The sequence below is a fragment of the Rhipicephalus microplus genome, chromosome 7, assembly GCF_043290135.1.
Source record: "Rhipicephalus microplus isolate Deutch F79 chromosome 7, USDA_Rmic, whole genome shotgun sequence".
NCBI classification, from domain to species: domain Eukaryota; kingdom Metazoa; phylum Arthropoda; class Arachnida; order Ixodida; family Ixodidae; genus Rhipicephalus; species Rhipicephalus microplus.
This window is the reverse complement of record NC_134706.1, coordinates 124,132,191-124,204,279: the sequence shown is the minus strand read 5'-3', so window position 1 is coordinate 124,204,279 and position 72,089 is coordinate 124,132,191. Positions and strand designations below refer to the sequence as shown.

Here is a 72,089-nt window from a genome sequence, read left to right as displayed (position 1 = left end):
CGTGCATAAGCTTGCCTTAGAGTCGTCCTTGTGGAATTCAAATGGCTTCACTGTACATTCGCTTTCAAAAAATTATGTTGGTTGGCAACGCAGTCAATCGCAGTTGAGTAGAGTCTGACTGCTACCCCCCCCCCTCGTTTTTTTTTTTTTGTCCTCTGCGCTTTGAAACGCGAGGAATGGCTTTGAAAAATCGATCAATGAAGCAGATAAAGCACAGTACGAAGACGAATCACGTTCTTCGAAACAGTGCCACATAGTTGATCAATAATTTATCTACAAGATTTAAGATGGTCAAATCTTGAATCAATGTATTTTTTTTTTTTCACTGCGAAGCATAAAATACGTTACTTGGTTGAGTTAGTAGGCAGAGGAGCCCCTTTCAGCCTTTGCTCGACATTAGCTCCTGTACCATTCTCGAAAAAGTATTCAACATGAAATAAAAATTCATTCATTCATTCATTCATTCATTCATTCATTCATTCATTCATTCATTGGACGACCCGTCGGGTTCAGAAAATTTGTCCTAATACACCTTCTTCCGGACATTGCACAGCACAGCTCGTATATAAGTTGCACACGCGTGTGGTTTGACTGCACAGCTTGAGAGGGCGCTTTTATTACGCGAGAGCAGAGATGTTTGCTGGCGCGGGAGTATAGTCACCGACATGGTATTGCCTGGTTCTGGAATAACGCTAGGAGAACGATCGAAGAAGAATGGATCAGTAGTAAGGGAGGAAATGAACGAATGAATATCACAAGGTCGCTTCGTTCCTCCTTTATTGTTCTGTTAGAAAAGCTGTGCTTTCAGCTTCCGCTGTGGCTGCGGCGCTTTCCATGCAGGCCAACGACTGACAGGGGACCGTGTAGCGGTCCTCCTTTATTTTGTTTCCATTCATTTCACAATTTGTATGCGGTGACCTGCAGACATGCAGTTTGTGTGTTGTAATATTTGGGTAGGACGCCACCTAGAGAAGCTGAAAATTGCAAGAATAAAACAGCTGAGACTGATGGGGCGTGGTAAAAATTTCGCGAATTTCCGAAATAGCATCATTTTCTGGCAGACATTCTTTAATACTAGTTTGGATCATACTGTAGCGAAACGTCGGGGTTGTTCAAGTTAGGCGCATCGGACGACCAGGGAGACGAATAAGTGTGGTTGAAACTCCGCGGAGGCAATCGATGAGAAGTCAACACGATGAATTCGGGGAGCACTCATTGGGGGTTTATTTAGCTAACACAACTTCAAGTTACAAAATGCACTGGGTTACAAAGACAAAACATAGAAAATGGTGGCATACCCCTCGGCCCGCATAGCTGGTCTCCGGTGGTGAGATCCGCCGTTGACCCCGACTCCGCACGCCTTTCAAGTTCAAACATCCTCTTTTTAACCCTTTGTCGAACAAAGTCTTCACAAAAACCAATCACATGTTGGGACTCGCAGCATCACAACCAATCACAGAAACACTTTCATAAAAGGCACTACATTTGTAAAAACCTCCTTACGAAAATGAAACACGCAAAGGGAAAGGTCCTCCGCACGTGACACTCTCACCCATGCCAGGCCGAGCTGCCTCCTTCGGCCGACTAACGTCGGCGGCCGTTCCCACGCTCGGGCCCCGTAAGTTCTTTCATTAACTGTTGCTTTCTAGAAACGTCCTTAAGAGCGATGGGTACACCATTGCTTACCAGGTGTACATGCGACAGCGAGGCGCCCCGACATCCTAACAACAGCGCGGGGGAATATGGTCGTTTGCCGGCCGCCACTATGTCTCGGTCAGGCTAAGTGGTCGCGTCCCCATGTCATTCTCAATGACACGCGTGCCTGTTAACAATGGCTTAGACTCAGACGGTGGCGCCGGACCTGCCTCTTGTTAGACGCTTTTCCTGGTAAGCTTTCCCCTTCTAATCCCGAACGGGGGCGACCTTGACTGCTCCGTTCGTAAGCCGTAAATGCAGCGTGTAGACGCCTGTCCCAGGCTGGAAAACACGATTTATCCCACATTCCATTAAAGTCAAAAGCCGAAGCTCTGTAAGGGCCAGAGAAACAAACCCAAAGGTAGAAGAGTACAAAGAAAGACTTAAAAAAGAAGCAGAGGAGTTGGTTTTGCACAAATTTCCTGAGAAGATACTGGAGCTGGAAACCTTGCTCTCGCGACACCTCCCCCCTACGAAAAAGAGTGCCCCACTCGTTTTATCTGCAAAACACGACAATAAATAGACTAATTATACAAAAAGGTTTTGCATTCAACAAGTGTGTGAGATGTTTTAAAAAATTACACAAAACAACAGATGAAAAACAAAACAAAATCATTGGACACAGAAATATATGGGTTCACTCATCGGTACTGCAATACAATTCAGTGTCCGTTTCGTAAGCACTGACATTCTGTTGTGCGTTGTTATTACTTGAAAATGTCTTCCAGTCCGAGTAAAGTTCAGTGTCCGTGTCGTAGCTTTCGCACTGCTGTACTGTAACACTGGTCTGTGTCCCGCGCACACAATGTTGCAAACGGAGTTCCTGACCCACTCGCGAACCGCACTCGCGCACATCACCATTGGAGCCGCACTCGCGCACAACACTTTGATGCAATCCGTGGTCATCTCTCCTTGCACTGCACTCGCGCACAACACTTCGATGCAATCCGTGGTCATCTCTCCTGGCACTTCCCTCGCGCACATCACCACCGAGATCGCGCACCTCATGATTATCATCAGACTCATCGTCCGCGTCGTCGGCATCGGAGCCCAATCGAACGTGGCAGGGCTTTAAACGCGCCACATTCACAACATCACGTTTTTTCCCAGTTTGGTCTACCACCTCCCAGTTGTTCTCGGCTACCAGGCGCACAAGACGGAAAGGTCCGTGATATTTGTGAAGAAGCTTTGTCGTCTTCCCTTTCGCCCGGGAGGGAGTCCACAAGTACACCAAGTCGCCCTGATGATAAACAACACTTCGTCGCCTAGCATCATAGCTGCGCTTGTTCTTCTCCTGCTGACGCTTCTCCCGTTCATTTACTATTTTTCGAGCCTGCCGCAGCCTGCGGGCCACTTTCATTGCATCCAGGGTGTAGTCGAATCCGCGTTGCGCGCCCGACCCTACATCCACCGGTAGTGTCGGTTCATGTCCGTGAAGAAGAAAGAAGGGAGTGAATCCAGTCGTCTCGTGGGTGGAAGAATTGTATGCAAATAGAACGTACGGTAGGAATTCATCCCAGTCGCGGTGGTGTGAGGAAACGTACATGCTGAGCATGTCAGCCAACGTGTGGTTAAAACGCTCGCACAAGCCGTTGGCCTGTGGGTGGTATGCTGTTGTGGTGGCATGCTCGCTACCCACGAGCCGGAATATTTCTTCGGTCAAGTTGGCGACAAAGTGCTGCCCACGATCGCTTATTACTTTCTCCGGGGCACCATGACGTAGGACGATTTGTTCGACGAAAGCTCTGGCTGCTTCTGCGGCAGTGGCCGCTGGACACGCGACAGCCTCGACCCATTACGTATGGTAGTCGGTAATCACGACGATGTAGCGGTTCCCTGCTTTGGATTTAGTGAAAGGCCCAATGAAGTCCATGCCCACCTGCTGAAAAGGTCGACCTGCAGGTGGGATCGGTTGGAGGAAACCGACCGGCCTCCCCGGTGGTTGCTTTCGTGTCTGGCAGTCGGGGCAGGAGAGAACGTACTTGCTTACGTACGAGAACATCTTCGGCCAGAAATATCGGCAACGAACTTTCTCCCATGTGCGCTTGACACCTAAGTGGCCTGCCGTGGTGGCGTCATGGCAGTACCTTAAAATCTCAGATCTCAAGCACTTGGGGACAACGAGCGCAGCACGATCCTCCTGAAACCCTTTCGCCCTTCGATACAGTACACCGTCGATCAACCGAAAGCTCCGTGCCGTTCTTTTAGTTTTCCTGACAACGGGCGCATCCGGGTGCTCGAGGTGCTGCATAATTTCTTTCATCCATGGGTCTGCCCTCTGCTTTTTTCCAACATCCACCTGATCCAGAACCAGCAACGGTAAGGGGTTTTCTTCGCTTACAGGCGCGGGATCATGAGGAAGGCGGGAAAGCGTGTCGGCATTTCCATTCTTGAGGCCAGGGCGGTGTCGCAACGTTATGTCGAATTCCTGAAGCAACAGGGACCATCGCATAAGACGACCGTTCGGATGCCTTCCTTTCATTAGCCAAGCCAGGCTGGCTTGGTCAGTCACGACCGTGAACTTAGAACCAAAGACGTATGGCCGAAACTGTCCGCAGGCGTACACAACGGCGAGGCATTCTTTCTCAGTGGTACTGTAGTTCATCTCAGCCTTGTTAAGGTGGCGGCTGGCATAGGCGACGACTCTCTCTTGAGTTCCAATTTTCTGTACAAGCACGGCGCCAATGCCGTAATCACAGGTATCAGTGTGCACCTCTATTGGCTTTCCCGGCTCAAACTGACGCAGAATTGGGGCTGTGATCAGTTTCTCTTTGAGGGTTTGCATGGCCACTTCGCATGCCGCATCCCAGACGAAAGGAACATCCTTTTTGGTTAAGTTGGTCAGAGGTCGAGAAATGCGAGAGAAATATTTCATGAATCGCTGATAGTAGTTACAGATTCCGAGAAAGCTCTGTACACCTTTCTTGTTTCGTGGCTTTGGGAATTTTTCGATCGCTGCTACTTTGTCTGGGTCCGGCCGGATGCTTTCACCTGTGAGAATGTGTCCAAGATATTTGATCTCCTGGCGAGCGAAGCTGCATTTCTCGGACTTCAGTCGTAAGTTTGCCACGTCCAAAGCCGAAAACACACTTTCCAAATCTTGCAAATGAGTTGCCATAGTCTTCGAGAAAATAACGATGTCGTCCCAGTAGGCCAAACAAACTCTCCAGAGAAGACCACTGAGGACTTTGTTAATCATTCTCTGGAATGTGGCAGGGGCGTTGCACAGGCCGAAAGGGACAACATTGAATTCGTAAAGGCCGGGTCCACAGGCAAATGCGGTCTTTTGCTTATCTTCCTCCTTGATGCCCACTTGCCAGTAGCCTGATGTTAGATCAAGTGTGGTGAAGTATTTTGACCCCTGTAGCACGTCGAGAATGTCATCAATTCGTGGCAGTGGGTGCACATCTTTTTTAGTGACCTCATTGACTCTGCGGAAATCGACGCAGAAACGCCAAGTCCCATTTGGCTTCTTCACGAGGACGACAGGTGATGACCAAGGACTGTGAGACTCTCTAATTATCCCATCGCGCAGCATTTCTTCTACTTGTTGCTCAATCTGTTGTCTTTCAAAAGTGGAATGACGATATGGGTGCTGATGAATTGGTCGAGAATCACCTGTGTCGATCACATGTTCAGCGACATGAGTCTGCCGGATGGGGTTGTCACTGCTCGTAAATAGATGGCGGTATTTCTCAATGAGCGACAGCAGTTCATCCCGCTCAGATGGCTGTAGGTGATCCCCAGTCTCTATGTGAAACTCTTGAGGCACTTGATCGTTCTCGGGGGCCGTGATTGCCAGCTGTGCGTCATGAATAGATGAAGCCCATCCAAGCTTTGTTCCGCTGAGCAGGTTTACTGGCGACATGGTAGGATTAGCTATGCGAATGAGGCCTCTCCCATGCACGATCCTCGTTATTGTGCGTGCAACCTGAAGTCCGTTTTTGAGCGTGCTGTTCGGTTCGACCAGGTGAATTCCGTCCCTTGCGACCTTTACTTCAATAGCGACTTCTGTGCGAGGTTCAATGCGAATTTGCTCGTGGCACCGCACTGCAAGTACATCATTATGTTCGGGGGCACTTGAGTCTATACGTAGCCGGAAAATTTCACCGTTTAGTTGCAGCTCTTTTTTGGAGAAGTCAATGAGAAGCCGGGCTGCTCGACAAAAAGGAAGACCACCGAGTAGCTCGTACGGGCAATCCTTGACCACTAAAAACGTCTCGTGAACTTTGGTGGTGCCAAATTCAAGTTTTATTTCAGCTTCGCCATTGGGGGTGAGCAAGCCTCCGCCAATTCCTCGGATGAATATGTCTTTTCTCGATTTGAATGAAGCACCTATTTTGTTAGCTAATTCTTCTGAGATGACATTTACGGCCGAGCCGGTGTCAATTACAAGTTTTATTTCTGTACCGTTGGCTCGTGTGGGGACTGTGAGAAGCTGACCTTCCGTCAATGTGCCGATGGGGCGGCCGGGCTAGCCCCCTAGGCCCGGCCGTTCTCGTTTCCCGAAGGATTAGGCTGTACATTCTGATTGCCTTGGAGCTCCGCCTGATCGTTCCTGCCATCTCGGAATCGCTGCCAGCACTGTTGTGCTATGTGACCTATGCGGCGGCAAATCTGGCATCGGGGACGCCCGTGGTTGGCACGGGAAGTTCTCCGAGGCCACGGCATTGGGGGGCGACGCACCGCGTCTTCGATGCTTTTTAGCCGGTCAGACAGCACGGCGATCGAGTCCGCAATCGCTTTTAGGTCTCTTTCGCTGTCAGCAGCCTCCCGTGGGCAACGCAATTCGGCCGCGGCGCAAGTGGCGACACACGTAGGAGGAGAGTACCCTGTCGCTGCGGCGGGTGCGAACCCTACGGGATGCGCGATGTTTTGCATCCACGACTGTAATCCGGTGGAATACTGGATGCCAATCGGTTGTGGCGCCGACGCACGGCTCATCAAAGCTGCCAGATTTATGCGTTGCAAAATTTGGAGGAATGCAGTGCAGCTCTCCGGGTTTGCGATTATCATCTTCTCCAGAATATCCGGACCTAAACCGCGCATAAGGTGCCGCAACCGATCATCTTTCGTCATAGACGGGTTCACTCTTGCACACAGCTGTACGACGTCATAGTAGTACTGCTCGGGGGTTTCGGACGGCAATTGAGTGCGGTTTTGTAGCCTCAAATAGGCGATCTCGACTGAGTGGCGACTTGTAAAGGACGTTTTTAGTAGCGTCGCCCATTCTTCCCATGTATTAGGGGCACCGGTTAGAATTTGAGTATTGTGCCACTTTTTCGCATCTCCGTCTAAGGCCAGATATAGAAATTTCACCTTCGTTGCTTGGTCCCAATTATTGAGCGATGCTACATGTTCGTAGCAAAGTAGCCACTCGGAAATAGATTCCTCCGGCGCACCTCTAAAGACTGGTGGTCCGATGAATGGTTTAGCTTGGGGGGTAGACATAGCAGAGAAGAAGGTATGGGGTTCCGTCATAGTGGAGCAGTCAGAGGTAGGTTCCTTATATTTGTTGTTGACTCGGGGCATAATTTCAGAGCGGGACTATCGTTACCCCGCACCTCCACCACTTTGTAGAGAAACGTCGGGGTTGTTCAAGTTAGGCGCATCGGACGACCAGGGAGACGAATAAGTGTGGTTGAAACTCCGCGGAGGCAATCGATGAGAAGTCAACACGATGAATTCGGGGAGCACTCATTGGGGGTTTATTTAGCTAACACAACTTCAAGTTACAAAATGCACTGGGTTACAAAGACAAAACATAGAAAATGGTGGCATACCCCTCGGCCCGCATAGCTGGTCTCCGGTGGTGAGATCCACCGTTGACCCCGACTCCGCACGCCTTTCAAGTTCAAACATCCTCTTTTTAACCCTTGGTCGAACAAAGAGTCTTCACAAAAACCAATCACATGTTGGGACTCGCAGCATCACAACCAATCACAGAAACACTTTCATAAAAGGCACTACATTTGTAAAAACCTCCTTACGAAAATGAAACACGCAAAGGGAAAGGTCCTCCGCACGTGACACTCTCTCCCATGCCAGGCCGAGCTGCCTCCTTCGGCCGACTATCGTCGGCGGCCGTTCCCACGCTCGGGCCCCGTAAGTTCTTTCATTAACTCTTGCTTTCTAGAAACGTCCTTAAGAGCGATGGGTACACCATTGCTTACCAGGTGTACATGCGACAGCGAGGCGCCCCGACATCCTAACAAGAGCGCGGGGGAATATGGTCGTTTACCGGCCGCCACTATGTCTCGGTCAGGCTAAGTGGTCGCGTCCCCATGTCATTCTCAATGACACGCGTGCCTGTTAACAATGGCTTAGACTCAGGTGGTGGCGCCAGACCTGCCTCTTGTTAGACGCTTTTCCTAGTAAGCTTTCCCCTTCTAATCCCGAACGGGGGCGACCTTGACTGCTCCGTTCGTAAGCCGTAAATGCAGCGTGTAGGCGCCTGTCCCAGGCTGGAAAACACGATTTATCCCACATTCCATTAAAGTCAAAAGCCGAAGCTCTGTAAGGGCCAGAGAAACAAACCCAAAGGTAGAAGAGTACAAAGAAAGACTTAAAAAAGAAGCAGAGGAGTTGGTTTTGCACAAATTTCCTGAGAAGATACTGGAGCTGGAAACCTTGCTCTCGCGACAATACGATCCAATATACCAAAACATTCATGCTCTAAAATATATTCAAATAATTTGTCAGTACTCTTCAGCAAAACTGAAGACATGATACCTGCTGCTCGTCCTGATTCCATTCATTGTTTTGTACATATGGTTACATTCTTGATTCGACATTGCTAAGGAGCACTTTTTCGCAGAAATTTTGGCATCAGCGTTGGTATGGGCGTGGGCGTCATTCGTTCCTACCAAAAATCATACTCCTGTACGTGATTGACATAGCCACAATGTTGCAAAGTAAATAAATAAAAATTTCCGGGTACGAGTGAGGATCTAAACCAGGCCGTTTTTGTGGAAGGCAGATGTTCTAAATTATAGCTAGTTGTCGGCTGAGAATATACCGATGCCTCCTCTATTCTTTATTTAAAAGGCCACTCACCAGGCCCGATAACAAATATTAGTTAGATCGGGGACGTTGTTGTGTATTTGAGGAGGAGCATTATGCCACAAAATTTTTTTCCAGTCGATTCATGACGAGCTGAAACACACACACACACACACACACACACACACACACACACACACACACACACACACACACACACACACACACACATATATATATATATATATATATATATATATATATATATATATATATATATATATATATATATATATATATATTTATATATATATATATATATTTATATATATATATGTATATATATATATATATATATATATATATATATATATATATATATATATATATATATATATATATATATATATATATATATATATATATATATATATATATATATATATATATATATATATATATATATTGTGAACGTCATTATTCGTCCCATCTTTTCATCTGTACATACTCATCATCACCACTCCAGTTTAGGTTGTGGGGCACATACTCGAGACAATAAAGAAGAGTCTTGAGGGTACGGGACGCCATCTTACAAGTGGTGGAGAGTGCTGCCCGATTCCTGCGTCCTCTCGCGCTCTCGAACAACCCCAGCGTCTTCTAGAACACATCCCTGGAGCTCCATTCAGGCCGCCGCTTAAACGACCTGGGTTCGGTAATGTCGCAAGCCGACCAGCCCAGCGCAGCAGCTGCGCCACCACTCCCACCACCTAGAAACCCTTCTCACCTGGTCATCAGCCCTCAAAAGGATCCTCCGCTGCTCGCAGGGCTTCCGGGTGAGCACGTGGAAGACTGGCTCGAGGAGTATGACAACGTGAGTGCTATCAACAACTGGGATGAGCCTGCGAAACTCACCCACGTCGCATTCTACTTGAGCGGCATCGCAAAAACGTGGTTTTTGAACCACGCTACAGATTTTTTGACATGGCCCGCCTTTACGCGCCAGCTCCGCCAGATCTTCGCCAACCCGTCAGTGCGCTCGGATATCGCCAAGAAACGGCTTGGTGCACGCGTTCAACGCCCCGGCGAGTCTTACACTTCTTGCATTGAAGATGTTCTCGCCCTTTGCCGCCGCATCGACAACCATATGGCGGAAAACGACCGAGTGCGCCACCTGCTGAAAGGCATTGCGACGGTCGCTTTTAATGCGCTTGTGGTGCAGAATCCCCAGACCGTCGCCGATGTTGTAGCTACCTGTCAGCGCCTCGAGGAGCTTCAAACCACTCGGGTGCAACCTGGTATGCCTGATCTCAGCTCGAGTCATGACACAACAGAGCTGCGTGCATTGATCCGCTCTATCATCCGCGAGGAACTTCATGCACAGGTTTCACCTCGCCACCTTGATATTCGAACGACGCCACCTTCTACTAGTTTACGTGACGTCGTGAGGGAGGAACTGGCCTTGATCACAGGCACACCAGTTCCGAGCTCACATCCCGTGCCCATGCCAAGTTATGCTCACGTTGCTGCAATGACGCCTGCGCCCCACCAAAGCCTGGCCTCGATGACTGTCACACCTGTTCCGAGTTCATATCCTGTGGCCATGCCAACTTATGCTCAGGTTGCTGCTAAGACACCTGCACCCCAGCACAGCCCTATGCAGCTACCAGCACCCGACGTGCATGGTTGGCTCAACTCGCTTGCACCGCGACCATCTTCCCAGCCTTACAACACCTGGCGCACTACACGACCGACTTGCTTTTATTGCGGCATCCGTGGTCATATTTCAAGGTTTTGCCGACGCCGTCAACAAGACGAAAGACGAAGCTACGGTGACTATGAACGGGACGACTTCTACCCAACTGGACCACCCCATCGCCGACTGTATCAGAACAGCACACGCCGGTCGCCTTCTCCGCAGAACTTTGCCTCAGTTGGCAGTTCCCGTTTCTCACGTCATCGCTCACCTTCACCGATGCGGCGTTCCTCCTCTCCCCTTCGACCTTTTACTTCGATTCCCAACCACCAACTGGAAAACTAAACAGTGCAGCTTCGGGAGGGAAAGCTGCATCTTTCGAACAACGTCGAACTCCTCCAGACCGCCCATCAAATGTTTTATTGGTGTATGTTGAAGGTATACAGAAAGAGGCACTGGTGGACACAGGCGCATCACTTTCCGTAATTCGTGCAGACTTTGGTGCCCGCTTGAAAAAAGTTAGGACGCCATACCGTGGCCCTCCCCTTCGTTGCGCAGATGGAGTCTCTATTCAGCCTTCAAGTGTTTGTACGGTCCGCGTTTTCATAGATGGCATCCTTCAGCACATTCAGTTTCTTGTACTTCCTTTGTGCACTCACACAGTCATTTTAGGATGGGACTTCCTTTCTTCGGGATCAGCTTTCATATTGTGTCGTCAGCGAGTAATTCATATGTCACCTACTGAGAGTTCATCTGATGTCTATCCATACAGCTTCCGTTTCGTTTCTGCCGCGGATTGTTTCATTTCGCCAGGAGATCAACGAATTCTCACAATCGCTTCGGATACTATAGTTAACGGTGACGTGTTCATTGCTACATCAGTTCGCTCCAAACCTGCGGGGCTTAGCATTGCACGCGGCCTTGTGCGGTTTAACGACGGTAAGGCGCTGGTCACCGCCTTGAACTCAACTTCTTCGCCAGTGATGCTGCCTCAAGGCACTGCTGTGAGCTGCTTCGCTGACAGCGGGCCTTTTTCGCTGGTTCTCTTCACGCAGAATCACCGCCTTTGCTGCTACAACTGATACCAAGGCAACCACTGCTGCTTTAAATGCTACCATAAGTCCTCACCTCACTGCTAAACAAAGAGACCTTCTCGAAAAGCACAGCTTTTCGTTCGACGTACATTCCAAAGTTTTGGGCCGCACCTCTGTTGCAGAGCACAGCATCGAAACCGGATGCAGCTCCATTGTGCGCCGCCGCCCATACCGTTTGTCTTCGGCGGAACGACAAATGATTGAGGAAAACGTCACCGACATGCTCAAACGGGATATTATTCGACCTTCATCCAGCTCTTGGTCGTCTCCTGTGGTTTTGGTCCGGAAAAAGGATGGCTCTGTCCGCTTTTGTGTTGATTACAGAGCGCTCAATAAAATAACGAAAAATGATGTATACCCATTGCCACGCATAGATAATGCCCTGAACTCCCTACAAGGTGCAGAATATTTCTCCAGCCTCGACCTCCCATGCGGGTATTGGCAAATACCTATGCGCGAAGCAGACAAGGAGAAAACAGCGTTTGGGACGCCTGACGGGCTTCACGAATTTAACGTCATGCCTTTTGGCTAATGCGACGCTCCAGCAACATTCGAGCGCATGATAGATACTGTCTTACGTGGTCTCAAGTGGAAAACCTGCTTATGCTATTTGGACGACATCGTAATTTATTCTTCTACTTTTCCTCGGCATCTTAAGTGTTTGGACGAAGTTCTTACATGCATTTGGAACGCTGGGCTTCAGCTCAATACAAAGAAGTGCCACTTCGCCAGCAGGAGCATCAAAGTATTGGGTCACCTTGTCAGCAAAGATGGCGTTCGACCCGACCCCGACAAGGTTCCTGCCGTAATTAATTTTACACGTCCGGGCAATCAAAAACAATTGCGAAGTTTCGTGGGCCTGGCGTCTTACTTCCGCCGCTTTATCAGTCACTTTGCTGCCATAGCGGGGCACACAAGCTTCTGACGTCAGGAATGGCCTTCACTCGGATTGACGAGTGCGAGTGTGCTTTCCAAGCCCTTAAACGTGCTTTGACATCAGACCCTGTCCTCCGTCACTTCGATGAGAGGGCATTCACTTTCCTTCACACAGATGCCAGCGGCCACGGAATCGGTGCCGTCCTCCTCCAGCGCGACGACACTTCACGTGAGCGAGTAGTTGCGTATGCCAGCCGCGCACTAACACCTGCGGAGCAGAACTACTCAATAACAGAGCGGGAATGTCTTGCTGTTGTTTGGGCCATCCAGAAGTTTCGACCTTATCTGTATGGACGCCACTTCACTGTCATTACCAACCACCATGCCCTATGCTGGTTGTCCTCGCTGAAAAATTTATCTGGGCGACTCGGTCGCTGGATACTCCGTTTGCAAAAGTACACTTTTGACGTTGTGTACAGGTCTGGCAAACAGCATAAGGATGCCGACGCTTTCTGTCGCTGTCCTCTGCCACTTTCATCTCCAACGATGCATCCTCGATGCCCCTCAGGTGATCAAGCGGCTTCCCCTGCACTCACGTTATCACCCCTGGCAGTTGCTGGGTCACGCAGTGCTCAGTTTGCCGCGTGCCAACGTGACTACCCATACTGTAACCGCATCATCGGGTACTTGAATGACTCGCCTTCTCCACCTAATGCCAGACTACGTCGTCAGCTACGGCAGTTCAAGCTAGACAACAATGTCCTGCAGCGCTATACTTACAATGCGGATGGGCATCGGTGGGTGCTAGTACTTCCCCGTCCACTGCGAAAACAAGTTCTCGAAGCACTCCACGACGACCCATCAGCTGGACACTTGGGATTTCAGAAGATCCACAACCGCGTTAGGAGCCGTTTCTTCTGGCCTGGTCTTTCTACCTTTGTGGCTAATTATGTCGCTTCTTGTGCACTGTGTCAACGCCGGAAACGACCAACTTCTGCTCCTGCTGGTATATTACAACCCATTCCATGTCCCGATACGCCTTTTGTCCTTGTCGGAATAGACCTCGTCGGACCACTTCCCGTAACGCCAGCGGGCCACCACTGGATCGTCACAGCCGTCGACCACCTCACAAGATACGCGGAGACCGCTACTCTACGCACTAGCTCCGCCTCAGACGTTGCCGCCTTCTTTTTAGAACCCATTGTGTTGCGTCATGGTGCACCTCACACGTTGTTGAATGACCGGGGCAAGGCCTTCATGTCGACAATTCTTGACGAAGTTCTAAAAAAACTTGTGGCACAGTTCATAAGACCACGTCCGCTTACCACCCGCAGACAAATGGCCTGACAGAGCGATTCCACCGGACTCTAATCGACATGATATCCATGTACATCGGACCGAACCACGATAACTGGGACAAAATCTTGCCGTTCGTAACGTTTGCACACAACACCGCTGTTCAACGAACCACCGGGTATCCACCTTTCTTCCTCGTCTATGGTCGTGCGCCGACATTCACTATTGACGCCTCTTTCTTCAATGTAACAACAAAAACGTCCACGACTACGCCAGAAAATTTGTCAAAACGCTGCCTATGTCTGGTTTTTCTTAATACTTCAAATTTATTCCATGGTTTCGTTGGGTCGGCGCTACGAATGTCAGGTGTTGTTTAACGATCGCGCGTTAAAATTGCCTAGGTGTGTTCCAGCTGTTGCTGGGTTGATACAAAGTGTCAATCACCTGTGGCACATACCCGCATACCAGCGGCACATACCCACCTGTGAGTATGTGCCACTGTCTGGTGGGAAGTGTTTGATGACGTACGCGACGGGATTGTGACAATAATCGTGTATTGACCAGCGCGTCATATTCGTCGAACCATCTTACCCTCCCATGCTAATTTTGATTCACGCCAAGTTAACGAGGTGACTGCGAGAGCACCCAAACGTAAGCGGCTAGATAGATAGATAGAGATACGCTCAAAGTCGCTGAAGTTCGCTAAGAAATGCTTCGCATTAAAAAAAAAACTAGTATCAGAAGGACGCACTTTGAGCGCTATCTGACTAGAAAGGGTTGTCGCATTAAACTCGCTGGCGCGTAACCTCCTTGGTTTGAGCACCATGTGCTTTTCTTCACACACCCAGCAGCGCCTCGTGGACGGCTTTCAGCTCTCCCATAGTAGAGTACCGAATACTCTAAATCGTTAACCACTTTTTATAAACACACCACCGAATGAACATATTCTTTCCACGTCATCTCATATCTCTGTTCCTGTAAATGATGTCTGTTTTGTCATCAGCGTTTTTTGTCTTTATTATGCTTATTTGATGAATGAAAAGAAGTATTGTCTCAGCGAGTGGTGGGACACTCATGTTAGCTGTGCCCCACCACTGGTTCAAGGTAGTGTATCATCCATCGAATCTACTCGAGTCGAGCAAAGCGTCAAGTGGGCGAAAGCCAAGTAAAGACGCCCTTGACGGAATTTGAAACGCCAGTGAACGGTGGTACAGTGCGAGCAGTCAGTTTTTACTAGGAGACGCTGCCTGCGTCGGCCTTGCGAGGCGAGAGTGGAGAAGGGAGGGGGGGGGGGCAACAGACGCGAGCATGCGCAGTGGGGTTGAGAAGAGAGCGCTGATGCCGGATATGCGAATAGGTGGGACTTTAAAATGCTCTGCATTTAAAATAAAGATTAGAGAACAGAAATCTCCACCTTTCACGCTACCGATGCGAGAACTTTGTATTTCTCTCATGTTGTTTGAGTACCACAAGTTTTGACACAACAAACTCTGTATGCAGCCGTGTGACACCCATTGGCTGCCCTTCGAGGCTATAGGCGGCTTCCGGAGAAGGCATCCTAGCCTGGTTAAAGTGAGCTAGAATAACTCACTTTAGCCTGGAACCACGGCTGGTACCGTCCAAGGAGGATACATAAAACTTGCAAGTTTTATGTATCCTCCTTGGTACCGTCCGGCGTCCGCTGCCGTGATGATGGCTAGATGAATGTGGGTGGTTGGATGTATGTGGCTGTACCCTTTAGATCGGGCGGCGGCTAACGCCACCTAGCCGTAATACTTAGTGAATTAACCACTAGCTTTATATTTTTTCCCCTTTAAATAGTAAAGTTGGACGGGTACTTTGCAGTGAAGGGTTTAATTTTCACTCGTGTCTTGACTTTAGCCACCAATCAGACAACCTCCTTCTAGTTAAGTCTATATCCGCTTAAAGTCTATTTTGCCCTCCCTGTCCCTAAACCCCCGTGCTTTGAAAAACTCTGCGACATCATCCTGAATTATAGAGTGAAGCCCTTTGCAGAACATTATAGAGTGTTCGGCAGTTTCTTCTTCCTCTCCACACGCACAGCATAATGTGTCTACCCCTTCGTATTTGGCCCGATATGTCTTGGTTCGCAATACTCCCGTCCTGGCCTCAAACAGTACAGAACTACCCCGAGTATTATCATAGATCCTTTCTTTGACAATTTCCTGCTTAAATATTCGAGAGATCACTAGTGCGGACTTCTTAATCATGCCAATTCTCCACATGCCTGTCTCTGTTTCCTTCACTTTCTTCTTAACCGATAGTTCTTTTTGGTTTGGCAACCTGCTGTTTTAAGTACTCACCAGTCAATTTCCTAGTTCGTTTCCTGCATTTTGTATCGACATTCTTCATGTACAAGTAGCTGAAAACCTTCCTAGCCCAACGCTCCTCCCCCATTTCTCTCAATCGCATCTCAAATTTTATCTTGCTGCTAGCTTCCCTGCCCTCAAATGATGTCCATCCCATATCACCTTGTACTCCCTGATTTGGTGTATTCCCGTGAGCTCCTTAAACAAGCCTACCTATTCTACGTTGCTTAATTTCTAATCTTGCTTGAACTTCTGATCTTATGCACAAGACCGCATTGTCAAACGTCAGCCCAGGAACCATGACCCCTTTCCACATTTCTCTTACAGCATCATACCTATTGTAATTCCACAGTGTCCTATTTTTCATCACTGCTGCATTCCTGTTACCTTTAGTCGTCACGTATACTTCGATTTCCCTTAGGTACTCGGTCCCATTGCTTATCCATACGCCCAGATATTTGTATTTATCTGTTATCTCTAGCGTGACTTCATGTATTCTAAGCTCGCTACCTTTGTTATCATTAAAAATCATGACTGCTGATTTTTCCTTACTGAATCTAAAATCTAACCTATCTCCCTCATTACCACAGATGTCCATCAATCTCTGCAAATCTTCCTTGTTGTTGGCCATTAGCACTATATCATCTGCATACATTAATGCTGGTGGTGCCTGATCAATGAGTTTTCCTTGTTTGACTAAAGAGAGGTTGAAGCCAAGTCCACTTCCCTCTAATTTGGCCTCTGATCCTTGTAGGTACATCATGAATAACAACAGTGACAGCGGACACCCCTGCCTACGTCCCCATTTCACCTCTGTGGGCTTGGATACCTGTTTTTCCCACTTTATAACTACCTTGTTACTTTTATAGATTTCCTTTAAAAGATTAGTGACTCCATCTTCCACACCCAGGGTGTCTAGTATTCCCCACAAGTCCTCTTGAACCACGCTATCATACGTTCCCTTGATATCCAAAAATGCTAGCCACAGGGGCCTGAGTTCCTTTTCTGCTATTTCGATGTACTGCGTCAGTGAGAACAGATTGTCTTCCAACCTCCTTTGTTTCCGAAACCCATTCTGCAGTTCCCCCAGCACCCCCTCATTCTCTATCCACGCCGGCAGTCTTTCTTTTATAATCTGCATCGCCAGCCTGTAGACCACTGATGTCACTGTTATGGGACGGTAGTTTTTTATGTCATCTTCGTCCCTCTTTCCTTTATAAATCATGCTCGTCCTGCTAAGTTTTCATCCATCAGGGACTTCACCATCGATTATAGTTCTGCTCACTGCCTCTCTCAAAGTCTGTTTAGGCTTCGGACCCAATGTCTTTATCAGCATAATTGGAATGCCATCTGGGCCTTTTGATGTACTACCTGGAACCCTCTTCTCAGCACTTTCCCACTCTCTTGTGGAAAATAGAGCCATTGTGCCACTTGATCCATCCCTGTCTATTGTGGTGCATAAGAGACTTTTTTGCTGAAATTTTTATGTCACCCTTGTTCTTATATATTCAATCGCTTCGTCCCCTTCTAGCCTAGCACCTTGAGCTGTAGTTATAAACCTCTGCTCTAGATTTGTTTCATTTCTTGGGGAGTTTAGGTGGTTCCAAAATTTCGCAGCTGCCTTTCTGTCCTTTTTATGTACTTCTGCCAGCCACTGAGCACCCTTTCTTCTAATCTTTTCATTGATCTGGAGGCATGCTTCCCCTCTAGAGCTTAAAAAGATGTCCCACTTTCTTTCAACCTTATCTTGCGGTTCACCCCGCTGCTTAGCATGTCTGTGTTCCCTAGAGGCTTCCTGACGTTTTGCTATGGCTCTCTTAACTTCCTCATCCCACCAACTCTTGGGCTTGTCTTCTTTTCCGGGGTGACTTGTCACGTGCCTTAGCAAGCTCTAGCCGAAACAGTCTAATTAGATTTGTGTATGTCCACACATTTTTATTATCCTCAGTGATTACTTTCTAATTTTGTTTAGTAGCAATGTCTATTTGCCTTTCTGAATGAAAATTTTCCTGTAGTTGCTTATCTTGTCTGCTCCCACTTTCGCTGCTCTTCCAAAACTTAGCTTGATACGTTTGTGATCACCGCCCAGACTTCTGGAGCCACCTTCATCTATGTGCATTCCCCTGAGCTTATCATACATCTTATGTGACATCAGTGCGTAATCTATCGTTGACTGCAGCCTTCCTACCTCCCATGTTATTTGCCCTTCACACTTCTCGGTACTGTTGCAAATTATCAAATCATGCCTTTCACACATATCCATGATCGTCTTTCCTGTTGAGTCAGTATACCCATCTATATCTTCTACGTGTGCATTCATATCTCCTAGTTTAATTATCTCGCACTCTCTTCCTAACTCCTGAATGTCATTTGATATACACTCTAACATTGCCTGGTTTTCCTCTCTGGCCTTTGCTCCCGTCCACAAGTACACGAAACCAAGGAGTGTCATTTGCCCTGCCACTTTCCCTTTTAGCCATAAATGTTCATTGCGTCCCTGCTTGACCCTTTGCCAACGCATGCTCCTATGTATAATTGCACCAATTTTATTCCCCCCCCCCCTTTTGCTGCCTTCTGTTCTATTGCAATATTCCCATACGTAGTCTGGATTGCAGGGTGGTTGCTCCAGGTCCCGAAGATGTGTCTCCACAACCCCATATACCATCAGGTCCTCCTGCCTCAACTGCTCTTCTATCTCTTCCCACTTTAACCTATTCCTGCCACCCTGCTTGTTAATATAGCGTACGTCTGAGCTCGGCCCTTGTGCTTACGTCGATTGTGTGTCGGTCGCGAGCGCCACCGCGCAGCGCTTGTTTAAAACTAAAGGCATGCCAACTCTGCTAGGAGCGCGAGCCATTCTTCAGGCATCTTTCCAGAGGAGGCGTTGGTGCTGACTACACTTAACACAAATTGTCGATCTGAAGAAACTTAAAATATATTTGACCCAGGCAGAATCGGCTTTAATGCGGAGTGCTGGAGCTCTAGTGACAAACCTAGGCAAATCGGACAGAGCCGGAAATGACGTATATTCTATCCGCCTCGTTTTTTCCGGTCAGCTTACGAGCTGCGAGGTTAGAACGCGTGTTATTTTGTTATACGTACGATGCCAGCAAAATGCGTGGCTGCAGGCTGCCAGAACACGTATGCCGCGGCCGGGATCAGCTTTCACGCTTTTCCGAAGAGTGCAAAGCTCCGTAAGTTGTGGCTTATCGCAGTGCGGCGAGAGAAGTGGGAGCCGTCGAGTCATTCGGTGCTGTGCTCAGCGCACTTCCAGGACGACGACTTCGTGCACGACCGTTCTATCTTCGACCAATTGCCGGTCAAAATGAAAAGATTGTTAAAGCCTGGCGTGGTGCCTACTATATTCAGTCACCGCAAACCCGCCAGCGGGAAGCCCCGACCAGCGTTCGAGAAGCGTCGGCGACAAGAGGTATTCGTGTTTCCTAACTTGTCCCATCATAATTGAAAGTATCACTGTGTGACACTCGTCTGCACGTTCTCAGATCGTTAGGAATGCACTGGCGAGTGCCGAAGCTGTCCGTGTTTCCGACGGGCACTGCATGCCGTCGACGAGTGCTGGTGCGCTTGACGCCTACCAGGCTGGCAACCGGACGTTCTCTCCGATGACGAATGCTGAGGTGAGAAAGCGGACGAGCTACAGTACGAGCGACAACCAGGCGGGATTCATTCAATAGCACTGTTGCGCGGCCCTGATTTACACACTTGCAGAGCGCAGAACAGATCGGTGTGGCGTGGACTGGGACCTGCGCCACTTCTGGTACGCTGAAATGGCATCATTCTTGCATCGACGCCGTCACATGGCTTGCGATTATTGTCTCTAGGCACCCGAAACTGGAATAGAGGGCGCGGCGGAGCTCTTTGGGCCGCCTCAGCATTGGTGATACTTGTCAGTACCAGCCGATCACCAGGGTATAAACAAGGATACCAAGAAAAAACTTTGCTTAACACATGGACATACTGAAATGTCAGTGCCCTTTATGGCACGTTTTCAAAGCAGGCTTCCTGGGTGCTTCCGTAATTACCAATGACCCCTCTGCTCACACCTAAAGAAAAAAAAAAGTGCAGTGGCAAGTTTGCTTTAGCAGCGCCTATTCGCTAGGCTGTCTGATGCGGGGTTACCATCGGATCTCGTAAACTGCGTTTCCGGGTGCCTATTGTGGTCCATCGTCGTAGTTGAAGGCAGGTAACGGGACCTAAGAAGGGGGCAGGTTGAATTAGAAATAAGAGGAATGGACTGATGGTGATTATGATGCTAGAAATACTCATAACCTACTTTCACACACACGTGCTTAACACCATTGTGTCTGATCGTTGTTAAGGCATGGAACTGGTTAAATTGTTTGCCTGCAGGCAGTTTCACAACCTGTCCTGGTTCCTGCTAAGCTGAGAGACCAGGCTCACCACTTCCAACCTTGGATCCTGCATCTGTATCACTCGTAACATTTCGCACAGACTCCGTGACCGCTCTCCCTTCGCTGCAGCTGACTACGCGACCTCCAGGCTGGCCCGCACTAGAGAGCATGGAGGCGCTGGCCTGCTCTGTAATGCTAGTGTCCTCGGAACTAATTGGAGTTGTAGGACATACCGCCATTCCAGATTTGACCGAGAGTCAGAAGCCACGTTCCCCGCAGTCATTGGCTGGGTGTGCACATGCGAAGCACCACCTCCTAGAAGCTGAGGTGGCTCTTTTCAAAAAATAGCTAGCCCAGTTCATGTCTGACATTGCTTTTGACTCTGAAGGCTCTACAGCATGCAGAACTGTGAGAATCGGTAGCTCAACCACCATCCTGACAACGGCAGTGTCGCAAGAGCACGAGCTTCCTCAGAACCTTCTACCGGAATTCCGCACGCAGATCGCTACCAAGATACCCCGGCGACCCTTGACTCACAGCAAAAAGCGCAGACGTTGCTCGCAACAACAGCTCTTTAGTAATGACCGTTGGCGCAATATGAGCACACAGTGCTCAGTGACAACTTTTCTTGACAGCTTTATGGAAGCTACAAACCACAGTGCATGCCTGCTACCATGGCAAAAAAATAGAACCTAGGTTTACTGATATTATGCTCATTTATTCTTCTGAAATAAATACTGCCTTATTTGGAGACCCGGGCAGATGTGGGAAGCCGTATGTAAAATTCAGTTATTGTTCACTTTGTAAGTGAACAATACGGCGCTAAAATGTATGCTAAACTATTGAAATGTACCTCCCATTCGCATTCTCAAGTACACTCAAATCTTGATATAATGAACCCAGATAACGCAAAATACTGGTTACAATAAAGTAAATCAAAAATTGTCTTGCATTAGATATAGTGTTAGCAATAAACCTTTGTGATAAATTTTCAGATATAACGAATCTAATTCCGTGTAACATGCAACTTTGTTACAATGAGGTTTGAGTACGTGTTTTTTCAAAAGCTGTAAAGCTGTGAACGAGCAAAACCGAAATCAGCCACAAGCTGCCGTTATACTTGTGGAGCAATGTGTGGAAACTTCGCCTGTGTAGCCTTTGTTCAAATGTCAAGATAAGTTTTCGACGAGTATGGCGTAGCTAGTGTACAATGTTAGCACACGATAGCGTGCAGTACATGATAGCCTCTAGGGCATGAAGGGCACATAATCTAAATGCCTCTTTGTTTATGCCAACCCTGTACCAACAGCAGCAATATGTTGTGTGATCGGGTCACTTGTCCCTTTAATAGGGAGGTAATCACTAGGCTGATTCCAAGAGTTAACGTATCGGCTTCCCGAAATGCACCACGAAAGCACAGACAATTTAGTGTTGGTCCCTTTGGTTTACGAGCAAATTCCGGTCGTGGTCCTAAGATTGAGCCAGAGCTGACAGTTGATAACAAAACGAGCTATATTCTCAGATAAAGCAGTACAAACCACACACAGACATGCACGCTTGGCAGTTATTAACATCAAAAACAACTCCCAAGGTACTCCGATACATTCAAAACAACGGGCACAAACCACAACTCGCACTGCAATGCGATCTCTTGCGTGAACTATCCAAGAACACTTATAGATTAGAATGTTCCCCAAACAAATTGAGTCATAAGTTCTTGGAATTAGGCTGGAATGCTTCTCTGCCAAGAAATACTCGCAGAAAGTCTAGCGCTGAATGTCGTCTCGCTGCGTCCGAGGTTTCTCTTCCGAAAAAGCTTTTCAAAACTTGTCCACACTTAAACTTCAACTGTCCGCGCTTCTACCGAAAAACTTCTTCGCCGTCATCACCATTAGCCACTCGCGCGCTGCCTCTGTAGGACAGGCTTTACTCACTGGCGGAATCTCACTCTGACTCCCTCCGTCGCTTGCTGATGTCTCCTCGCCCTGGGTGCTCGAACCATCCAGGCTTTAAGTAGCAGTTACCTTTAGCTTCTGTGACTGTAACACTGTTAGTATATACTGGTAACGGGCCCATGACTGGTTTCAAAAAATTTGCTTTAGTGGAGCTTGTGCCCCGGAAGTGATGCCTGTTATCATCGCTTGTCATAGAAATCAATTAGTAATAGCTGATAAGATGCGATAAAGGCCAACTCTGGAAATTTTTCTAGGTCAATGGATTTCAATGAAATGCACTGGGCACATTAACTTGCACGTTTGAGCCATTCATGCCAAATTACAGGTTTGAGAGTTTCACAGATTCTTTTCAAATGAATTTCTTAGCTTGCCTTGCTTGTCAGAATTAATTGGAACATTTTGTGTGTGTGACATTGGTTTTTGCAAAGCGGATGTGACGGAACTGACGTGCCTCTGCAGAATCTGCTTGTATGTCATGGATTGTGCGAGTTTGGCCAATGCTTCCTTGGTTGAGCGTGCTATTTTCTTTTCTGTGTTTGTGGGCGTGCGATTGGTGGCAAGTGGTGATGCGTTATGGGTCACACGTGATTCGCCATATATTCATCATAACAGCATAAGCATTTTAGCCGATTGCTGCAGGCACTAACTTGGATGGCCTGGACAAGTAGTGCCCTCTGGCGGTGTTATGCGCAACCACGGAGGTTCTGGCAAAGTAATTACGTCAAGCATAAAAGCGTACTTGGTTTGGTTCTTGATTTCGGTATTGTAGTTTCTTGCTAATAAATTTCTGAATTGGTTGAGTATTTCGCTTATCGGGCGAGTCACAAAAGTGTCTCAGAAACTTAAAAGCACCATTATCCTGACATGGTAGAAAAATCACACGAGTTGGCCTTTAACCCCAATGCGTCTATTTGCCCCTTTAACCTGGTAATGCTTCGTGCTTGATATATGCTGCGCTTTTTATATATACATTTGTACAGGCAAAATGGAAGAATAGCTTGTGATGTGGCACTTTTTATTACCTAGATGACGTTTTCATTTATAGATAGTAGTTCACCAACTCCGTTACTAATTAAACATTGTAATATTGTTATAAAATAAATAACTCCATTGTTCTTTCTTCGACATTATTCACCTCAACTGCAAGAAATAAAAGTGAGTGAATGCTTTAACTGTTCCTAGTCTGAAACTTTCTTTGCATTTTACAAGGTAATGTTGATAACTGCTGGGTAGGTACTGTTTCTGTCAGCAATTTTTGGTTTAAGCAAATGCCAATAAAATTGGGGTGAAAGACAAGGCATGGTAGATTTGTTTATTAGTACTGAGCCCGTGGTTATACCTCAGTTTTGTCCAAAATGATGCATCATGAGTTGTGGCGGCCACAATTTTCAGGGAGCGGAAAATGCTTGACGGTGGTGTTCTTAAATTTGGTACGCAGCGTAAACAAAATGCACATAGAAGCCACACCATTGAAAAAGGGCACATAATGCTTTGCAGACGTGTAACGGGCACCACGCTTCTCCGCAGAGTAACGAATGATGGCATAGCGAGTGCTTTCCAGGTTCAATGAAATCGTGATAATTTTATTGTGTAGGAACTATTGTACAAGTGGTCCCGAGGGAGATTACAAGCTTGAATAAAGGCTGTTGAAAAGTTTTTAGGTTCTGCTGTGCAGGCCTTGTGTTCTTTTCTAATTAGCCGAGAGTTAACCTAGCAGAAAAACAGTTGAACTGTGACTGATATCCATATGCTTCAAAGGCTGAAGTATAGACAAGCGCTGGCTTCACCACACGTAGTAAAATAAGGCTGGGTCTGTACATGTGGGAATCGCTTTTGACCTTGTGGCCTTGTTCTCTGCTAGCCCAAGCCGTGTGGGGCTAGTGCACGGCATGCTACGACATGCCGCCGTGCACGCCTATCCTCATTGGCTGCCAGTGACAGCTCTTTTTTTCACTTGGAGCTCGCTGCTGTCTGGCGCTTGGTTGGCGCAGGAGAAATGCTCCAATGGCCGCAATGAAGAAGTCAGGCTCTGCCTTTGCGTGCGACTTATCGTTCCCGCTTGGGTAGTTTCTGCTTTGTGTGGTAAGCGTAGTGCCGCAAGCAGGTGTACTTGATCGCTCTAGCAGAGTTACCCTGATGGCCGGCCATTCCGTGATTGTCGCACTGGGCTGCATCTCTGGTTAATAAAGCATTCTTGTTGGCGAACTGCCGCAAATGCCATTACTGTGCCGTGCTGCAGAGTTGACAAAACCGGCTCTATGCACGGTGGTAGTGCATAGAGCCGGGTTTGCATGGAGCCGGGTCGCTTCGCAGGGTGAGTTTTTTTCAGCAAACCTATCTCCACATAACTGGCGCCGCGCTTCCTATACCCCCACAGTGCAGCTAATTTTCTTCAGTTCTCGATGTTTTAGCCAGCTGTTGCTTCAACATAGTGGCTGCAATAACCTAAGCCTGACTTGTTCATTGCTGCAGGTAGCTTGCTTTGGTGTTGTAAGGATGCAGCCCAAACATCATTGACCAATTTGCCAGTGTGTGGTCAAAGCCTGTACGTACAAGAAGTGTTGAAAATGTGTATGTTAGTCCCTCTTGCAAAAAGCTCTCTCAGACTTACGATACCTGAGGGCATGCAGAGAGAAGCAGGCAATAGACATAACTATAATAATGGTGAATTATTGCAAGCATTGTGAAAAACAGCAAAAAGATGGACTTCTTTGAGAACAGGTACAGCCTACGTAGAGGAGGCTGTACGTGCAGCATGAGAGCTTAAATGACATCAGGGCAAGGTGTCCAAGTTGGCAATTTATGAAAGGCCAGAGCAGAGTGCTTTGTTGGCCGATTTTCTGTGGAAACTTGCGCAGTCCTCTCATTTTAAAATGTCAAATTAAAACGTTTAGCATAAAGATTGGTGTGCACGACTGCTCAGGATAACTGCGTTGTGTTGCTCAGATTATGAAAGCTAAGGGTGGTATTGGCTATGATGCCAATGGTTTAGTTCTGTCGATATGGCATGAACTCAAGGTGGTCGAAATGATGGCACTTTCAGTGTTTTGCCCTGAATATTTGCGATTCGATCCCCCTCTCTGACAAATTGTGCTTAATTCGAAATTTGAACGTTCATATCCCACCTATGGAAATGGTAATTTTCCATCAACTAAAATTCCTCTCAACTGTCTTCGCAATTAGTATACTACAGTTATAGGTAGCACTTAACATTCTCTCTGCTTTCCTCGTCCTAATTATCCATTCAATTCATTTGCTTGTGTTTAACACACTGTGAGCCTGTACTTTGCGTACCTTTTTTTTGTCTTTCTGCTTGTGCACATTAGCGTTGCCATATTCTTAGTGTGTGTACCGCAGTCTTGCTGTATTACATCTAGACAAGGGTTGTATTACTGTGCAGAAACAAAGCCTTAGTTCGAAACTTGCAGTTGCTTGTAGCACAATGGCTGCATCTTTTACACTATAGCCATGATATGTGTCCAAAACAAACGATTGACACATCAGAAGATTCTTTGTGAATTGTGTATTCATTTACAAGATTCTTTCATACTGCTCAAATAAATGCAAAGGCAAGATATTTCGTAAGCTTGTTCTGTCCCAATAGGAATAATTGCCTTCGTTTTATACAGTGATGCAGCAGCAGTGGTGCCATTGTAAAAAATTGTCACTGCTCTTGTAGTAGTGTGCTGGCGTGTCCCTAACTCATGTGACTACTACTTGCCAGATGCGTAGAAATGGTTCTCGGTTACTTCGAGCAGGCCTGCTTACAGTGGTCTCGGTTTTCATATTGTAGCTTCGAAGGTGTGTCACTCACGACCACAACTACTGGAAGAAGTCTCGTAACATCTCTTCCCAAACTGACGAGATGCTGGACACACGAGCACTCTCAAAAGGTATGCTCACCCTGTCAGTTCAAAACTGTTAGCACTTTGTAGTTACACTTCCCCTCGGAATAGGTTATTTGGTTTCATGCTGTTGTGTTTTTGTATTCTTCATGCACTGTGTTTATTGAAGCGAAGCTTGTATTATTGCTTCACAAATTAGTGTTGCAGGTGTGACTGCCAAAAAAAAAAGAATATACTGCACCCGCAACTGTACAGAAATGCTGTTATACAAAAATGCTCCCCTTGAACATGCACAGTTTTCCGATCATCGATGCTTTCTTGATAGTGGGCTTTTAGGCAAGCAGGCATTGACTATCAGCCTTTTTATCCGGGTTATCAAGGTGACCTGTCATTTCACATCACGTTTCATTGTTGCCTGGATACGAAGACATGGCAGCCTTTGTTGCCTGCAGCATCTGAAGTGTTGCATTGCTAAGCAGCTCAATGTCAGTCCAGTTCCTAGCCGGGAGTAAGGCAACTGGAATGTTTCATTTTCAGTGAAATCATTTACAAAAGACTTCTGCAAAAACATCCAAATCTGTAGCCGATATGGCTAGTAAACAATCCGTTACAGACAAGGCATGTTGTGGTTTAATTAGTAAGTACAATCTTTACAAAAAGAGTTTCATCACAAATCACACAGTAAAATATGCTCATGTAAAAAAAAACAAATAATGTAAAGTGTAAACATATTTTAACTACATAATGTGCTGACTGGTAACTCCCCTATAGAAAGAGGTACCTGAGCGATTTCATTCTACTTGGTAGACATTTAATTAGGGTAGAAATTCCGTTACAAATCTCGGCGCAAACAAAGGGTATTCTTCGACGGCCATACATATTGTGCACCATCGGCAGGATAAGATTTTGTTGTTATGGCTTCAGATTGCGACTCCTGGGTTTTTTGTAAAATTGGTGAGTAGAAGGTTAGATTATTAATCATTATTTAATGTACTAATGTTGCACTTTTGAATTGCCTGACCATATTAAAAGGCATTATGTTGAGGTTTTTGAAAAGTTCAGGTGATGATGCATTCTTGGCGAGCTGATGCAGTGGTTTGTGAAGCTCCTTTTTGCAAAGTGGCAACGACTTAACTATATGAGGCAAACGTGTAGCTTCATGATGGGATGCAAAGGTTAGGTGAGAATGGAAGATGTTAAAGTATAAAATGTTAAGTACCCTGTGTGTGTGCTAGAATAATTTCTAGCTTTACATATTCTAAAGCACCCAAAGCCTAGTTTTATACAAATTGTCTATGTCTGATGCCCCGGATGATGAATAATCTAATGTCATCACGCCAAGGTGTTTGCCCACTTAATGGGAGTTTCCCCGATGAAAAGACCACGTGTTTTAGGTGTTACTATTTGGTTGGAGGTGAAAGTACCGTACTTGTTTTTTTTTGTATTTAGTAATGAATTGTTTTGTTGAAACACTGATAAGTTCTTTGCTGTTCATTATTGGCGAGGAATTGGGCTTTGTGAAAAAGGTTACATGGTATAAGTAAAACAGTGCAATGTGCATATAGCGCGGCTTGCGTATGGGTTAAGGATAGAGAATAATCATTAACGGAGAGGGCGAACAACATCTGTCCAAGTATTGAGCCTTATGGCACACCACTTTTGATGGGCTTCCTGTTTATAATTTGTTACCAAGTATTGTTTCATGCTGAGCGATGCAATAGAAAAGAAAGTCATGCACTTGAGGCATGCGCTTGCCAAGCTTCTTTTGTCCCTCTAGTTTCTCGATAGGGCTCTTGAGAGGCAAGGGCTCTTGAAAGTTTGAACGCGACAGCGTTAAAGAGCTCGCTTCGTGGAAATTCCTGCATCGCCATTTGTGTCGGCGTCGTTGGTTGTGACCACAAAGTTAGCATTGTCCACGAGCGAAAAGTTGCAATACACTCAAACCTCATTATAACAAACTGGGATCTTACACTAAAATTATAGTTTCATCCAAAACTTTGTTATAAAGGTATAATCCAAGATATATATTGCTAGACAATTCTTTATTTAGTTTTTTATAACCGATGTTTCGTTATATCCAGGTTATATTGAGGTTTGAGTGTATATTCAAACGAATAAAAATGTTTGGCTTGAGGGTGAAACAAATTCAGCTACTCAGTGTAGCAAGCAGATGTTCTAGCAAGAGCCAGGCCAGTGCTTGAAACTGTTTCCTAAAAGAAAAAAAAATTTAAAAAAAGCCTATTGTACTCATGTGTTGTAGTTCTAAGAGTCTCCTAATGTATGTATTACATCGTGGTGGTCCAGTGGCCAAGGCACTCGGCTGCTGACTTGCAGGTCTTGGCATCGAATCCCGGCCGCTGCAGCCTCAGTTTCAATGAATGTGGAAATGCTTGGTGCCTATGTGTTGAGATTTAGGTGCACTCTAAAGGACCCAAGGTGGTCGAAATTTCCGGAGGCCTCCACTTCAGCATTTCTCATAATCATGTTATGGTTTTGTGATATTAAACTTTAGCAATTATTGTTATTATTATTACGTGGCAGAAGCATAGAATTGCATCAGGCGTCAAGGCACTTGAATGACACAGTCAGTTGGTGTATTTGAAAGGCCCACCCATTGCAAGGTGGTTTGCTAAATTAATCATCAGCAGCAGTGGCATTAACAAAGGGTGCAGCGGGTATATCGCCTGTTCATATACTCTACACAAGGAAAAAAGGTGAGGGAGTTCTAAAGATAGAGAGAGCACACACACAAAGTCGCACTTCACAGTAACCATAGCTCAGTAAATTTATAATCGCCAGTGCAAGTCTGTTACCTTGAGGAAGTTGAACACCACCTTTATCGCCTTCACCTGCAATGACCTCTCAGGTCGACATTCCAAAATTGTTTTTGCCATAGCTGGTCTTTGATCTATGCGAGCTAGAGCGGCTGCGAGAGACAATCTCTGTGCATTGTAGCGGGGACAGTCACAGAACGTGCGACTCGCTATCACAGTTGTCTCAAAAAGGATTATCAGCCATTCCATCTCGAAAGAAGAATGACTCCGTGTAAGTCACTCTCGGCTATAAACGTCAAAGCAGAGTGGCGTCGTTTCGGCGCAGTCTAGTCTCAAGATGTTAAGTGTTGGTTGTGGTGTAAAAAAAATAATTATGAGGTAGTGGGCACTTTGTGCTAATATTTGCAGTAGGCGTTCTAGGATAGTTTGAAATAGCCAATGTTGTGCACACAAATATTCCTTTTCTTGCGGCACGTGTGAGATGTCTTTCGAGAAGCAAAGCCGGTATAGCACTTGCAAAGGTGATGCGAACAAGGCCCAATAATGTAACTGCGTTCTACTCTTAAAGACAGGGCTGAAGTGTCTTTGATATTTTTTTTTACTTATCCAGCGTGCTACTACAAAGGACATGTCGAAATATGCGGCTGTAGTTAAAAGGTTTCAACTCTTCCGCAGGTGTGCATATAGAATTTGATAAAGAACTCGCATCCACGGGGACGCAGTGCTGCTTTTAGCCTTGGCCAACAGAAGACCTCCGAAGAAGGAGTCATGAAAAACGCTTGACCCGTCAAGAGATCCAGTAAGTGCACCTTCGCTGATACCAAGAGTGCGCAAAGACCCTTTCTGAAGCGCTCTTTTGCAAAACGAAAAGTCCTTTAACGAGGAGGCATTGCCTCACAAACACGCAGCAGCGATGATCTCTTCCTAATGTTTTCTTCCGAATGCACAGCTAAAACCATTGCGCTAGCTTTCAAAGCAGAACCAGTAAAAACAAAGTTGAATATCTCAGTATATAAATTATATTCTCCCTCTGATCAATGTAGCTGCTGTTTTTGTGTGTTCAGGCATTGCCTCATTCAATAAGATGCCTCACGAATGGCTCGTGCTCCCAGCGGAGTCGGCTTGCCTTCAGGTTCAGTCGGCTTGCCTTCGGTGGCAAGCATTGCGCGGTGGCGCTTGTGACCGACACTATCATCACAGTGTTTATCAATTGTGGCCCCATAGGGGCTTGTAAGACGAGAGTTATTCGAGATCTGCAACTATACAGGACCATTTTGGAGGCTATGCAAAATATCAAGCTGTTGCATAGTTCACCACAAGTGATGCCTGCGACCGACACTATTTGAAAAAGAAGGAGGGAAAGGGTGTGGCAGCTGGTTTTTTTGTCATGTGGCGGGCATCCAGTCTAGGAGGGATTGGTTCAGGGCTGTTTGGTCGCCGGTGTTAGAGTGCCTCGATACCTGCTCCTTCGCTCAGAGTGAAGACATCTGCAGTGGCCGCTATCATTACTCCCGCTGCTGCAGGTTTTGCTTTGACGCGTAGTGGCCCCTAGCTTAACGTGAATGGTTGTAGCCCCGAGGAACTCAACATCCAGACTAAGCATGCCAAAGAAAGCCGGCACGCGAGCTCTACAGCTTGGTGAAAACACTGCTGGCACTACAATGGCGGAGAGAGCAGTACAAAAGATGGCAGCACCCTCACCGGGGGCGTGCGCATTGAGGCACCCTAGCAGGCATTGGCCGAACACGTTACAATGCTGGGCTTCTTGTGTCCCTACATGCAACGTGCAAAGCATTGCCACATATTCTCGAGCACTGTCACATTATCTTGTTTGCAGTGAACGAGATTGAGAGAGAGATGGGAGTCTGAGGTGACGCGACAAACACATCTTCTAGACCTCACACAAAATTCATTAAAAAAATGCATGCAAGTGCAACTATACTCAAAAATCAAATTCATACGAAGAATTTCTGCCCTAATGTCTACAACTTTAGTTAACTCCACTTCCTAACTGCCACAGTAGTCCAGGCACATTGGTCTCTAGTTTGTGTCCGAAATACAATGTCTTTAATTGTATGATGGTCGACGTGGAATCTTAGTCGACATCTCGTCGTCCATGCTGCATTGCACTCGCCGTCGATTCTCTCTCCTTCTGTGCGGTCGTCGTTGCTCAGCAGCAACTTGATCCGCTTCATGCCTGTTTCCCGGTCGTCGTCACATCCCGCACGAAAGCGGGCAAGTTAGGCCTAGCTGCCCTCTCGTATCCTTGTACTACCAAGTGGGTGATGATGATGATGTGTAGGGCTTAATGGCGCAAGGGCCAATTGGTGGCCAAAAATCGCCATTTCAGTGACTAAATATGTGGACAATGATATGGTGTGTTGCTGTATAGGGGCCTTAAAATTCCTCGCGCTAACGCGGGCAAAAACATAACTAATAAAATCATGGCAATGGCGTGATATGGATAGTAAAAATGGGTGACAAAAGGTTTCGATAATAAAAGCATGTGCAAAAATAATTGGCACTAGCACAAGTGCCTCATCAGCGCCCTTGTGTCCAAGGGCCGAGAGGCAAGTGCTTCTCAATGTAGCCACTGCAGCAGCAACCTCTCTTGAGAGGTCACACTACGCAATGCCTGCTTATATTATACATGGTAAAAACTGACATCTCTTAAAAAAGCTAGCAATGATTTATGGATGAAAAGTGGTTCCCTACCGACAAACATTGCGGGGTGTAATGGTATATGTTGTTGGTGGGATAATGGAAAGTGTTGTCTTCTTAGAGTGTCTAATTGTTTACACTGGATTAAAACCTGAAGAACTGTTAATACCTCACAACATCTGTCACACAATGGTGGATCGCGACCGGACAAAAGATATGAGTGTGTCGTGTATGTGTGTCCTATCCTGAGCCTTGTTAGTGTTACCTCTGTTAGACGTGATTTTGATACTGGTGGCCAATGGCCAAGTTGTGGCTTGATAACGTGTAGCTTGTTTTGTGTGTGTCTATCCCACTTGCTTTTCCAGTAGTCCCTGAGCTTTCGTTTGAGAGACGGCTTAAGATCAAGGGGCGGGATCGACATGGGTGTAGTGGCAGGGCTTTTGTGGATGGATGCAGCGAGCTGATCCGCCCTCACGTTGCCTTGAATCTCACGGTTCCCTGGCACCCAGCACACTACAACATGTTGTTTGAGTGTGTAGAGTGTGCACAAAATGGAGTAAAGTGAGACAAGGACTGGGTTCTTTTGTTTCTTAAGATTGTGCAGAGCCGTTACCACACTGAGAGAGTCCGTATAAATTACTGCTTTTTGTATTTGTAAATGCTTGATGTGTTTAGCCGCCACAAGTATCGCATAAGCTTCCGCTGTGAAGATACTTGTGCCTGGATGTAGAGGGCCAGCATCTGAAAAGGATGGGCCGACAGCAGCGTAGGACACAGAGGAGTTAGACTTGGAGGCATCTGTAAAGAACTCAGGACGTGTGTATTTGTGTTGAAGTTCCAGGAAGTATGTTCGGATATGGGCAATAGGCGCATGTTTTGTAACTTCTAGGAACGACACATCACAGTCTATAATCTGCCACTGCCACGGTGGCGGATATGCTACAGGAGCCATTAAACTGTGTTCTATTGAGACTCCAGTTTCCTCAGCTAGACTCTTCAGGCGAATTGAGAAGGGCTGCCTCATCGAAGGCCTGTTTTGAAACAAAATGGAGCTCGACAAATCATTAATCGTAGAGTATGAGGGGTGCTTCTTTTCTGCTTTCACCTTAAGGAAATAAACAAAGGACATGTAAGTTCTCTGCAGATGAAGCGACCACTCATTTGACTCAACGTAAAGGCTTTCTACAGGGCTGGTGGGAAAAGCACCCGTAGAAAGGCGGATGCCCAAATGGTGCACGGGATCCAGCATCTTCAAAGCATTTTGAGTTGCAGACTGATAAACAACGGCCCCATAATCTAAGCGGGTGCGAATAAGGCTTCTATACAGGTTCATGAGACATTGCCTGTCACTACCCCACGTAGTACGTGACAACACTTTCATAACATTCATGCCCAACATTTTGTTTTTAAATACTTTATGTGCGGTACAAAGGTCAACTTGTTGTCCAAGATTAAGCGTAAGAATTTATGCTTCGCATTAACAGACAGATGTTGACCGTTCAGTTCAATGTCGGGTTCTGAGTGCATGCCTCTCTTTCGGGAGAACAAAACACACGTGCTTTTTTGTGGGTTCAGTCGGAATCCGTTTTCCTCTGCCCATTTGCAGACCTTGTTGAAACCTATCAGAACGTGCCGCTCACACATTGCTAGGTTGCATGACTTAAAGCCAAGCTGGACGTCATCGACATATGTGGAATAGAATATGTTGCGGGGGATGGACAGGTGCAAGGAATTCATTTTGATAATAAAAAGTGTACAACTAAGTACACCACTTTGCGGTACTCCCGTTTCTTGCAGAAATGTTTGGGAGAGAATACTGCCCACACGGACACGGAATTTCCGATTGGACAAGTAACTCTCGATTATGGAAAGCATTCTACCGCACACACCCAGGTGAGACAAGTCTCTTAATATCCCAAAACGCCATGTTGTGTCGTAAGCCTTCTCGATATCGAGAAACACTGAGAGGAAGTATTGTTTGTGGACGAAGGTGTCTCGGATCTGTGCCTCGATACGCACCAGATGGTCGGTGGTGGATCTACTCTCTCGAAACCCACACTGGAACTGGTCGAGCAGATTGTGTGTTTCAAGGAAATGTTAAAGTCGGCGGTTTATCATTTTTTCAAAAAGTTTACAAAGGGAGCTGGTTAGTGCAATGGGCCTATAACTTGAAACTGAGGAAGGGTCCTTGCCCTGTTTCAAAATAGGGATAACAATAGCCTCTTTCCAGGGAGCAGGGATGGTGCCAGAAAGCCAGATAACATTGTATAGAGAGAGTAAAGTTTTTCGCGTTTTGAGCGGCAGGTTTTTCAACATTTCATACGTGACACGGTCGTAGCCTGGGGCAGAATTACTGCTAGAGTTCAGTGATGTTTGTAGCTCAGCTAAGTTGAAAGGTTGGTTGTACGCTTCATGATTTGTGCACTTGTATTCTAGTTTCTGCTTTTCTATTCTTGCTTTATATATTTGGAAAGTTTCAGTATAGTGTGACGAGCTAGACACTTGCTTGCTCGTAGTGTGCACCGAGAAAGTTCGCCTGATCTTCCAGGCTGTCACCTTGTGTGTTTACGAGTGGGAGTGGGTGTACTTGTCTTCCTGCTACCCTACGAACCATGTTCCAGACTTTAGCCTCTTGTGTATATGAATTTATCTCTCATAAAAACTTCTGCCAGCTTTCTCTTCTGGCCTGCCGACGCGTTTTCGTGCCTCGAGATTTTATTTTCTTAAAGCTCTCAAGGTTTTCCGCTGTCGGCTAGTTCCGCAGCAACCTCCATGCCCTGTTCTGTTCCTTTCGTGCATTCTGACACTCAGTGTTCCACCACGGGGCGTGTCGTTTGCCGGGCAGTCCAGATGTTTGTGGAATGCACTTGGCTGCTGCGTCAGTAAGAAAAGCCGTGAAGTACTGCACAGCTTCATCTATGACTAATCCGCATATGTCAGTCCAACTTAAGCGAGTAATCTTTTGAAATTGTTCCCAGTCGGCTTTGTTTACCAGCCATTTGGGAACATGTGAAGGACATTCATATATTATTGGTGTATTCAAACCTAAAGGAAAATGGTCACTTCCATATGAATTATTTATGACTTTCCATTGAAGTAATGGTACAAGTGAAGGAGATGCGATACTGAGGTCTATGGAAGAGTAAGTTTTGTTGGCAAGGTTATAGTATGTTGCCTCTTTCCTATTCAACAGACAAGCACCCGATGAAATGAGGAATTGTTCAATGAGACGACCTCGTGCATCACAGCGAGAGTCACCCCACAGACCATTATTTGCGTTCAGGTCCCCAGGGACCAGATAAGGTTCAGGTAGTTCGTCTATCAAAGACTGGAATTGAAGTTTTTCAAGACGGTGGTGTGGAGGTATGTACAAAGAGCAGACAGTGACAAGTTTGTTTAGAATAACTGCTCGGACAGCCACCGCCTCGAGGGAAGTTTGAAGGCATAATTGTGTACATGCTATACCTTGACTAACTATAACTGCTACACCACCGCACGGTGGCATGGCATTATCTCAATCCTTTTGGAAGATTACGTAGTTACGTAAAAAGTTCGTTTTAAGTGTGTCTCTTGTACACACAGCACACTAGGATTGTGTTCATGGAGGATTTCTTGTAAGTCATCGAGGTTTCGAAGAAAGCCTCGGATGTTCCACTGTAATATTTCTGTCTGCATATTAAAAGAAGAGATGCTGCTGTGTGTACAGAGAGTATCCTATGTTAGAGTGAGCTTGTTAATTCAGGTGGTAGGACGGTCGTCCGGCCCCGTTATTGGTTTTTTATTTGTCTTGGCGCGCTCCAAGGAGCCGCACCGCTCTTTCGGTAGCAACGGTACCGCTGTATCCATTGCCTCCTCAGAGGCACTGGATGCCCGCACATGGGAGCTGGTGGTTCGGATTTTAGGCCTCGCCTGGTGAGGGGAGGCCTTGAGACCAGAGGACCCTGGAGTCTCCGGCCTCAATTTGCTTGGAGGCAGAGTAGACTGAACTACTGCCGCCTTGGGGGCAGGTGCCACAGCCGTCGGCTCGCTCTGCGCTGGCCGAAGGAGTGGCGAGGGCTGGTGCGGCGTTGCCCCCTGACGCGCCGCATCGGCATATGTTGCGCCGTAAAATGGCGACACTCTTCGTCTTGCTTCTTTGAATGTGATATTTTCTTTAATTTTCAATGTGATGATTTCTTTTTCTTTTTTCCAAAATGAACAAGACCGTGAGTATGCGGCATGATTTCTGCCACAGTTCACACAGTGTGATGGTTCTTCGCAGTTTTCAGAATTTTGGCCTAACACTCCACATTGTGCACAAGTTTGGTGACCACAACAGCTTTGTGAGCCGTGGCCATACCTCTGGCATTTAAAACAACGACGTGGGTTTGGTATGTATGGTCTGATCGACGTCTTTGTGTACCCTGTTTGAATACTTTCTGGCAAATTACTGGAAGCGAACCTGAGTATTAGGTGTTTTGTTGGTGTTACCTTGTTGTCTCTTCTGATGATGATCCTTTGTACATTGGTCACATTCTGACTCTTCCACCCCTCCAGAAGTTCCTCTTTGGTCAAGCCGAGCAAATCAGCATCAGATACCACTCCACGGGTTGTGTTCATAGATCTGTGTGGTGTTACAGGGATCGGAGTGTCGCCAAAAGTTGAAAGATTCTGTAGCTTCTCAAACTGTTCTTTTTCTCGAACTTCAAGGAAGAGGTCTCCGCTGGCCATTTTGGTAACTTTGTACCCAGCCCCAAGAGTTTCTGTGAGACACCTGGCTACTACAAAGGGGGATACAGTTCTGGCTTGCTTGCCACTTATCTCACTATGTATAACATGAAAATGGAGAAAGTTTTCGTTTGATCGATTGAAAAAGCCCAAGTCTTCGGTGCGTACGCGCTTTAAGGCGGTACGATCACTTAATAAGGGAAGCGCTCTATGCATGCCAGTTTTAATTTTCCTCGGAAGCGTTGGCGGCCACCCACCACGGAGCCCAACGAGGGGACGCCACAAGTTTGCGGATGCTAAAACCTGCAGACGCCAGCCGTACAACCCTACTATAACCCAATGCACCTAGACCAAGGTAGGCTATTTGCACAGGGTTAACCCTAGCCGCCAGGAAGTTTGGAAGTAAACAGAAGAGAGTAGAAGACAGGACAGATAAATAGTAAGAGATAAAGACGAAGATGTAGGGAGAGAGAGATAGGAAAAGGCGACTGCCGATTTCCCCTGGGTGGGTCAGCCCAGGGGTGCCGTCTACGTGAAGCTGGGGCCAAAGGGATGTGTTGCCTCTGCCGGGGGGCCTTAAAGGTCCAATCAGCCAACGTCGGCTCAACTCCCAGGATCCCCTTTTCCCCGGACACGGCAAAGCCACGCACAGCTAGGCGTGAGAGGGAGTCAAAACTCCCCCGTTAGCTCGGGTCCGTGGTGTCGCTACACACCAAACGCCTACTTGCGGAGGCGCCCCTGCGGGGGACCGAGTGCGTCCTTGGCCCATTTGACGACATGACATTTGAAAGACTATCCTGTGGGAACAGGCCGTTCTGCCAGGGAAGGTAGCTCATTGTAAATGCTTTGGCACCTACTGTGACCAGGATGCTGCAAGTCTGTAGTACCCTTTCCCGGTCACAGTCAAGGTTGACATAGACTTATGGTGCTGCACCTCTGAATCCAGCACCCCGCTGCTCTCTTCACTCGTGACATACTGGCTTCTCTGACCTGCTTCGAACAGTGCCATAAAGGTAATGCCACCCCTTCTTCTGTGGTTCCTCACCACGGCTCGGGTCGCGTGTCATGAGCCCTTCACAGACAAGTTGCATGAGCGAGCATGGCATGGCCGCATACCATCGAAACGGTCCATCATTCGGTGCATGCATCATGCCTCTTTACTCGTGACAAGTCTATCGACCTGATTACAATAATATTCAGGAAAATAATCCTCGAAGAGCGTACTACACGTTGTGCGAGACAAAATTTGTTTGTATGAGAAGCCGGGGTGACCCAATTAGCAATTGCTGATTTTTTTTTCTCTGGTTCATAATTGCTGGTGCCTAATGGTTTCCCGGCTATTCTTTTATTGCTGTGAAAGAGGAGAAAAAACGCTTCTGAAAAAGAGATTGCCTACTAGTCTTGTGTTTGCAGCCAAAACTCATTTTCAGAAGTTTTCTCACTCAAAAGACTCCACGTTACAGCGGCATGAGTTGCTTAACACAACTGCCATTTGAAAGCGTTTGATGACAAGACGCGGTACTTTACTGCATGACTAATACCTGTAAGACTTCATGTTTACAATAGCATCTGCTCAGGGAAATGGGATTTTCTATTAAAAAATTGTGCATGTGCGAACATCACAACCTGATGGTGGACCACACTGTAGTGGAGGACTGCAGAACAATACGTACTCAACTCCCTGGTGTTTTTCGACATTCAACTGAATTTGTGTTCATGAGTGCCTTGTAGTTTGTCCACATTGAGTTGTGGGTGCTGTGGTCAACACTAAAACTGAGAGCTGGAGCTAATGATGGAAGAGTATAGCAGCTAGGCTGCCGTGGTGGGAGAGTTTTTTTTTTTTTTTTTTTCGGGGATACCAGATTGCTGCCAGGTTTTAATGTGTATGTTGTCTTCAAGCACACTTTTTGTGTTAGGAATGTATGTATTAATCTTTTACAGAGGAAATAGTTGTGACTCCATGTCATGAACTACTTACTAAAAGTATACTAAATGTAGCCCCCTGCCACGAAAACTGTTTAAAGTGTGTAGTTTGCCAGGTGCTACGCAAAACTGAAGCTAATCTGCAGCTCACTTCTCGAAGTAGACACCACCTGCACTCACGAGCACAAGTCTTGTTGGTTCAGCCTCGCAAAAATAACCAAGTCCCCCACTGTAGCATGCTTCCTCGGCTTCATTTGATTGTGTCGAGCAAAGAAACCAGCCCGTTGATCTATTTTCTTTCTTTCATCCTTTTATAGCAGCGGCCTTGTTTCAGCAGACTTGTCACTTTTAGATACCATGCGAGGATTTATTGGTGAACTTCCAGCTCATAAGTGGGCTCGGCGACAGCACTGGTGGCAACATAATTAGAAATCCACTTTGCTTTGCTATCCAGGTTTTCGTCGGAATTCTGCAAACTGCGCAAGATGCTTCCACGGTGGCCACACTCATGGACTACGTTCCTAGGCTCGACGCCACAACATCGGTGCTGACAGCCAACTGCGCTGGCCACGATGAATCCTGCGTCATGATGCCTTTCCTGATACCTTCAACGATTACGTCATGCCACATGGCCCATTCCCTGACTATAAGAAGCCCGTCCAGTCAGCTCTTCAGCAGTGGCTCGGCGACAGCACTGGTGGCAACATGCTTAGAAATCCGCTTTGCTTCGCTATCCAGGTTAGTGACTACTTGCCTGCGAGTTGTTACCGAAGCGATAACCGTTTTCTAGAGCTGTTGCCTTCCCTACTGTGTATAAATTGGTTTATAAATTTTGTTTTGCCCGCCAGCAACGATTTATTAAGTTTCGGTGATATTGAGGTCAATCCTGGGCCTTCTGAAAGAGAAATGTTATCCGAAATATTGAAAGGTCTAAAAACTATCAGTTCAACAGTTGAGTCTGCCAAAGCATCAGTGGTTGGTTGGTTCTGAAAAGAGCCGTTAAAAAAATGCATGCAGCCAACAGTGGATGCCGTCAGGGCAGCCGGTGTTAGAGCTGCAGTAGCTTGAAAAACTTGTTGATCCTTGTTTGAACAGCATTTCGCTTGCATGTGATCACATTCGCCTCGATCTGAGCAAGAGTCATCTCATCACTGTACACAGATGACAGCGTCATCAATGCTCGTATCGATTCGGCGGTCGTAGGTGGCGCAGGCGTTGGTTCCTCGTTTTCGACATCGGAGTCGTCTGAATCCGCCATAACCTGACGGACTATTTCGTCGTCGGTTAGCTCTGCGCAGAAGTCGAGCTCGTTGTCAGCATCGACGAACCGCTCAAAAGTTATTTCCGCGGGCATGGAAGCACCAGCAGAGCGGAGGTCGTTGATAATATTGTCCATGAGAGGGCACAAGTCAGTCACGTTGTTGCTTTCTTCAGGCAAGTCTGCTGCCTCTGTGTCGAGTATGAAGCCCGCGTGGCGAAAGCAGTTGCGAAGCGTGTCTTGCGTTACTGCCTTCCATGCGTCCGCAAGCATTCCGACAGTAGACTGAAGGTCAACGCTGTGGCAGAGCACACTTCACAGGATTGCACAACCACGCACTAGGCTAGCCAAACACCATGCGGGCTGCGTAAACAAGACGACGCAATGGCAGGAGAAGGTGCCTCGGGTACTCCGGAGGTGGCACTGGTAAACATTCAAGATAGCCATCGTGGCCCGACCAAATTGGTGTGTGACAGTTAGTTCTAGTTCGAAGTAGTGAAACACTTCGTGAAAGCTCTGCTCGGGAAGCCAGAGTGGCACGCAACGCGCTAAAGCGAAAGAAACTTTATTGGCGCCAAAAAATTTCCAGGTGGATAGTTTCGAGTGTCAGCGAAGCACCCTTGCATGATAAACACGGCCAGTGTTAGGAATCTCAGAGGTCGTGTGTGTTTCTCCGCTAACGATCGAGTCCAAGCAACAGATGCTGCCACAGTAGACCGGCGCGCTCATTTATGCGATCGTAATCGCGTGTGGCGCATTTGTAGTGGTTTCCACTGGAGGTCAGTGGTGGTTTCCGACCTTCCGTCGCGTCAAAAAGTCCGGAAAATTAGACTCCGGGGGTTTTCGGACTTCCTTACACATTGATTTTATGAGGCTCGTGGTGGTGCCACGAAGGTGGCCAAATTATCTGGCATGTCCAAAAAATCGGCAGTTGACTGTAACTATACATGGTCTAGATGAGGCAACTGATGAGTCAAACGATGAGCTACTTAAAAGGGTACAAAAAGATATTTTTGTGAAACATTTCGGCTGGAAGGTAGATGGCATAGATAGATGCCATAGATTAGGAAATAAACAACAAAGCAAATCACGTCCTGTCATTATAAAAATTCTCGGCTATCGCGAAAAAGTGTCAATATTGAAATCAGCGCCTAAGTTAAAAGGCACAAATCTGTCTTTATCTGAAGACTTTTCCAAGCGGCTTTGTGACATAAGGCAAAAATTGTGGAAGAGCGTGGCAGGAGAGAAAGCTAATGGTGCGAAAGTCAAACTAGTTTATGATAAGGTGAGTATAAATAATACTTTGTTTGTTTGGGATAAGGAGAGAAATGTACGCTTTCAGATATCCAAGGGAAGGACTGGCTGACGTCAATATCCTAACACCGGGTCCCTGACGATACTAAATGTAAATTGTAGGAGCGTTGTAAACAAGGTCGCTGGTTTAGAGGCTCTTGTCCTTTCACATAATCCTGCTGTTGCAGTTCTGACAGAGACTTGGCTAAATGACTCAATATATGACAGTGAGTTTGTTCCCTCTGGCTATAGAGCATTTAGGAAAGATCGAGATAGTAGAGGTGGAGGTGTCTGTATTCTCTTCAAGTCTTCACTAAAGATCCTGCGAATGCGGAATATACACAATGTTGACGGTATTTTTCGTACGGCTTGTTTCAGTGGCATCAGGTACATTTTAGGTGCTATATACAGACCCCCAAACGCTCCGGTTTTTATGTTTGAAGAGCTTGAAAACTACTTGCATCAAAATATACCTAATGACCGAATAATTTTCAGGAGATTTCAACTTACCAAGTATACACTGGCCGACACTCACACTTACAAAACACGACCTCGTGGGAGAAGCAATGCTAAACATTGCGTGTACATATAATCTCCTTCAGGTTGTACAAGATTACACCAGAATTCAGGGATCTTCCAAATCCATTTTGGATTTATTTTTTGTCAGCGGATAAATTGATGCTAGAATATGCTGCGAGGTACTTCTGGGAATTTCGGATCGCCAAGCCACAGTGCTAAGCTTAGATAATACTGTATGCGACAAAAAAATGCAACGCTTATTTTTCCCTGATTTCTCTCGAGCAGATGACGTTTCAATCATTGATACCCTCGCGTTTCATTTTAATGAATTTGAAAGCAGCAAATGCAATGTAAATGATATATGGATGGAGTTCAAAAGCATTATAAACACTTGTATTACTTCTTTTGTACCATGGATAACTAAAAGAAACATAAAAATCTCTGGATTTCTCGTAAAACACTTCAATTGAAAAGACCGCTAAAACAATTAAAGAAAAAAAAAGAATTTATGTCTCGATGACAACGAGGTCCGTCAACTCACCTTAAAACTTAAAAACCAAGTCAGTAGTGATAGGCAGTGTTAATATGGTGACTTACTATTACCTCGTTACATAACATCAGCCCCAGAGAAATTTTGGAGAGGTGTTAGCCCCAAGTCTGAGGAGTGCAAAGTGTTTGACGTAAATGGTGCGTTAATTCATGAAACCAAAGAAATTTTAAACCTATTCAATGAACATTTCAAATCTGTTTTCACTTGAAATGATTGCATTTTACCATTTTACGAGGTCGTCCTGCCTCCTATACCTGATGTTCAGATCACTGAGGAGGGTATATTTAATGTAATGTTACACGACATTGGCAACGAAAGAGCATCATAGACGACGAAGACGATGAAAGCGACCGTGCTCGTGTTGTTGTTGCTGCTGTTCTTCCATCTTGGCTACAGCTGCCTCTGAGACTCCCTGTATATTTTGTAAATATATTTATTGCATTCATTCTCTCATCCCCGTGACATTTGATGGTGGTGTGGGGTACAACACGATATAACGGAGCTCCGCAGTGGCCGACGCTTGGATTTTTCCATCATAGCAAACCAGGGACCAGCTCCCGCAGAGGCGACTACAACAACAATTGTTGTCCTTCTGCAGCTAAAAGATCCTGGCACGTTCTGTGGCACGGATGATGTCGACATCGAAGAATGGCTGCCATTGTACAAGTAAGAATTACCGCTGGGATGAAACTCTTATGTTAGCCAATATCCTGTTCTACTTGAAAGGAACAGCAAAAGTGTGGTTCGAGAACCACGAAGATGAAATTGGAAGCTGGGATGCGTGCAAAGAAAAGATGCACGCCCTTTTTGGCAAGTCTGGGCAGAAAGGCAGCGGCCAAGAAGGAGTTGGCATCTCGTGCGCAAACGTCATCAGAGTCCTACGTGACTTACATACTGGACGTGCTTGCCCTTTGCCGAAAAGCAGACAACGGTATGGAAGAAACTGAAAAAGTAGCTCATATATTGAAAGGGCATTGCAGATGATGCATTGAACCTTCTCATATGCAAGGACTGCAACACGGTCGATGCCATCATCAAGGAGTGCCAGTGTTTTGAGGCCGCAAAAAGTCGACATATCGCCCGTAATTTCACTCGACTACCAAACACAGCAGCAATCTGGTCGTGCGAAGACAGGCCTGCACTACAGACGCCGTTAACTGCAGAGTATGTGACCAAGATCATCAGACGTGAACTTGAAGCTCTGTCTCCTGCGTCCACGTGCTCCCATGCCTGTGACTCTAGCCCTCAGATGGTGCCACTGATACATGCCATTGTGCGACAAGATCTTTCCTATGCTGGACTGGCCTCCGAGTGCACTACAGCTCCCTCTCAGCCGATCAACCGTCAGCGACCCCCTGTTTCGCATGCCCAAAGCCAAAACCTTCTGGTGCGCCCTCGCAATCCAGCCGAGTGGAGGACTGCTGACGATCGCCCGATTTGTTTCAACTGCCACCATATCGGACACGTGGCCCGCCATTGTAATACTCGGTGGTATTGGCATCAGGCATCCTATGGGTACACCCATCGGCCAGAGAGGGATCATGGACGCTTTCAATTTTGCCAGGAGTCACCTCAGGCCACCAGTGAAGACGTTCCTTCTATGCCGCCATATCTTCGTCGCTCTCCATCTCCGCATGCTCACCAGTCCCGTTCACCGCTTTCCCGTCGTCCGTCGTCTCGCTCGCCCCAATTTCGCCGACCAACCTGCCGCGGGAAAACTAGATGATGCAGCCCCCGGAGGTGATGCTGCATCGACCACTTGCCCGCCAAATCCTCTGACCATGCTGCCGACTCGACGCAACCTTATTGACGTTGAAGTAGATGACACACCCGTTGTTGCACTTGTGGACCCAGGGGCTCACATATCAGTGATGAATTCAGAACTTCGTTGCCGCCTTAGGAAAGTTTTAACGCCACCCACAGTGCCACTCATCCAGGTCGCCGACGGCGGCACGTTTCCCGTGCTTGGAATGTGCTCCGCGCGTATAAGTGTGGCTGATCGCTCCATGACAGTGCTATTTGCTGTGCTCGAGAAATGTTCCCATGAACTTATCCTTAGCATGGACTTTTTATCCGCCCACTCTGCCCTTATTGATTGTGGAACCGGCATGCTTCAACTTGATTTACCGTGTTACCATGACGACCCAACACCAGCTCAACTCCGTCTGTGTTCTGCAGATCACATTCGCCTAGCAACTCAAGCCGTTACATACGTGAACCTGAGATCTGTCCCTCCTGTTCCCGATGGTGACTACATGTTGACACCTAATCCCGACGTTCTGCTGGCCAAAAATGTTGCCGTGCCTCACACACTTTTGACAGTCAGGAGAAATACAGCATCTCTTCCGATCCTAAACTTCAGCTGGTGCACTCAAGTTATCCCAGATGGTATGAATTTGGCAAAAATTTCTTCTATAGATGCTGCCATTTCGGCGTTCATTGTCGATTCTTCTTCGTCCTCTGTTCCGTTCTCATCCTCGAAGAGTGCAGCCGATGCCACCATCAACAAGATGATCGCTCCGGACCTTCTTCCAGCACAGACAGCTGACATGCGGCACCTGCTGAAATCCTACCGCGACATCTTCGATTTTGATGACCAGCCCCATCCGACAACATCCTTATCGCGTGTCTAATGCTGAGCGACAAGTTATCCAGCATGAAGTTGAAGAAATGCTCACAAAAGACGTCATCAAACCTTCCTGCAGTCCATGGGCATCGCCGGTCATACTAGTCAAGAAGAAGGATGGCAGCTGGTGCTTCTGCATAGACTGCCGTAACTTAAAGTAACACATAAGGACGTGTATCCACTGCCGCGGATTGACGATGCTCTCGACTGTCTACATGGGTCTGCCTACTTTTCATCTATCGACTTGCGATCAGGATACTGGCAGATTTCTGTCGATCATCGAGACCGTGAGAAAACCGCATTCATCACACCGGATGGACTTTTCCAGTTCAAGGTTATGCCATTCGGATTATGTAATGAGCCAGCTACATTTGAAAGGATGATGGACTCTCTCCTGGATGGATACAAATGGACCACGTGCCTGTGCTATCTCGATGACGTCATCGTATTTTCGCCTACATTCGAAAGCCACCTTAGCCGCCTAACGGCTGTTCTTGAGGTTTTCCGGAAAGCAGGACTTCAGCTCAACTCTTCCAAATGTCGCTTTGGCCTTCGGGAAATCACTGTGCTGGGCCACCTTGTCACTGCTTGAGGCGTGCAACCTGATCCTGACAAAATTCAAGTTGTCAAAGATTTTCCCATACCACGTTCCGCAAAAGATGTGCGGAGCTTTATCGGCCTTTGTTCTTACTTTCGATGTTTCATGAAGAATTTTGCTGACATTGCCCGACCACTTACGGAGCTACTGAAGAAGGACATGCCTTTTTATTGGGGTACTGACCAAGCAAATGCCATCAGCACCCTTACAACATTACTTACTTCCCCGCCCATCTTGGCCCATTTCGACCCGTCAGCCTATACTGAAGTTCGTAATGATGCCAGCGGACATGGAATTGGTGCTGTTCTCGCCCAGCGGCAACGAGGACAGGATCGCATCATTGCTTATGCCAGTCGCCTCCTTTCTCCTTCGGAGAGCAAGTTTTTCATTACAGAGCGTGAGTGCCTCGCACTAGTCTGGGCAGTCGGAAAATTTCGACCATACTTGTTTGGCCGCACCTGTTCGGTAATTACAGATCACCATGCCTTGTGCTGGCTGTCGTCCCTTAAAGATCTAACTGGAGGACTTGGCCGTTGGGCCTTGAAACTACAAGAATACAGCTTCGACGTGGCATACAAATCTGGCCTAATGCACCAGGATGCCGACTGTCTATCCCGTCACCCCATGGACCCACCTGACCTTTTAGCACATGATTCTGACCCTTGTGTCTTTGCCCTGTCGGCTTTCACCGACATATGCAAAGAACAGCTCAGCGATAACCACTTGCGGTCTATCATGCAGAGTCTACGTTTGTCCCACGTAGAGCCGTTGCTACACTTGTTCGTTCTACGCGATGGCATTCTTTACCGACGCAACACCAGCGCCGAGGGACCAGAGCTACTACTCGTAGTTTTTTCGACACTCCGTTCCGCTGTACTTGAACAGCTTCACGACGCCCCAACCGCGGGACATCTCGGGGTCACGCGCACGTACGATCGCGTGCAGTGTAGATTCTTCTGGCCAAGCTTTTACCGCTCTGTGCGCCGATACGTTGCTGCATGTGAGTCCTGCCAGCGCTCCAAACATTCCACCTTGCCACCAGCTGGTCCGCTCCAGCCAATAGACATACCCACCGTTCCCTTCTACCGCATCGGTCTTGATCTTGTTGGACCATTTCCTACTTCTCTCACTGGAAACAAGTGGATAGTTGTAGCCACTGATTACGCCACAAGATACGCTATCACACGAGCGCTACCGACTAGCTGTGCCACTGACGTCGCGGACTTCTTGCTTCATGACGTAATTCTTCACCATGGCGCTCCTCGACAGCTGCTGACTGATCGTAGTCGCTCATTTCTTTCAAAAGTAGTAAGTGACATCCTTCACTCGTGTTCGACGCGTCACAATCTCACTACGGTCTATCAGCCACAAACAATGGTCTTGCTGAGCACCTAAATCGAACATTGACAACAATGCTCTCCATGTACGTTTCCAAAGATCATCTTTATTGGGATTGTACTTTGCCTTATATGACATTTGCGTACAATTCGTCACGCCACGACACCGCTGGCTTCTCCCCCTTCTATTTATTGTTTGGCCGCCATCCAGCATTACCCTTCGAGACTCTTCTCCCATCAACTATGCAAACGGTTACCGAGTACGCCCGGGATGCCACTGCTCAGGCTCAAATGGCCCGCCAAATCGCACGGGAACGTCTTCTTAGTTCGCAGCTCTCTCAGAAGGCCCGCTACGATAGCCATCACAGAGTACTTTCCTACTCTCCAGGTTCATTGGTTCTTCTCTGGACACTATGCCGCTGTGATGAATGAAGAAAACGACAACGACGGAAGTGCGGGGCAAGGCGCGTGTAATGTGCGCGTGAGTGTCAGCGAATCAGCTGATGACCTGTGGTGGCCCATAGAGGTGGCGTGCCACGATTGGGCCACGGGCGACCATCACGTGGCAGTGGGCTTTGTGGCTGGGGACGAGCCGAAGCAGCGGCAGACGGGAGACAGCGGGCCGAAGCGTCAGACGCAGGCGATCCAGGTTCCGGCCAGGGAACGCGGCCGTCCACGCTGCTGCCGTCCAACCACCAGCTGGGGCGGCATTGCCGGCACGAGTACTGCATCTCGGGGCGCGGCCTGGCCTGCTGTTCTCTTCCTTGCCGAGGGCATCGCGGATCTCGGCGAGGCGGCGAGGGGTTATATGTTACACGACATCGGCAACGAAAGAGCATCATAGACGCCAAAGACGATGAAGGCGACCGTGCTCGTGTTGTTGTTGCTGCTGTTCTTCCATCTTGGCTGCAGCTGCCTCTGAGACTCCCTGTATATTTTGTAAATATATTTATTGCATTCATTCTCTCACCCCCGGGACAACATTATTAAATCCAGGTATAAGAAAATCCTCTGGCCCAGATGACATCCCGAATTTTCTTAAACGCTGTGCGGAATGGGTATCCAAATATTTAAAGGTCTTGTTTGTGAAGTTCTTGCAATTCGGGCACGTGCCGGACCACTGGAAGATCGCCAGAGTCAAGCTACTCCACAAAACCGGAAATAAGCAGCACATAAAAAATTACCGCCCTATTTCATTAACTTCAACTGCATGCAAAATCTTAGAACACGCTATTCACAAACAAATTTTGGAATTCCTTGAAAAACATAAACTTCTAACAATCAATGAGCACGGATTCCGTAAAGGCTGTTCAATAATAACCCAATTGGTACAAACAGTTCACGACTTTCCAAGTAATGTAAACAATGGAAAACAGACAGACGCTATATTCATAGACTTTTCAAAAGCTTTCGATAAAATCTCTAATCAGAAATTGCTGCATAAATTAGACATAATTTTTAAAAATCCTAGACTAATTAATTGGATTTATAATTACTTTATTGGGCGTAGACAATTTGTTACCTTTCAGAATCACGACTCTGAAAAACTTTCCATTGACTCTGGCATTCCCCAGGGTTCTGTTCTTGGGCCTCTGTTCTTTTTGCTCTATATAAGTGACCTTGCAAGAGATCTACCTGTTAAGATTAAACTTTATGTCAACAACTGTGTCTTGTACTCTGTAATAGATAGTCCTAGTGATCAAATCTTACTAAATGATGCATTTAAGAAGGTTGTTACCTGGTGCGAAGATTGGCAGATGTCGGTCCATTTCGAGAAAACTGTTTTTATGTGCATTACTCACAAAAAGAATAAGCACAGTTCCAATTACACAGCTAACAACGTTTCTCTATCTGAGATAACAGAATATAAGTACCTGGGCCTGTGGATAACTAACAACATAAAATCGAATCTACACATCGATAAAGTAACCGCCAACGCCTACCGTAAAGTGTTTTTTCTTAAGAGGGCGTTAAAATTGTCTACATGTTCCGCAAGCCCATTAGCATATAAACAATTATACTTACAGTCCTTGGCTATGCCGCCATTATTTGGGACCCCTATACGCAAACTAACATTAAAAAACTCGAGCGGGTGCAGCGCAAGGCAGTTCGCTTCATTTTCAATAACTTCACCCATACCTCTGCAACTGAACTTCTAAAACAAGCCAACTTGCCTGCAATTACGGATCGCAATTGTGCTTCCCGACTAATATTTTTATTTCGACTTATCAATAAACAGTACAATATAAACATATCTGATATAAATACATTGTTTTCTGGTTATGCCACAAGACAGAGGCATCGCCTAACAATTACTTCATTCAGCGTAAACAATTGTTTCAAATATTCTTTTTTTTACACGAACGGTGACTGAATGGAATAACCAGACTAATACCCAAGTTACACAACCTTCACTGTCTTCATTTGCTGCAAACATCTGTTAATTATTTTCTAATATGACCTACTTCATAATATGTATTTCTTTTTGGCAAGTTTTTGATTATTTAGTTGATGTTTTGTATAGGGCCTGTCCTTGTACACGCAATAGCCTAGAACAATGTATTCATTCGTGTAAAATGTATTTGTTCTACCCTGTTTTGTTTTGTTGTCTGCATTTGTTCGATAATATGCTGTATTTCCACCCGACTAAAATCCCCTATAGGAATTGCAGTATCTCTAAATAAAAAAATAAATAATAAAAGATTGCGTGCTGTGCGATGCCAGCTGGCAATAAAGTGTTTTATTCTGACTGCCATGGCTACGAGTAGGGCTGGCTAACATTCCCAGGATTACAAGCGTAGAGATACCCAATAAAGGGGGCAGGTGAATGGCTGCTGCTGTTTTTCAAATTGTAGAGTATCGAACCGCGTTATTGGAAGACTGTTGTGCAGCAAGTAAATTTTGCATCGACTTTAATTGCATTTCATTTATGTCGTAATTACTGTGCTACATGATTACCACAGATAATCCATTTCCAGGCTTTATTAAGCTGTGCGTTGAGTAAAATAAAAACTGCCTAAATCAATTCATACTTCTTTGTCCTATCATGTGCTTCACGGGCACAAGTACGGAAGAGATTCTGTGGCTGCTGTGGCAAGCAAACATTTGAGCACCAGCCACAGAAGCCATCTATGTGTGGCGATGGCCTCTTGTACGCTCTGTGCCTATGCAGGCACTCTGGGAGTGCCATACAACGTCCCCACAGGGCAGCCACGAGGGGCGCTGCTGGCCAGGAACATGTGGCTAGCTGCCAGCATGCAGTAAAGGCATGAAAGCTTGTGTTTCCACTCCTTAATTTGTGATAGTACATCTCAAAATACATTTGTTTCATTCATGCAGTATTCACTGGCTTCTGGAGAGATGACTTGCCTCTGGCCATGCTAGTATGCTGTGGCTAGGCTGTTGGCATTAGATTTGGAACAGTTTGCAGCAGCATGAACGAGATGCCTCAGAGAGCTTTGGAGACCTTGCAACAGTGTGTGAGTTGTTTAACCTAATGTTTTTGTAGAGCTCTGCACATTTCTTGTTGTGGTGGGCTGTAGTATATACAGCTATGAACATTGTACACTTAGGTAAAAACTCCTGGCATTTTGTATCAATGTTATCATTATTGCCATCTTTTGTGTCTGTTGCAGGATGATGAGCTTCCTCAATGATCTCCAGTCATACCTGTCTTGAGTAAGCAGTTGGTTTCTTATGCCACTAAACGTGGTAATTTCATTGTAGTACGTGATTTTTTTAAAACCCTCAAGTGCGCTTTACTGCCTTTGGCACCCATTCTGTCTTTCAATGAGAAACCAAATATGAGGCATTTTCAGCAAGACTCAATGGGACTAAAGGGTTTTGTTTGATTTGTGATAACAAAAGGTTAAATTATCAGACGTTTTTATGAATCTAACTCTGGAAAACGTATCAGCTTGCCTTGTAACGTTTTTTTGTTTCTTTGGGCTGCAGCAATGTCATAGGTCTTGAGGCACCAGTGATCATATTGGCACTCATTAAATACAACTCGTGCATGTATGTTTAATTGAAAGGGAGAAAATGGGTTATATCCTGTGACAGCTTCTAGCCACATACCCATCTGAGTGCCTTGAAAGTAAACATTTAGACAGAAATCTGTCTGGTTGGGTAAGTAACCGGCGAAACACTTTTAGTTTATCTCCAACCAAAGTCACATAAAGACCCGATATTTTGGACCCGGCTCGGTTCCTTTGTCAGGGGGGGCACCGTGAAGACATTGCGTTTTGTAGGCACTCGCACGGCGGACGGTGACCCCACGTTTTTATGTGGAGCGTAGTCCGTGCACATACATTGCAAAGAGAATCCTGTTGGAACGTTTGCTGTTTTGAGCTGTTCCTTGAGTCTTTCTCGTAACAGTATGCCACGGCTATATTGGTAATACCATCCTCCAGCTGGTGTCACTTTCCAATATGGCCGTTTCGCTCAATCTGAACGCGCTTTTTCACATTCTATAGCTATAAAGCAGCGAAAGTGATTTGAGAAGCGTCTGACAGGTAATACTCACTGGACAAATGGCTTCTTCTTTTTTTTTTTTTTTCCTACAGCAGTTGCTGATGTGTGGATTGACCAGTTTAGCTGCCTTGTAGGGAGACAATCAACTTTATTGGCAACTGTTAGCGGTATAACAATGGCAATGTTAGGTTTGAAGAAACTGTGGTAGCAGATATTTTCAGGCATACTCAAGCAAAAAGAAATGAATGTACTGCATGTATGTCTTGCAGCAGCTCTAATATACATACATACGACACGTAGCGGGCTAACCAAAAATTTTGAAATTTATTTGAATTAATATAAGGTTTCAATTATCAGAGTCTGACCTATTGAAGGGTCAGAATAAGTTTGTGTGCATTCGGGACCACTAAGTGATTCCTTCTGCAGTCACTAGTGCAGAAAGCACATGTTGGCTACTAGGTGGCTTGGTATGGCTTCATTGAGTTTGAAGCATGTAGGGCCAAGTCAAGCCATGCTGCAGCCATATTAAAATGCTTGGCACTTGATGTTTTCAAGCCATTTGCTTTGAGCCGTTGGGAAAATATCTCAACTATCGAAGCAAACGCGCGCTTGCCCACACACACTCTGACGTGTGCATGGGTTCCTGTGTAGTACACGGCAAAAAAAGACATTGAATTTGGATGAACGAAACAAAGTACCTTTAGAATTCGCGACTCCACTTTGGTGTGCGTGGCCTATAATTGTAGTGCTGAGGAAATTGATTTTGTACATTTCTTAGTTATTTGTTTACAGATTAATTTGCTTAATTATTTATCATTTTATGTATTTATAATACACATTTTAGTTATTGTTTTCTTGCTCATGAATTTACTTTCTTTCAGTTTATTTGTTGGGGACCAGTAGTGAGTAGCGAAGTTTGTCCAATTTCTGTGGCACATACCTGTTAGGGATTTTCAGGAGTAATTGTTCACAGGGTTACTGTTTGCAAAGTTACCAATGGCCCCGCCACGGTGGTCTAGTGGCTAAGGTACTCGGCTGCTGACCCGCAGGTCGCGGGATCAAATCCCGGCTGTGGGGGCTGCATTTCCGATGGAGGCGGAAATGTTGTAGGCCCGTCTACTCAGATTTGGGTGCACGTTAAAGAACCCCCAGTAGTGCGGCGATGGCGTAGTGGTTAGAGCATCCGCCTCGCATGCAAGAGGTCCGTGGTTCAAATCGCGGTACCGCGCAGTTTCCAACCGGATTAAAAAAAAAAATTCGCGTGTTGATGGAACTGCATTAAGAGGCCTGGGGTGCGGCCTCACTGGCAAACACCGCCGAGAACGCACTCCCTCACCAGAGAAGGATTGGCCACCCTGGTGCAGTATCTGGCCACTACCTTCCACATGCTTACGTCAAATAACTCACGGCCCTCAGTCCCCAGCAGCTGCGAAGCAACTGACCACGGCGGCGGTCAGATCTGCAGCGCAGCAGAGGGTGCTAAGAATCACTGGATCCGGACAGGCCGCCATTGGAACCTGAACTTGGCAACGTTTAACGCTAGAACCTTATTTAGTGAGGGAAGTCTAGCTGTACTATTCGAGGAGCTAGAGATTGTTAAATGGGATATAATAGGGCTCAGTGAGGTTAGAAGGACAGATGAGGCCTATACGGTGCTACAGAATGGGCACGTCCTTTGCTACAGGGGCTTGGCAGACAGAAGAGAACTGGGAGTGGGGTTCCTAATTCACAGAAACATAGCTGGCAACATAGAGGAATACTATAGCATTAATTAAAGGGTGGTAGGTATCATAATTAAACTGAATAAAAGATACAAGGTGAAGGTAGTACAGGCTTACGTGCCTACATCCAGCCATGATGACGCTTCAGTTGAAAGCTTCTATGAAGACGTGGAATCGGCAATGAGTAAGGTAAAAACACAGTATACTATAGTGATGGGCGACTTTAATGCAAAGGTAGGGAACAAGCTGGCTGGAGACCAGGCAGTAGGAGATTATGGCATCGGTACTAGAAACGCCAGAGGAGAGCTACTAGTAGAATTAGCAGAACGCAATAATTTACGGATTTTGAATACCTTCTACCGAAAACGAGAAAACCGCAAGTGGACATGGAGGAGCCCTAATGGCGAAAATAAGAACGAAATAGACTTTATAATGAGTGCACACCCTGGAATCGTGCAGGATGTGGAAGTGATTGGCAAGGTACGATGCAGTGACCATAGAATGGTACGGTCTCGAATTCGCCTAGACTTGAAGAAGGAACGACAGAAACTGATACGCAAGAAGCCAATCAATCAGCTAGCTCTGAGAGGGAAAGTACAGGAATTCAGAGTGTCGCTGCAGAACAGGTACTCGGCTCTCAGTGAGGAAACCAACCTTAGCATAGATACAATGAATGATAATCTGACGAGTATCATTACGGAGTGTGCAGTCGAAGTTGGAGGCAGGGTAGTAAGACAGGACACTGGCAAGCTTTAGGAAACGAAAAACCTAATTAGGAAGCGTCAAATCATGAAAGTGTCAAGTACAACAGACAAAATAGAACTGTCAGAGCTTTCGAAGTTGATTAATAGACGTAACGTATGCGATGTAAGAAGGTATAACATGGAGAGAATTGAACACGCTCTGACAAATGGAGGAAGTGTCAAAGCATTGAAGAGGAAACTTGGGCTAGGTAAAAGTCGGATGTATGCACTAAGGGACAAAGAAGGCAAAATAACTACCAATATGGATAGGATAGTTAAAATAGCGGAGGAGTTTTACAGAGATCTGTACAGTAGCCGAGACAACCACGACCTTAATACTATAAGAACTAGCAGTAACCCAGATTACACCCCACCAGTAATGATAGAAGAAGTCAGAAAAGCTTTGGAGAGCATGCAAAGAGGCAAAGCTGCTGGTGAGGATCAGGTAACATAAGATCTGCTGAAAGATGGAGGACAGATTGTGTTAGAAAAACTAGCCACCCTGTTTACGAGGTGTCTTCTGACGGGAAGAGTACCAGAGTCTTGGAAGAACGCTAACATCATCTTAATACATAAGAAAGGAGATGACAAGGACTTGAAGAATTACAGGCCAATCAGCTTGCTCTCTGTAGTATACAAGCTATTTACAAAGGTAATTGCTAACAGAGTAAAGAAAACATTAGAATTCAATCAACCAAAGGAACAAGCAAGATTTCGAACAGGCTACTCAACAATTGACCACATTCATACTATCAATCAGGTAATAGAGAAATGCTCAGAGTATAACCAACCACTATACATAGCCTTCATAGATTACGAGAAGGCGTTTGATTCAGTAGAAATATCAGCCGTCATGCAAACACTGCGGAATCAGGGCGTAGATGAAGTATACATAAACATTCTGGAAGAAATCTACAGGGGATCAACTGCTACCATAGTGCTTCATTAAGAAAGCAACACAATACCAATCAAGAAGGGTGTAAGGCAGGGGGACACAATTTCCCCAATGCTATTTACCGCGTGCTTACAGGAGGTTTTCAGAAGCCTAGAATGGGAACAGTGAGGGATAAGAGTCAATGGAGAATACCTTAGTAACCTGCGCTTCGCCGATGACATTGCATTGCTGAGTAACTCAGGGGACGAATTGCAACTCATGATTACGGAGCTAGACAAGGAGAGCAGAAAGGTGGGTCTTAAACTTAATCTGCAGAAAACGAAAGTAATGTACAACAACCTCGGCAAGGAGCAGCGCTTCGAGATAGGTAATAGTGCACTTGAAGTTGTAAAAGACTATGTCTACTTAGGGCAGGTAATAACCACAGAGCCGAACCACGAGATTGAAGTAACTAGAAGAATAAGAATGGGGTGGAGCACATTCGGCAAGCACTCTCAAATTATGAGAGGTAGATTGCCACTATCCCTCAAGAGGAAGGTATATAACAGCTGTGTCTTGCCGGTACTTAGCTACGGAGCAGAAACCTGGAGACTTACAAAGAGGGTTCAGCTTAAATTGAGGACGACGCAGCGAGCAATGGAAAGAAAAATGGTAGGTGTAACCTTAGGAGACAAGAAGAGAGCAGAGTGGATTAGGGAACAAACGGGGGTTAAGGATATCATAGCTGAAATTAAGAAGAAGAAATGGACATGGGCAGGGCATGTAGCATGTAGACAGGATAACCGCTGGTCATTAAGGGTAACTGACTGGATTCCCAGAGAAGGGAAGCGGGTTAGGGGGAGACAGAAGGTTAGGTGGGCAGATGAGATTAAGAAGTTTGCGGGTATAAATTGGCAGCAGCAAGCACAGGACCGGGTTAACTGGTGGAACATGGGAGAGGCCTTTGTCCTGCAGTGGACGTAGTCAGGCTGATGATGATGATGATAAAGAACCCCAGGTGGTCGAAATTTCCGGAGCCCTCCACTACGGCGTCTTTCATAATCATATAGTGGTTTTGGGACGTTAAACCCCACAAATCAATCAAATCAATCAATCAAAGTTATCAATGGCCTAGTCGTGGACAGCTTCGGTGCAATACACAAAGACAATACCATCTGCTGCAGTGTGACACATTTACTATTATCTATTTTAACTTCTGAAACATGCTTTCAAGATTATTCAAAATTCACCTGAGGTCTTGGTTATTGCTAATAATTTAAGCAGTACAGAATTTCAGCACACAATAGGAGCTTCCAGTGAAGAAAAGATGCTGAACCAGAGTGGTATGGTAATAGAGCTCTGCATCTGGCAGTTGGATGTTGTGTGTTAATGTTTCATGAATCAATGCACTCAAACCTCCTTATAAGAAAGTTGTATCTTGCAGCAAAACAAGTTTGTTATATCCAAAAATTTGTTGTAAAAGTCTATTTCTAACACTATATTTATTCCAAGTCTGTTCTTAGTTTACTTTGTTATACTGATATTTCGTTACGTTCGGGTTTCTCAAATTGAGGTTTGAGTGTATTTGGATAAGACTTCCATTTGTTAAACCATGCAATTCATGTTCTTGTATAACACATGCACTGTAAATTGGATGTGGCCCTTTGGATAAGACAATATGCTTTCAAAGAAGCGTTAGCTGCATTTTTTGCCCTTGATGTTCATACTAAACAGCATACCATATTCATGCATTTGCTGCCTCTTTGTACTGTTGCAGGGCTTCAAGAAGCTGTGGTATCTGCCAGTCGCTGTGGTGTTTCCAGCCCCGACAAAGCATATGGAGAAGAACACTGCAGGCATTTTTACCTGCGAAGGTGTCTGCAAGTTTTCTAAGTAAAAAGCAACTTTGCTTAAGTTTTAATGTACATTTAAGCTCGTAGTCAATTACAAAACTGACAATGTTTTACTGAAATAAATTTCTCAGCATACTCGCATACCATTTGAGAGGTTGTCTGTTTTTAGAGACTGCATGCTTTCGAAGCTGCAGAATTATTTTGTATGTTCTTCCTTCGGCATTCCAAGTCTGTACGGCCGCTCATGAAAGTCTACTTGATTGTTTGGAGTAAAATGTAGTGTTTGTGAGTGTGCTCTGGCAGGCAGTGTTTGTTCATTATTTTTAATTCTTGAAAGCCGCACCTATTTGAATTTTATCATATCCATATGCAGCCTGCCGTGGTGGAGCAGTAGATACGGTGCTCAGCTGCTAACCCGATTCCAGCCGAGAAGGTCTAATTTTGATGGAGGGGGAATGGTAGAGGTCCATGTGCCGTGCCATTTCGGTGTGTGTTAAAGAACACCAGATACTCATGATATCCAAAGCCCTCCTCTACAGCTTCACTCAAAATCATATTGTGATTATGGGAGGTGAAACCCCCGACACTATTATTAGCATACAGTTGACCCAACTTGTGACAATGGTGAAGTACCACAAAAATGTTATATTTTTTTTATAAGCGATAATTGTTATAAACGGGTTCCTAATAAAAATGAATTCGGAGACCGCAAGCTGTGGCTAAAAAACTATATCAGGTGGATTATGCCAACAAACAATAACTATAAGGATGATTTTAGCTGCCGATTTTTCGGACATGTTTGAAAATTCTGACACTTTCGCAGAACGACCACAAGCCCTACAAAGCCAACGTAAGACCTGAAGTGTGAGACGCTGAAAAAATACCAAATGTCGACTTTTTACTCAAATTGCATGTCTGAAAGTGCATTAACATACGCCCCCGCTGCTCCCACGCCGAAGCGAATCATAAGTCGCCTTTGCCGCAATGCTACCGCGCTACGCGGTGAAGCATATTGAGAATTTGAAGGGGCGCTGGGGACATAGGGCTGTGGGCGAAAGTACGGCAGCCTGAATTTGTTTTGTTTTTCTTTCTGAGTTAGCATTTCATTACCGTATGGCATAATCACTCAATAGCGAGATTGTTATAATCTGTAATGCGGCTTGCGCGCATTGCAGTAAGTGGGTAATTTCACTATAGAAAACATGGGAACGACGGTGCACCAGCTTCTCATTGTTATAACCAACATCTTGTCAAAACAGGTACTGTTATTAGTGGGTCCGACTGTATACTGGTACACTCTATGCAGCTTTTCAACTAAATCAGTTGTCTATGATATTGCATTAAACTGAAAGTGCTCTGACTCAGCAGGTATGCCATTGGCCGATTTACGGCTAAATGTTTCCAGCAACTGGACTTTTGTGTGCTAAATCATCTGCTGGAGGCAATTTCCAAGCCCGTCATGTCAAGAGTTGCGTAAAATAAGGCTACAGGCTACGTGCTACTCGCATAACAGCGCATAAATCTAAAAAAGACGACACAACACAGAGTGTAAACAGCGCTGGCTGCCAACTGCTTTATTTCACTGACGACGCCAGATATAAATACATGCCTAGAGCCAGCAGGCAAAGCAAAGCTAAAAGAAAAAGCAATCGGCAAGTAATGAACTGGTGATACCGACAAGCCTTAATCACTAAGTTTCTAAAAACCAGATTTCATCCTTTGATAGCGTGCCGACATAACCATCTCCTGCATGAGCAATCTCTACGACCCCAACTATTTCTGTGACACACTGGTCTTGTGGCAATAAACTTTGTCGAACTCGAGTTTGCAATGCCGAGTATACTGACGCGTAGGTTTATTAGCACGGTGTAAGCGGAGACGTCCCTGGTTTCTATCTGTTATGTTCTTGTTGCGCTCTTTTAGCCTTGTGTTCATGCATCTGCCTGCCTGCCCTATGTATTTGTATCAATACAATGGCTGGTGACACAATGCCCATTGTGTATCACTTTATCTATTGTATTTTGGTGCTTGGCCTTTTCTTCGATCTTTGACGAGTTTTGCGACTACCTACCAAGCTTCAAAGGAAGCCCCACACACACCCGACTTACATCACCGTGGACCCCCAGCACAGCTTTGCCTACTTCTCTCCTACATACTTCCAGAGAAAGACGTCTCTCGAAATTGACAGGCGTAGCATGCATGGTGGGGACTGCAAACGATTTCCAGTTATCTGGCGACTTAACGGTTTAAATCGTCCAGGTGCTTAGGAAAGCATGCTTTCTCATTGCCCAGGGCCTAAAGCTTGTTCTCACGTGGTTTGTGTGTGTTTTGGGATTGCAGAAAGAAATGCAAGAATCAGTAGGTGTTCGCCCATTCTACGAAGTTTCCTTTGGGTATGAGCCGCTTGGGTATGAGCCTGCCTGCAGAGTATTGCATGTAGTCCTTTAACTCACCACAACCATGCATACCAACTGTGCCGTGTTGAAGTGTTGGTTGATCACTTGTGCTTTTTCTGAGCTTATGACCAGCAGCTGCTGCAAGAATAAAGACTGTGGCATTTTTTGCGAGTTCTGTCTTCACGCCAGCCACCAGGAGCATAAAGAGTAGCGAGGATAGGTCAATCAATCAATCAATCAATGAAGCTTTATTTTCATAAATAGATATATGCAATTACAGGGATTATTTGGACCGATAGCCTAAAGTGGCTAGTGGACGGTCCAATACAATGTGCAACATAAAAAAGTGTACAGGTCAGCTCTGAGGTAACAACATAAAAAAAACAATCATGTGATACAGATAACACAGTAATACATTTTTTCTTGCAGATATGCATACTTATTAGCTTGCAGCTAGTTTCTATACATAGGCACTTATTAAAAAATACAATGAAAATCGAATCACACACACATGCTTACATGTCTTGACTCCACAGAAAAAATGATTTACATGCCATGCTGAAATTACGTGCCGTTTTAATCTCTAGGGGGACCGTGTTCCATATTTTTGTTCCACTAAACTGTATCAGTCTTTCTCCGTAAACATTAAAACATTTGGGCAGATTGAAATTACCATTCGAAGCATGTCGCGTATTGCGTTTAGGAATTGAAAAAAGATCAGCAGGCAAAGGTGAATTTCTATTAATTATGTTATTTACTGAAACAGCAATTTTGTAGTCACGCAACATCGGAACTGAGAGAATGCGTTGTGATTGGAAAATATTACTTACTGATTCACCTTGGCTTATGATTTTCAGTGTACGCTTTTGAAGTCGCTCAAGAGTTTTTAGATAACTGTTGTACGTCACACCCCACGATTCCAGACAGTAACCTATGTGACAATGACACAATGAAAAGTAGAGCGTGCGGAGAATAGCTTGTGGAAAATATTGGCGAGCTTTTATTAGAGAATAGCAGCCATAGGCTAGCTTTGCGCACACACTTTGTACTTGCTCATGCCAGTGTAAGTGTTCATCAAAAGTGACGCCTAAATATTTAAAACAAGGAACTTGTTGAATAGGAGTGTTGTTTATTGTTAGGTTAAAAGATTCAGCGTCAATATGTTTCCTACGAGAGTGAAACACCATATACTTTGTTTTAGTACAGTTAACAGTCAGCTGATTCCTGGCAAACCATTCCGAAATGTTCGATAAATCGGTCATCGCGTCATTTTGTAAATCTGCTAAGGAGTGTCCTGTGAAAACTAAAACAGTGTCGTCCGCGTACATCAGTGCCCTTGACCTTTGTAGGGATCGCGGGACATCATTAATATAAAGAGAGAACAATATAGGGCCCAAAACTGAACCCTGTGCGGTGTACCCCTGTTGCGGCTCTGTAAATATATTTATGTATTGTGTGACACTAAACCTCCCAGTGGATTGCAGCCTCATTTCTTGGGTTCAGCGCCTCCTTAATTAGCTGAAAGTTGGTGGGTAGACCATTGCTCCTTTAACACTTCCCAGTGTAGTGCTCCACTGAGTCATAGGCAAACAATATATATAAAAGAAGGCCAGCATTAAGAACTTTCTTCTGTCGTTATCTTGATAGCTTGCACCACAATAAACAAGTTGTCCTTTTGGTGTTGTGTCAGCCAGAGGCCACTTGGTAGTTCCCCTAAAGCTGGCCCTGTGTCTTTCCAAATCCCTGTGGGCCTTCCACATCTGTAAGGCATTACCATTTATGACCCCATTATGTAGTGCCCAACAGAGAGCAGGTCATGTTTTTTTGCGCATAAATGGGGCTTCTAACACCTTCCCGCCCCACTATGCTTTGTTTCAGCGTTTTTTGTTTGTTTTGTGGTGGGTACGAATGTCTCAGTAGCAAAACAGACTTTATGCTGTTCAGTTGACAGTGCTCAAAAGCTTCATATTCGTTCATGTGCACTTGTTCTTTGGAGCTATCTACTGCGTTTAGCAGTTTCCTCGAGAAAGGAGTAAAATGATGATAGCCACATGTGTCCTCCATGCCCAATAAAGAAGTGTGGGCCTGTCAGATGGCCTTTCCCTCCATGGATGCTGAACAGTTAGGAGCTACCAGTGAGCTAGCTTGTCAGTGAACCCCAGTCCATGTGTCCTATGGAAATGGCGGGAAATACACTGCACTAATCACCAAACAGCTTCTCGTCGATCCGTCGAACATAAATGCGATTCCCAGAAACTTGAATCGCTTGGCAGGGCCCCTACCAAGTGTCCATTTCAATGGCTGTCGCCATGTCTTCCAGGAAATGGATGTAGCGGTCTCCACAAACCAAAGAAGGCATTTGTATATCTGACTCTTTGTTTTTCTTTGTGTTCAACATGTACAAGCCTAGTACGTTATCCTTGCGACTTCAGTCAATGGATATCTTTAAAAGGACAATGAGTTAGTTTAGATGGACAACTTGCACTCCGAGAATTTTAGTTTCATATGTTTCATATAGTTTCATATAGGTTCATTATAAGTGGAGAAAATCAAGGTTGAAGCTTTATTTGTAAATTTCGTGCCAAATTTCCGCATGTGGTGTGAGAAATTTTAAAATGTATTTTTGTGGGATAGGCTCGATGACGCCTGAAAATTCGTATGCTATGTTTATGGCTACCACAGATGATAATGCGCCTCATTTTTATCGTTTGAAAGTGACGGAAGACGCAGAAGATGCTTTCAAAATTTCTTGCATCATGCCGTTTGGGGCAGAAAACTCAAAGTGTTGTCGCCACCCGCATTTTTTCTTCGCATCGTTTCTCGCTTTAGGCGTGTCACGGTAAGAGTGGCATTTTCAGGATTGTGAAAATGTACTGGACTAATACGCAAAAAATTGTTTTTCTCTTTACGGTCCTCGCAAGTTTCCACATCTTAGTATATGCATGTTTTTCTTGTCATCTGGGTGGGCAATCATAGGATGACCACATTGCTTCTAGCAAAATGCAGGGCACACTGACTGGCGTGGGATGATGCAGTACATTGAAAAATTAGCTATAATACCTTATTTTTAAATTTCTGAATGTTACTTTGTGGGTATCTTTGAAGTACTCGAGCCTTGTAATAAAAAGAACAATTCATTCACAGATAATAAAACACATGCCATACAGGCTACAAACACCACACAGGCCAAATGATGATGATGATGATGAGCCTTTTGCTTTGCTGGCACTGGCCTACAAAGGGGGATCGGCCAAGAACCGGGCGGCAGGATCATCAAGTGAGTTATGCATTTAAAATATTAAGTAGAATTTCAGTATAAACCGAAAACAAATCGTAAAAAATGTATGAAAATGCTACACGAGCTATCAGTCAGGCAGTCTCGGAGCGAAAATATGAATAACAATAAACTAACAAGGTAATCTTTTTGTTGCCATTATGTACGCACACACAGGAGAGCAAACCTCCCTGTGGCTATAACCTAATGTAATCCACTGCACGAGCGTCACTCTGTCTAGGTCGTCTTATTCTTCACTGTCCACAGCAGGGCATGTGCATCTCGTGAATGCACTAGTAATTTGCCAACATGAATATTACAATTATTTGCATCTCTGAAACAGGGAGACAAGCTAAGTTCAAAGGCCTATTTGTTTAAGAATATCTATTTTATTCAACACAGTAATATCCTCCTACATTAAAATATGGTTATTAGTATTGACATACGAATTCGGGAGCCCAAGAAACAGCGACTCACGAAACAGCTACCACATAGCGTGCGGCATGAACTGTGTGCGGCTAGGAGAATTCGCGGGTGATTGCTATTTTAAACACAATGGTCAGATGCAATTCAAAGCACAGTGAAACAATAATAATGTGTGAAATGGCGGATATTGTTGAAGATTATCATACCTATTTCGGGACACAGGTGTCAGTGTTGTGGAAATGGTGGTCACCTAGGTAATTATCCTAAATCGCGGTTAAAACCGTAAACAGCAAGAAGTCACTGCATGCCTGGATAGTAAAAACTTTATTAATGACATATTTTCCATAATACCGAAAACACCGAGCACCACATTTCCCATAATACTGATAACACTGAGCGCCATGCCATGATGACACAGAAAAGAAAAAGTCCCCAATTCTGAACAACATAATCACAAAATTCTTTTCTGAGGTACCAAAAAAGAAAACTTTTCACAGGGAGTATGGGATCTCTGCCAGCAAATAAAATACGAGCAGCTGGAAAATTCATTGCAGAAATGGCTGAAACAAGTAAATGCAATCACCGACATGCATGCATTAATGTATGACAACCACAACTGAAATTTTTCGATTCAAAGAGGCATGAATTAAGCTACTACACAGCAAGTTTGAAGTTTGATGTACCTAAGAGCAGTTGCAATGGCTACAGATGGTGGCGAGAAAGGTTAGTTAAAGGTATGACCATGGTAAAAGTTAGTATCAAGAACAGTGCTCTTACATAGTGTACATTATGTAGCCAATGGTATAACAAAAAAATGTTGGCCCACTGAAGCCTTAGTGTTCGATAATGTTGATACATATAACGTTACTCACGCAACACAGAGAATGTCACTTGCAACAAAATTAATTCAATGAATATAATGTATGTTAGGAATAAACAGAAAGGATGTTGTGCAGAGTGCACGGTGGTTAAAGGTAAAAACAATAACACTACTCACGCTCAACGCAACCTCAAGAAATATGCTGCAGTAGCAATTCTGATGCTTATTGTACAGTTTATAAAAGTTAATATGATGTGCAGCAGTATGTGGGGAACCATCACTGGGCGTAGTAATTTGATGAAACCTATATTTGGCATAATCTTTACAAAGGCACCAACACATCTGTAACCTTGAGATGGCTACATAATGCCACGTTCCATTTCCCAAGTTTTTGTTATCGTCCCAAAACACCACACGATTCTCAGCGCAAACCGCGCCTGCAGTTTTCTAGAGGGTTCCGGACTGTAGTAGATCATTTCGATAAGATCACGCCCACTGTGCGAATGGTACAGATTGTTCTGGAACGCACGCCGCCGCCAGCGATAGCGCTAGAACATTCGACGGCGGGAGTATAAATGCCGACGCGCTTCGCCGCTTGTCAGTTGTTGATCGAAGGCCGACGCTCCGTTCGCCGCTATCAGTCTGAGACTGCTATCTGTGCGAGACTGCTGCTGTAATTGGACTTTCTGTTTACCGGGCACAGGTTCGCCCAAATAAACAGTTAAATTCCAACAAGAAGTCTCCTGTCTTCGGCCACGTCACGACCCCGTGACATCTGGTGGAGGTGCTGCTTCGTTCATGTACCGCACGCCGCCGTCAAGCCGTGAACCCAGCCCACGTCGTGGAGAAGACACCGACGCCAACCAGGAGCAGCGAACAAGCCGCCGACAGCAAGGGCTACCACCGGAGTACGGGCTTCTACACGACAAGCCGCGGAAGACCAAGGCCATGACCGCGACTGCAGCGACAATGACAACCGCAGCGTCCCAGCCCACGATGGTCATGCATCAACCCAGGGAACCACCAATTTTCCATGGGTCATCGTTCGAAGACCCGGAGTCCTGGCTAGAGACATACGACCGTGTGGCCGCCCTCAACCACTGGGACCATGACGAAAAGCTGCGTCGTGTGTTCTTCTATTTAGAAGACACCGCAAGGACCTGGCTCGAAAATCGGGAGTCCACGCTCCGAACGTGGGATGTTTTCTGCGACGCATTCCTGCAAACGTTCGCGAGCGTCGCTCGAAAAGAGAGGGCCGCTGCTTTATTAGAGACCCGGGTTCAGCTACCAAATGAAAATGTCGCCATTTTCACAGAAGAAATGACCCGACTATTCCGTCACGCTGACCCAGACATGCCTGAGGAGAAAAAAGTTCGTTTCCTCATGCGAGGGGTCAAACAGGAGCTCTTCGCGGGGCTGATGAGAAACCCACCGAAAACCGTCCAAGAATTTGTAGCCGAAGCGACCACTATTGAAAAGACCCTGGACATGCGCACCAGACAGTATAATCGTCGCCTGACTGCAGACTGCGCTGCTGCTCAAGCCAGTAACTCCGGAGACCTGCGTGAAACGATCCGAGCGATCGTGCGGGAAGAGCTGCGCAAGCTGTTGCCTTCGGCGCAGCCTCAAGTGGATTCGATCGCCGATATTGTGCGAGAAGAAGTTCGGCAATCGCTTCAAATTCCCCACGCACCGCTGCCCGAGCCGGAAGCTATGAGCTACGCCGCTGCACTGCGCCACAACGCTACTCCCCGTCCACGCCAAAACGCCGCCCCATCGCACTTCCGTCGACAGACGCCACCGCCGCCACCACCCCCACCGACGTCATACCGTTCGCCAGCGGCCCAGCGCAGTGCACCGAGGAAGACTGACGTCTGGCGCACCCCTGACCATCGCCCGCTCTGCTACCACTGCGGCGAGGCCGGACACACATACCGCCGTTGCCAGTACCGACAGATGGGATTGCGTGGCTTCGCCGTCAATGCACCGCGCCCACAGCCAGGAGAACGACCACGTGACATCGCCGACTACCTGACAGGAGCTCGGTGGACACCACGAAGCCCTTCGCGTTCGCCGTCGCCCAGCCGCCGCACGTCACCGCACCACCGACAGTACTCTGGCCCAACGCGGGGCCGGTCTCCTAGCCCGTATCCGGGAAACTAAGGGCAGCAACCGGTGGAGGTGCGGTTGCTGTGCGACGAACTACCGAAGATCCTCCGACGACGACGACGCCGCGACGGAGCTTTCCGAACACAACGCCAACCAGGCAAAGCCCTGACGACGAAAGCTCACTTACCGAAGGTGGCCTGACGACGCAACATGGAAGCAGCGGAACAAGTCGACGCAGCCGTGACCCGACGCCACGCCCTAACTGTAATGCGAGACGGCGAATTAGCGACCTCGACGTTCTTATCGACGGCCACAGTGTGACCGCTCTCATCGATACTGGAGCCGACTATTCTGTCATCAGTGGGTCGTTCGCCGCGAAGTTAAAGAAAGTTAGGACAGCTTGGAAAGGCCCTGAAATCCGCACAGCCGGAGGTCATCTCGTAACGCCTGCAGGAATCTGCACAGCGAGAGTCACCATTAACGGCCGTATTTATCCTACAGACTTCGTAGTCCTACAGCGTTGCTCGAGAGATGTCATCCTTGGCATGGACTTCTTATGCCTCCATGGTGCTGTCATCAACCTAAAAACAAAGTCGATAACGTTATCCACAGAAGAAGCACTACCGCCGCGCACGCCGTCTAGACACCATGCCTTGAATGTGCTGGAAGAACAAGTCACCATTCCGCCTCGCTCAAGCGTCATTATTTCAGTCGGCGCTCCTGAATCACCTGACTTCGAAGGCGTCGTTGAAGGCAGTCAGCATCTGTTGGTCACCCGAAATATTTGCGTCGCAAGAGGAATTGCAGAGTTGCGGGGAGGCAAAGCAACGGTTATGCTCACAAATTTCAGCAATGAGTACAAACATGTTAACAAAGGAACAACGGTCGCATACATCGAAGAAATTGTCGAAGCTGTACCAGGCGGGCCACCGTCCAATCCTGATTTTTGGACACGTTTCTGATTTGTACCGTGAGAACTTGAATGTCTTCATCGGTAGCGTCCGAGGACTCCTCCAGTGCATCTTCTGTTGCAGCGACGCCTAACTCATGAACGCCGCGTCTACTCCTGCAGCAAGCTGCAAAATGGTTTCTTTTGTTGCACAGCGTGCACGTTTTTCTACTGAACTGACCTCTGCAATCCTGGCGGACCCATACCTCAAGCAAGTGGTGGAGGCACTCCAGGAAGGACGACCAGTCTCAGGCGAACTAGCTCCATGTTTGTCAGAACTGTCATATGTTGATGGAGTGCTTTTGCGGGGCAGCAGGGTGGTAATCCCAAAGAGTCTGAGGCGATCCATGCTGCAACGTCTTCATGAAGGCCATTTGGGAATGAGCAAGTGCAAAGCCAGAGCACGCCTTCTGATGTACTGGCCTGGGATGAATGCTGACATCAAGTCACTCATTAGCAAGTGTGCCACATGTCAGCACTTTGCCTACCGGCAACCTTCAGAGCCACTGTTATCGAGGGAAATCCCAACGCGGCCGTGGCAGCGAATTGGTGTCGACCTATTTGACCATGGGGGCAAGCGTTACCTGGTTGCGTACTGTGCCTACTCCAACTACCCAGAAGTGGAACAGTTGCCTCAGTCAACAAGTCAGGTCGTAGTGGACACACTAGGGACCATGTTTGCTCGCCACGGTATACCCATTGAAGTCTGTACCGATGGAGGACCACAGTTCACATCGCGAGAGTTTAGGCAGTTTGCAGTAAAATACGATTTTACTCATACCATATCCAGTCCACACTTCCCCAGGGCCAATGGTCTAGCTGAGAAAGGGGTACAGGTCGTAAAGCGCCTCTTGAAGAAAAGTGAGTACGCTGGCGAGGAGTTTTGGGTTGCACTGCTCAATTATCGAATCTCGCCCCTGATAGACGGACGCACACCAAGTCAGCTCCTTATGGGACGGATGCTTCGGGGACGACTTCCAGACTTCTCATCGGCTTCGACATCGTCAGTGCGGAAACATCCACAGGATCACGGCAAAGGCATACCTCTCACACCTCTCTCCGAAGGGGACGTCGTCAGAATAAGAAACGACAAGGGGTGGTTTCCGAAAGCCCGAGTAGAGAAACTTGCTGGCCCTAGATCTTACATAGTCTGTACAGATGAAGGCCGGCGTTATCGAAGGAATCGTCAGCATCTAAAAAGGACGCCCGAACACTTAGACCCACTGGATGACAAGGATGTCGCACCGATAATCCCGTCGCCTATACAGCATAGACAACATTCAACATCAGATACAGCGCCCGATTTGACAACAGCATCCGCATCACGAAAGGAACGACATCCGTCACAACAAGCGCCTGCATCGGATGCTCTACTGAACCAGTCAGCTGCACGTGCACCACCCATTGCAAGTCAACCATCAAGGGACCCCGACGTGGTCCCGTCCCAGCATAAGGTCACTTGCCAGGCACAAGAAGCAGCCGACTCGAGTCTCAGAAGATCAACTAGGCCACGTAGAGCACCGACGCGCTTTGCCGACTACATCACCTAAAGAAAAAGGAGGATGTACCAGGCGGGCCACCGCTTAATAAATCGGGATGATCCCACCTCACCTGGCCACCTTGAGAGAGGGCGCGCGCGCGGCGCGGCAGCCATCAATAAACAGTCCCTTGCTAGCTAGCGTCTCGTGTGGTTGTGTCATTGCTGAGCGCGTAAAGCAGAACAGAAGCCACCAGTGCTTTCGCCCTCGCCGATTCTGCGGAACCTGCTCAGAGGAACCAAGCCCCTCCCATAGCTTTCGACGTCAATCCCAGACTTCCGAACGATAATCAAGAACAGCTCAAGGCCCTGCTCCTGCAATACGAAGATTGCTTTTCGTCGTCATCGAAAATTCGGCAGACCCCAATCACGAAACATCGCATCATAACCGAAGAAAATGCCAGACCACTCCGTCAGAGTCCGTACAGGGTTTCGACGCGAGAACGTGAGGCCATCAAGAGACAAGTTGATGAAATGCTGCGGGATGATATTATCCAGCCGTCCAACAGCCCATGGGCATCCCCCGTGGTGTTAGTGAAGAAAAAGGATGGGACCCTACGTTTTTGCGTCGATTATCGCCGCCTGAACAAAATCACAAGAAAGGACGTGTATCCTCTCCCACGAATAGACGACGCACTTGATCGGCTCCATAACGCCAAGTACTTTTCGTCAATGGACCTCAAGACTGGCTATTGGCAAATCGAAGTCGACGAAAGAGACCGAGAGAAGACGGCGTTTATAACACCGGACGGCCTCTTCGAGTTTAAGGTGATGCCCTTCGGCCTTTGCTCAGCGCCTGCAACTTTTCAACGCGTTATGGATACAGTACTGGCAGGATTGAAGTGGCAGACTTGCCTTGTGTACTTGGACGACGTCGTCGTGTTTTCTTCGAGTTTCGACGAGCATCTTCGGCGCCTTGAAGCTGTACTTCAAGCCATCAAGACTTCCGGACTCACACTGAAGCCAGAAAAGTGCAGATTTGCGTATGAAGAGCTCTTGTTTCTGGGGCACGTTATCAGCAAGTCTGGAGTTCGTCCTGATCTACAGAAAACAGCCGCCATCGCCGAATTCCCGCCGCCCACTGACAAGAAAGCCGTGCGCCGATTTCTGGGCCTGTGCGCCTATTATAGGCGGTTCGTGAAAAACTTCGCCCGCATCGCCGATCCTCTCACTAACCTTACTAAGGCCGACGTGGAGTTCAAGTGGGAAACGCCACAGGAACACGCTTTCCAGGAGCTTAAACATCGCCTCCAGACGCCTCCGTTACTTGCCCATTTCGACGAATTCGCCGAGACAGAAATACATACTGACGCAAGCAGCGTAGGTCTTGGCGCCGTTCTTGTGCAGAGGGCTGACGGACTTGAAAGGGTTATTAGTTACGCCAGCCGATCGCTATCCAAAGCAGAAGCAAATTATTCCACAACAGAAAAGGAGTGCCTCGCCATCATCTGGGCTACGTCGAAATTTCGCCCATACCTCTACGGCAGGCCCTTCAAAGTTGTGAGCGACCACCACGCCTTGTGTTGGCTAGCCACTTTGAAGGACCCTTCAGGTCGCCTCGCACGATGGAGCCTGAGACTTCAAGAATATGACATTACTGTCATTTACAAGTCCGGCAAAAAACACTCCGACGCCGACTGTCTCTCTCGTGCGCCTGTCGACCAACCGCTACCCGACGACCCGGATGACGACTACTTCTTGGGAACGATAACTACCGACGACTTCGCTGAACGACAGCGGGCTGACCCGGAACTTAAGGCCCTAATAGAATACCTCGAAGGCAGGACCGCCGAAGTCCCGAAGGTATTCAAGCGCGCACTTGCGTCGTTTTTTCTACGAAATGGTCTTCTACAAAAGAAAAACTTTTCACCGCTTCGGGCTAAGTATCTCCTTGTGGTGCCTTCAGCTCTGCGACCAGAACTCCTGCAGGCCCTGCACGACGATCCGACGGCAGGGCACCTCGGTGTTTCTCGCACGCTCGCGAGGATACAAGAAAGGTACTACTGGCCGCGTCTTACCACCGACGTCACTCGTTATGTGAGGACATGCCGGGACTGTCAGCGACGCAAGACACCGCCGACAAGGCCAGCGGGACTTCTGCAGCCAATTGATTCACCTTGCCGACCTTTTCAGCAGATTGGTATGGACCTATTGGGGCCGTTCCCGACGTCGGCTTTCGGAAACAAGTGGATCGTGGTAGCCACCGACTACCTCACCCGCTACGCCGAGACAAAAGCCCTGCCAAAAGGCAGTGCATCAGAGGTAGCTAAGTTCTTCGTCGAAAATATCGGCCTACGTCACGGCGCCCCGGAGGTCCTTATCACCGACAGAGGAACGGCATTCACTGCCGACTTAACTCAAGCGATCTTGGCATACAGCCAAACAAACCACCGCCGGACGACAGCGTACCACCCACAGACCAACGGCCTCACCGAGCGGCTTAACAAGACGATCGCCGACATGCTGTCAATGTACGTCGATGTCGAACACAAGACGTGGGATGCCATTCTTCCGTATGTGACCTTCGCATACAACACGGCGGTGCAGGAGACGACGCAGATATCTCCATACAAATTGGTCTACGGAAGGAGCCCGGCAACGACGCTCGATGCCATGTTACCCAACGTCACCGACGAAGAAAACCTCGATGTGAGCGAGTACCTTCATCGCGCCGAAGAAGCCCGACAACTTGCGCGTCTCCGTATCAAGAATCAACAGACGACTGACAGCCACCGTTACAACCTTCGACGACGCTTCGTGGAATACCAGCCCGGTGAACGTGTTTGGGTGTGGACGCCGATACGCCGACGTGGACTAAGTGAAAAGCTTCTGCGACGGTACTTCGGACCGTACAGGGTGGTTCGACGTCTCGGCCCACTTGATTACGAGGTTGTCCCCGACGGCATTACGAACTCTCAACGACGCCGATCGCGACCTGAAGTCGTCCATGTCGCGCGCCTCAAGCCGTTTCATGCGCGCTAACAAACTGAACCAGTGTTTTTGTATTATTGTTGTATCGTAATTTATTCATTGTACTTTCTTGCATTATTATTGTACCTTCATCTTTAGTTAAAGCATCGAGACGATGCCTTTTTCAGAGGGGGGCAATGCCACGTTCCATTTCCCAAGTTTTTGTTATCGTCCCAATACACCACACGATTCTCAGCGCAAACCGCGCCTGCAGTTTTCTAGAGGGTTCCGGACTGTAGTAGATCATTTCGATAAGATCACGCCCACTGTGCGAATGGTACAGATTGTTGTGGAACGCACGCCGCCGCCAGCGATAGCGCTAGAACATTCGACGGCGGGAGTATAAATGCCGACGCGCTTCGCCGCTTGTCAGTTGTTGATCGAAGGCCGACGCTCCGTTCGCCGCTATCAGTCTGAGACTGCTATCTGTGCGAGACTGCTGCTGTAATTGGACTTTCTGTTTACCGGGCACAGGTTCGCCCAAATAAACAGTTAAATTCCAACAAGAAGTCTCCTGTCTTCGGCCACGTCACGACCCCGTGACAATATTGCACGCCAGCAGTCCTTGTTCAGAGCAGCTATCCGAGTACCTTTAGCAGGACGGCATTCGACAGAGTATTGGACAACCCTTGTGATAGTGAGGTAGTTGTCGGTCAAGAAGTTGGCAGCTGAGACCATGCCTGCCGATACCTCTTCTTCCATTTTTCCAGTAACCTTTACAGCATAGGAAAGAAGATGAGGAGCCCTTGACAACAACTCGAAGGCTTCTGCACACTCCCTGTCAGCTTTGTGATCGAGAATAAAATCAACCGCACGGTTCAAAGTGGCCTTGTTTCTTCGCCTAGCTTCAAAAACAGTGAAGGTTTTGTCATCGCAAAACAAGTTGGCATCCAGCTTGAAGTCTACAATGAACCTGTTCTGCCACATCCCCTTTGAGAACTCCTCCAGAAACTCAGTTTCAAGAGTGTGGCACAAGGTCATGTGAAAGGTTGTGGCTGTTTTGTTACAAGCCAGAAAGTAAGAGATGTCTGTGGCAGTCTCATTGCTTGCACTTTCTATCCAAACTATGACCTTTGTTATCCCTTCGTTTTCTACAAGGGCGCGAAAAATGTTCCGAGTTAGACTGCCATTAGCAACTCCTATAAAGATGTTCAGAGTTCTGATCGATTGGACTTGAGCATTTCACAGAAGGCAGCTCCTTTTTTCTCACCACTCACCAAGTGAGCGCCAGACTATTCGGTCCAACCCCACCAGGCATATTTACCCTTTTACAACTAACTTAAAGAAGTACACTAGTTATTTTAAATTCCTCTCCTACCTTTGAGTGAAACAGAATAACTAGGGATGGGCGAATAGTGGATTTGACGTTCGAAGCGAATAATGATTTGGTCGAATAATTTCGAATCGAATAGTTTGAATAGTGTACATCACATATTATAAAAAAAAATTTGCATTTTTTATGGCCCAACTAATTTACACAATTTTTTCAAAGGAATTAGTACTCATGTAGGCACAGCATTTTGTGAAATTGAAAATTGT

At 46.5% G+C, this 72,089-nt stretch overlaps 1 protein-coding gene across 9 annotated transcripts; it reads left to right on the top strand.

The window, feature by feature from the left end:
• Positions 1 to 18,744: 18,744 nt before the first annotated feature.
• On the top strand, positions 18,745 to 56,213 carry LOC142767612 (peroxynitrite isomerase THAP4-like). Of its 9 annotated transcripts, XM_075869640.1 has the most exons (10): positions 18,745 to 19,180; positions 19,250 to 19,416; positions 19,490 to 19,624; positions 26,108 to 26,207; positions 29,609 to 29,732; positions 33,392 to 33,487; positions 38,679 to 38,962; positions 49,745 to 49,884; positions 50,041 to 50,083; positions 55,994 to 56,213. In XM_075869640.1, exons 1-5 carry the CDS (start codon positions 19,090 to 19,092, stop codon positions 29,665 to 29,667), a joined length of 552 nt encoding a protein of 183 aa, XP_075725755.1. In that variant the 5' UTR covers positions 18,745 to 19,089; the 3' UTR covers positions 29,668 to 29,732; positions 33,392 to 33,487; positions 38,679 to 38,962; positions 49,745 to 49,884; positions 50,041 to 50,083; positions 55,994 to 56,213. The 9 variants fall into 9 exon arrangements, with proteins under 9 accessions (XP_075725755.1, XP_075725756.1, XP_075725757.1 ...); XM_075869637.1 differs by having other exon boundaries at positions 18,767 to 19,416; XM_075869639.1 differs by lacking the exon at positions 38,679 to 38,962 and having other exon boundaries at positions 18,767 to 19,416.
• Positions 56,214 to 72,089: the final 15,876 nt, after the last annotated feature.

Coding starts and splice junctions, on each gene's coding strand:
- LOC142767612 (XM_075869634.1), top strand. CDS start 43,110: ATGCCATTGTGCGACAAGATCTTTCCTATGCTGGACTGGCCTCCGAGT.